The following is a 72,089-nucleotide window of genomic DNA, read 5'->3' on the forward strand; positions in this document are numbered from 1 at the left end:
TATAGAAAAATATAGAAGTTGTGCATAAAAATATTTAAAAATGTAAACCGTGTATTTAAAAACTGTTAACTCTGCGTATAAACAATGATCCAGATATATAAGAAAAATGAATAATCCATATGAAAAAAAATTAACATCAAAATATATGTGGTCTTGTGTTTGAAAAATGTTATGCATATAAAAAATGATTTAGATGTATACCAAAAATATATAACGTGTATGCAACAGAAAATAGCCATCAAAACATATATTCTAAAAATTGTGTTTGAAAACTTTTAATCATGGGTTCAACAATGTACCTTATGCATACAAAAAATTAGAGTTGTGTTGACAAAACGCCAAAGAAAACTGGCAAAGGAATAAAATAAAAACAGAATAAAGAAATAAAAACAAAAGGATAAAAATTAAACCAGAAGAGAACTAGTGAAAAAAGAAAAGGAAGCAAAGAAAAGCCCGAAGAAAACCAATGAAGAATTAAAAAATAGGGGGAAAAGCGAATATTGAAACAAAAAATAAAACAAATACAAGAGCAATAACACCAACGAACTAACACACGATCGAGAAACACGATACTTGGCCGGAAGGACCCCGTAACCCTCTGTGAAGAGCCCGTGAGTGTAGCATTTTTGCTTGGCCGGCCATACACGTGGTTACTGCGGGCGCACCAAGCCGGGGAGTTGCCATCTCCCAATAAGCAAGATAAAGCTCCCACGTCACTCGCCTCCCCCCCACACCCACCCACCCATTGCAGAATAATAAATACGGGCCTCGTGTATATCTCAGCGTATAGATTGAACGACACCAGCGTCGCCTGCAGCTCGGTGGTAGTGGGCAGGCCTGATATGTGTAATCAAAAATATGTTCACCCTCCTTTGGAAAGTGTTTCTTACTTTCAAAAATGTACAATAAATTCACAAATGTTCACGAGTTCCAAAAATATTTCCATGCCATTTAAAAATATGTTATTCAATGTAAAAAGTGTTAGTGTAATTCAAAAAAATTGTTTCATACCATTAAAAAAACGTGTGTGGCATTTAGAATAAAAAAATGTTCACATTTTTCAAACAAAATGTTTGTGATGTTTTCGAAAAACAATTATCCAATTTAAAAAAATTAGCATAGTTCAAAAAAGATTTGTATCATACAAAAAAAGGTTTGAACATGTATTTGAAAAAATGTTTAAAACATATTCGAATTACTGCTCAAAACAAATATTTGAAGAAAAATGTGGAATTATCTATTTAAAACAGTTAAAGGTGTATATTAAAATATTTTAGATGTATACGAAAAATGTACAATGTGCATGAAAAAAGTATAACGAAACATATGTTTTGCAAAATGTTAATTATGTTTTTATGAATGATAAATGAGTCAAGAAAAGGGTTCTGCTATATATGAAAAATCTACAATGCTTATGAAAAATGTAGAATGTGTTAAAAAAAGTCCGCAATTTTTTTAAAAAATATTGCTATTAAAAATGTAAATGTGTACTTGGAAAATGTTACCATGCATTCGAAAAAGTGTTCAAAATATGTATTTTCAAAAATATACATTATGTATTTGTAAATGTCCAATGTGTATTAAAAAAATGTTCCACATGTCCGCGCTAATTGTACATTATGTACTGAGAAAACATAGACATCCGCTAGAAAAACTAAAAATCTGAGAAAGAAACAAAAAAATCGGAGAAAAGAAAGGAAGAAACAACTAGTTAGCACCCGTCCAACTCAGTATATATAAGATATTTAATTTTTTATAGACTGCTTACATCACCTTATTGTACTTGCTTTAAGGACTTCTTCACTTCAAGTCATCAAATGTCTATGGACACTTGTGGACGTGTAACCGGCCATCCAGACAATGGCCACTCAACCATGTCCTTTAAATGTTCCCTAGTTCAAATGATTAAATGTGAAATATGAAAGAATTTTAAGCAAGTACGATATATCACATGTACACTAACAAAATTTAACCAGTTTGGAACAAATTAATGTAAACTAATTAAAACAAGATTAAACCAAGACTAGGTAGTGGACAGTGTCATCGTAGGCATGGTCAATGAGGCCACCGACATCCATTCCATCAGCATGTTGCCGTCGTCACCGCACCACTTGAGGAGGACGCTCCAGGCGTCGCGGCATCGCACTCATGGAATAGACGTCCCGCCTTCTCCATCGTGCATTGCCACTTCTACCCTTTAGGATAGGGTTTCGGGGTGCCTAGTGATGTCTACTACACAACCTTCTTCTTGTATATGTTGTTGAGCCTCCAAGTGCAGAGGTTTGTAGGACAGTAGCAAATTTCCCTCAAGTGGATGACCTAAGGTTTATCAATCCGTGGGAGGCGTAGGATGAAGATGGTCTCTCTCAAACAACCCTGCAACCAAATAACAAAGAGTCTCTTGTGTCCCCAACACACCCAATACAATGGTAAATTGTATAGGTGCACTAGTTCGGCGAAGAGATGGTGATACAAGTGTAATATGGATAGTAGATAATGGTTTTTGTAATCCGAAAATATGAAAACAGCAATGTAACTAATGATAGAAGTGAGCATAAACGGTATTGCAATGCTTTGAAACAAGGCCTAGGATTCATACTTTCACTAGTGCAAGTTCCCTCAACAATAATAACATAATTGGATCGTATAACTATCCCTCAACATGCAACAAAGAGTCACTCTAAAGTCACTAATAGCGGAGAACAAACGAAAAGATTATGGTAGGGTACAAATCCACCTCAAAGTTATCCTTTCTGATCGATCTATTTAAGAGTCCGTAGTAAAATAACATGAAGCTATTCTTTCCGTTCAATCTATCATAGGGTTCGTACTAGAATAACACCTTAAGACACAAATCAACCAAAACCCTAATGTCACCTACATACTCCAATGTCACCTCAAGTATCCGTGGGTATGATTATACGATATGCATCACACAATCTCAGATTCATCTATTCAACCAACACAAAGAACTTCAAAGAGTGCCCCAAAGTTTCTACCGGGGAGTCAAGACGAACACGTGTGCCAACCCCTATGCATAAGTTCACGAGGTCACGGAACTCGCAAGTTGATCACCAAAACATACATCAAGTGGATCACATGATATCCCATTGTCACCATAGATAAGCATGTGCAAGACATACATCAAGTGTTCTCAAATCCTTAAAGACTCAATCCAATAAGATAACTTCAAAGGGAAAACTCAATCCATTACAAGAGAGTAGAGGGGGAGAAACATCATAAGATCCAACTATAATAGCAAAGCTCGCGATACATCAAGATCGTACCACCTCAAGAACACGAGAGAGAGAGAGAGAACAAACACATAGCTATTGGTACATACCCTCAGCCCCGAGGGGGAAGTACTCCCTCCTCGTCATGGAGAGCGCCGGGATGATGAAGATGGCCATCGGAGAGGAATTCCCCCCTCCGGCAGGGTGCCGGAACGGGTCTAGATTGGTTTTCGGTGGCTACAGAGGCTTCTGGCGGTGGAACTCCCGATCTATTCTGCTCCCCGATGTTTTTAGGGTATATTGATATATTTAGACGAAAGAAGTCGGTCAGGGGAGCCACGAGGGGCCCACGAGGGTGGGGGCGCACCTAGGGGGCCAGGCGCGCCTCCCTGCCTCGTGGCCACCTCGAAGCTTCCCTGGCGTCTACTTCAAGTGTCCTGGATTGCTTCCGATCCAAAAATAACTCTCCTGAAGGTTTCATTCCGTTTGGACTCCATTTGATATTCCTTTTTTGCGAAACACTGAATTTGGCAAAAAAAACAGCAATTTAGGCTGGGCCTCCAGTTAATAGATTAGTCCCAAAAATAATATAAAAGTGTAAAATAAAGCCCGTTATCATCCAAAACATATAATATAATAGCATGGAACAATCAAAACTTATAGATACGTTGGAGACGTACCAAGCATCCCCAAGCTTAATTCCTGCTCGTCCTTGAGTAGGTAAATGATAAAAACATAATTTTTGATGTGGAATGCTTCCTAACAATTTTCTCAATGTAATTTTTCTTTATTGTGGCCTGAATGTTCAGATCCGAAAGATTCAAGATAAAAGTTTAATATTGACATAGAAATAATAATACTTCAAGCATACTAACTCAGCAATCATGTCTTCTCAAAATAGCATGGCCAAAGAAAGTTATCCCTACATATAGTCTGGCTATGCTCTATCTTCATCACACAAAATATTAAATCATGCACAACCCCGATGACAAGCCAAGCAATTGTTTCATACTTTTGATGTTCTCAAACTTTTTCAATCTTCACGCAATATATGAGCATGAGCCATGGATATAGCACTATGGTGGAATAGAATGGTGGTTGTGGAGAAGACAAAAAAGGAGAAGATAGTCTCACATCAACTAGGTGTATCAATGGGCTATGGAGATGCCCATCAATAGATATCAATGTAAGTGAAGTAGGGATTGCCATGCAACGGATGCACTAGAGCTATAAGTGAATGAAAGCTCAAAAAGAAACTAAGTGGGTGTGCATCCAACTCGCTTGCTCACAAAGACCTAGGGCATTTTGAGGAAGCCCATCATTGGAATATACAAGCCAAGTTCTATAATGAAAGATTTCCACTAGTGTATGAAAGTGACAACATAGGAGACTCTCTATCATGAAGATCATGGTGCTACTTTGAAGGACAAGTGTGGTAAAAGGATAGTAGCATTGCCCCTTCTCTCTTTTTCTCTCATTTTTTTATTTTTTTTATTTTTTTTATTTGGGCCTTTTCTCCCTTTTTTGGCCTCTTTTTTCGTCCGGAGTCTCATCCCGACTTGTGGGGGAATCATAGTCTCCATGATCATTTCCTCACTGGGACAATGCTCTAATAATGATGATCATCACACTTTTATTTACTTACAACTCAAGAATTACAACTCGATACTTAGAACAAAATATGACTCTATATGAATGCCTCCGGCGGTGTACCGGGATGTGCAATGAATCAAGAGTGACACGTATGAAAGAATTATGAAGGTGGCTTTGCCACAAATACAATGTCAACTACATGACCATGTAAAGCAATATAACAATGATGGAACGTGTCATAATAAACAGAACGGTGGAAAGTTGCATGGCAATATATTTCGGAATGGCTATGGAAATGCCATAATAAGTAGGTATGGTGGCTGTTTTGAGGAAGGTAAATGGTGGGTTTATGGTACCGGCGAAAGTTGCGCGGCACTAGATAGGCTAGCAATGGTGGAAGGATGATAGTGCATATTATCCATGGACTCAACATTAGTCATAAAGAACTCACATACTTATTGCAAAAATCTATTAGTTATCAAAACAAAGTACTACGTGCATGCTCCTAGGGGATAGATTGGTAGGAAAAGACCATCGCTCGTCCCCGACCGCCACTCATAAGGAAGACAATCAATAAATAAATCATGCTCCGACTTCATCACATAACGGTTCACCATACGTGCATGCTACAGGAATCACAAACTTTAACACAAGTATCTCTCAAATTCACAACTACTCAACTAGCATGACTCTAATATCACCATCTTCATATCTCAAAACAATCATCAAGTATCAAACTTCTCATAGTATTCAATGCACTCTATATGAAAGTTTTTATTATATCCCTCTTGGATGCCCATCATATTAGGACTAGTTTCATAACCAAAGCAAACTACCATGTTGTTCTAAAGACTCTCAAAATAATATAAGTGAAGCATGAGAGTTCATCTATTTCTATAAAATAAAACCACCACCGTGCTCTAAAAGGATATAAGTGAAGCACTAGAGCAACGACAAACTACTCCGAAAGATATAAGTGAAGATCAATGAGTAGTGGAATAATTATGCAACTGTGTGAAGACTCTCTAACATTTAAGAATTTCAGATCTTGGTCTTTTATTCAAACAGCAAGCAAAACAAAATAAAATAAAATGACGCTCCAAGCAAAACACATATCATGTGGTGAATAAAAATATAGCTCCAAGTAAAGTTACCGATGAACGAAGATGAAAGAGGGGATGCCATCCGGGGCATCCCCAAACTTAGGATCTTGGTTCTCCTTGAATATTACCTTGGGGTGCCTTGGGAATCCCCAAGCTTAGGCTCTTGCCACTCCTTATTCCATAGTCCATCGAATCTTTACCCAAAACTTGAAAACTTCACAACACAAAACTTAACAGAAAACTCGTAAGCTCCGTTAGTATAAGAAAATAAATCACCACTTAGGTACTGTTGTGAACTCATTCTAAATTCATATTGGTGTAATATATACTGTATTCCAACTCATCTATGGTTCATACCATCCGATACTACTCATAGATTCATCAAAATAAGCAAACAACACATAGAAAACAGAATCTGTCAAAAACAGAACAGTCTGTAGTAATCTGTAGGTTTCGACTACTTATGGAACCCCAAAAATTCTATAATAAATTGATGGACCTGAGGAATTTATCTATTAATCATCTGCAAAAATAATTAACTAAATAGAACTCTCTAATAAAAAATGGCAGCAAATCTCGTGAGCGCTAAAATTTCTGTTTTTTACAGCATGATCGCAAAGACTTTCCCAAGTCTTCCCAAAGGTTCTTCTTGGCACAAACACTAACTAAAATCATAAAACCACATCTAAACAGAGGCTAGATAAATTATTTATTACTAAACAGGAACAAAAAGAAAGGAACAAAAATAAAGTTGGGTTGCCTCCCAACAAGCGCTATCGTTTAACGCCCCTAGCTAGGCATGATGATTTCAATGATGCTCACATAAAAGATAAGAATTATAACATAAAAGAGCATCATGAAGAATATTACTAGCACATTTAAGTCTAACTCACTTCCTATTCATAGGGATTTGTGAGAAAACAACTTATGGGAACAAGAATCAACTTGCATAGGAAGGTAAAACAAGCATAACTTCCGGATTGTAAGAACATAGGGAGGAAACTTGATATTATTGCAATTCCTACAAGCATATGTTCCTTCCTCATAATAATTTTCAGTAGCATCATGAATGAATTCAACAATATAACCAGAACCTAAAGCATTCTTTTCATGATCTGCCAGCATAGAAATTTTATTACTCTCCACATAAGCAAAATTCTTCTCATTCAGAATAGTGGGAGTATCATAAGAGACTCGAATACTATAAATTGTTTCCACATTAAAAGAGTAATGTTCGGAAAAAGGGTAATCATAACCATGACAAGATTTAATATAATCATCACTACTTTTTATAGCATAAGTGTCATCACAATAATCATCATAAGTAGCAACTTTGTTCTCATCATAATCGATTGAAACCTCTTCTAAGATAGTGGAATCATTACTAAATAAAGTCATGACCTATCCAAATCCACTTTCATAATTATCACAATAAGATTCAACATCCTCCAAAATAGTGAGATCATTACTTCCTAAAGTTAACACTCTTCCAAACCCACTTTCATCAATATAATCATCATAAGTAGGAGGCATGCTATCATCATAATAAGTTTGCATATCAAAACTTGAGAGACTACAAATATCATCTTCATTAAACATAGCATCCCCAAGCTTGGGACAAGCATTAATTGCAGCAAATATATTCTCAAACATGTCATTCTCATAAAACATAGCATCCCCAAGCTTGGGCCTTTTCATATCATAAGCATAATCATTCTCATCATTAATAGTATGGATAGCACCAATAGTGTAACAATTATCATCATCACGATGAGTAATAGGAGCAACATCATTTGGGAGAGATACCTTTTACCTTTACTTCTCCATCTTTCCTTTTTCTTCTTCACATTATGTGTGGGTTCAATCCTCTTTTTGGAGCTCCTTATTGATGAGATTGGTTGAATAGAAGGCTCCTCCTCGTTACCTGATTCATCATAAGAAATAATAGGAGGATATTGGGAAGCCTCTTCCCTTTCATTAGTATTCTCTTCATCCTCTATTTGTTTTCTTTTCTTTATGTAATTAGCAATATAAGGATTTTCAATGCAATTCACCGCACAATACATAAAAATTTCTTCTAGATCAATATCGAGGAATTTCTCAAGGTTATATTCTGGAATATGCTTAGTTATACGTTTCATTTCTTCATAACCCAAAAGCAAACTAAGTTCATTATGATGTGCAAGGGAAATCAAATCATCACAATTTTTGGACACGATACGATCATGAAACAATTTGCATTTGAGATTTAAATGACCATGTTCATTGCAAAGTTCACAAGTATGGTGAAGAAATTTTAAATTTTCAGCACAAACATTTAGCCTCTCTTGCAACCATTTAGTTTCCAAATACTTATGCCTCTTGCAAAATTTATTTTCCCTAATTGGTGTGTACTTGCAAGCTCTATGTATTCCACAAAAGTTGACATGCTTATAAGAGACATTTTCATCATGACTGGTGCAATCATCATTAGTACTATGGATACTCAAGGAGTTCATACCAACAACATTGCAGTCATGCTCATCATTCAAAGATTTAGTGCCAAACATTTTATAGACTTCTTCTTCTAGTATTTGAGCACAATTTTCCTTTCCATCATTCTCATGAAAATTATTTAAAATATGAAGCGTATGAGGCAAAATCAATTCCATGTTTTTGTAGTTTTCTTGTATAAACTAAACTAGTGCTAAAACAAGAAACAAAAAGATTCGATTGCAAGATCTAAAGATATACCTTCAAGTGCTAACCTGCCTGACAACGGCGCCAGAAAAGAGCTTGATGTCTACTACACAACCTTCTTCTTGTAGACGTTGTTGGGCCTCCAAGTGCAGAGGTTTGTAGGACAGTAGCAAATTTCCCTCAAGTGGATGACCTAAGGTTCATCAATCCGTGGGAGGCGTAGGATGAAGATGGTCTCTCTCAAACAACCCTGCAACCAAATAACAAAGAGTCTCTTGTGTCCCCAACACACCCAATACAATGGTAAATTGTATAGGTGCACTAGTTAGGCGAAGAGATGGTGATACAAGTGCAATATGGATAGTAGATAATGGTTTTTGTAATCTGAAAATATAAAAACAGCAAGTTAACTAATGATAAAAGTGAGCATAAACGGTATTGCAATGCTTTGAAACAAGGCCTAGGATTCTGATACGTCTCCAACGTATCTATAAATTTTGATTGCTCCATGCTATATTATCTACTGTTTTGGGCAATATTGGGCTTTATTATCCACTTTTATATTACTTTTGGGACTAACCTATTAACCGGAGGCCCAGCCCAGATTTGTTGTTTTATGCCTATTTCAGTGTTTTGAAGAAAAGGAATATCAGACGGAGTCGAAACGGAACGAAATCTACTAGAGAAGTTATTTTTGTAAGGAAACACACCTGATGGACTTGGACCTCATGTCAGAAGATACAGGAGCTTCCCACGAGGGTGGGGGGCGCGCCCGCCCCCTAGGGCACGCCCCCTGCCTCGTGGGGCCCCCGTGGCTCCCCTGACGTGCTTCTTCTGCCTATATAACTCCATATACCCTAAAACTTCCAGGACGGAGAATAGATCGGGAGTTTCGCCGCCAGAAGCCTCTGTAGCCACCAAAAGTCAATCGAGACCCTGTTCCGGCACCCTGTCGGAGGGGGCAATCCCTCTCCGGTGGCCATCTTCATCATCCCGGTGCTCTCCATGACGAGGAGGGAGTAGTTCTCCCTCGGGGCTGAGGGCATGTACCCGTAGCTATGTGTTTGATCTCTCTCTCTCTCTCTCTTGTGTTCTTGAGATGATACGATCTTGATGTCTCGCTAGCTTTGCTATTATATTTGGATCCTATGATGTTTCTTCCCCCCTGTTCTCTCTTGTAATGAATCGAGTTTCCCCTTTGAAGTAATCTTATCGGATTGAGTCTTTAAAGACTTGAGAACACTTGATGTATGTCTTGCCGTGGATATCTGTGGTGACAATGGGATACCACGTGCCACTTGATGTATGTTAAGGTGACCAACTTGCGGGTTTCATGACATTGGGAACCTATGCATAGGGGTTGGCACACGTTTTCGTTGTGATTCTCCGGTAGAACTTTGGGGCACTCTTTGAGGTCCTTTGTGTTGGTTGAATAGATGAATCCGAGATTGTGTGATGCATATCGTATAATCATACCCACGGATACTTGAGGTGACAATGGAGTATCTAGGTGACATGAGGGTTTTGGTTGATTTGTGTCTTAAGGTGTTATTCTAGTACAAACTCTAGGGCTGTTTGTGACACTTATAGGAATAGCCCAACGGATTGATTGGAAAGAATAACTTTGAGGTGGTTTCGTACCCTACCATAATCTCTTCGTTCGTTCTCCGCTATTAGTGACTTTGGAGTGACTCTTTGTTGCATGTTGAGGGATAGTTATGTGATCCAATTATGTTAGTATTATTGAGGGAACTTACACTAGCGAAAGTATGAACCCTAGGCCTTGTTTCCTAGCATTGCAGTACCGTTTATGCTCACTTTTATCACTTGCTACCTTTCTGTTTTTATAATTTCAGATTACAAATACTATTATCTACTATCCATATACCACTTGTATCACCATCTCTTCGCCGAACTAGTGCACCTATACAATTTACCATTGTATTGGGTGTGTTGGGGACACAAGAGACTCTTTATTATTTGGTTGCAGGGTTGCTTGAGAGAGACCATCTTCATCCTACGCCCCACGGATTGATAAACCTTAGGTCATCCACTTGAGGGAAATTTGCTACTGTCCTACAAACCTCTGCACTTGGAGGCCCAACAACGTCTACAAGAAGAAGGTTGTGTAGTAGACATCAAGCTCTTTTCTGGTGCCGTTGTCGGGGAGGCAAGGAAAGCGGCACTAACACACCCCGTCAACTAAGCTCTTTTCCGGCGCCGTTGCCGGGGAGGTTAGCGCTTGAAGGTATATCTTTAGATCTTGCAATCGAGTCTTTTAGTTTCTTGTTTTATCACTAGTTTACTTTATAAAAGAAAACTATAAAAAATGGAATTGAGTTTGTCTCATGCGCTTCACCTTTTTAATATCTTTCGTGAGTATGATGGAAAGGATAATTGTGCTCAAGTGCTAGAAGAAGAAATCTATAAAATGTTTGGCACTAAATATTTGAATGATGAGCATGATTGCAATGTTGTTAGTATGAATTCCTTGAATATCCATGATGCTAATGATATGCAAAGCCACAAGCTTGGGGAAGCTATGTTTGATGAAGATGATATTTTTTGTTCCCCAAGTTTTGATGAGCAAATCTATTATGATGAAAGCATGCCTACTATATATGATGATTATTGTGATGATACGTATGCTATAAAGAATAATGATATCCATGAAACTTGTCATCATAATTTTAGTTTTCAATTGGATTATGCCTCACATGATAGTTATTTTGTTGAGTTTGCTCCCACTATTATTCATGAGAAGAAATTTGCTTATGTGGAGAGTAATAAAATTTCTATGCTTGTAGATCATGAAGAGAATGCTTTAGGTGCTGGTTATATTTTTGAATTCATTCATGATGCTACTGAAAATTATTATGAGGGAGTAACATATGCTTGTAGGAATTGCAATAATATCAAGTTTCCTCTCTATGTGCTTAAAATTTTGAAGTTATGCTTGTTTTACCTTCCTATGCAAGTTGATTCTTGTTCCCACAAGTTTTTTGCTCACAAAATCCCTATGCATAGGAAGCATGTTAGACCTAAATGTGCTAGTCATATTCTTCATGATGCTCTCTTTATGTTACAATTCTTATCTTTTATGTGAGCATCATTGAAATCATCATGCCTAGCTAGGGCGTTACACGATAGCGCTTGTTGGGAGGCAACCCAATTTTATTTTTATTCCTTGCTTTTTGTTACTGTTTAGTAATAAATAATTCATCTAGCATTTGTTTAGATGTGGTTTTATGCTTTTAATTAGTGTTTGTGCCAAGTAGAACCTTTGGGAAGACTTGGGGAAAGTCTTGTTGATCATGCTGTCAAAAACAGAAACTTTAGCGCTCACGAGAATTGTTGTCATTTTTATTTGGGAAGTGTTATTTAGTTAATTATTTTTGCACATGATTAATAGATAAATTCCTCAGGTCCAGAAATTTATTTTAGAATTTTATGAGTTCCAGAAGTATACGTTTGATCCAGATTAGTACAGACTGTTCTGTTTTTGACAGATTCTGTTTTTCGTGTGTTGTTTGCTTATTTTGATGAATCTATGGCTAGTAAAATAGGTTATAAACCATAGAGAAGTTGGAATACAGTAGGTTTAACACGAATATAAATAAATAATGAGTTCATTACAGTACCTTGAAGTGGTGATTTATTTTCTTATACTCCCTCCGTTCGGAATTACTTGTCGCAGAAATGGATGTATCTAGATGTATTTTAGTTCTAGATACATCCATATTCGAGACAAGTAATTCCGAACGGAGGGAGTACTAACGGAGCTTACGAGTTTTCTATTAAGTTTTGTGTTGTGAAGTTTTCAAGTTTTGGGTAAGGATTCGATGGACTATGGAATAAGGAGTGGCAAGAGCCTAAGCTTGGGGATGCCCAAGGCACCCTAAGGTAATATTCAAGGATAGCCAAGAGCCTAAGCTTGGGGATGCCCCGGAAGGCATCCCCTCTTTTGTCCACTTCCATCGGTAACTTTACTTGGAGCTATATTTTTATTCGCCATGTGATATGTGTTTTGCTTGGAGCGTCAATTTATTTTGTTAGGATTTGCTTTCTGTTATTTAGAATAATGTTTTGCATCTTTTATTTCAATAAAAGTGGCATTGATAGCCTTTACTATGCCTATGTTACAAGTATACATGTTGCTCTTTGAAAACAGAAAGTTTACCGCTGTTGCAATAATTCCCTAGAAAATTCAGAATGTGATAAAATGTTGAAACCTTTTGCATATTAAGCTCTGGTAAATTTACTACAGTGGGAATTTTATTTCATAAATTTTGGAGCTAGGGAAGTATGGATGTTTCTGCATTCTTTACAGACTATCCTGTTTAGGCAGATTGCTGTTATGTTTGCATTGTTTGCATATGTTTGCTTCTTTAATGATTCTATTTGAGTATAGGACTATTAAATATGAAGAGGCATTTAGTATGCAATATTGAATAATAATTTTAGTGATTTGCTACAGTAGAGTATGATAAGGTTTTGGCACTGGTTTATACTAACTTATCTCACGAGTCCTTGTTCAGTTTTGTGTGGATGAAGCTTTTGAGATTTAGGGAGACCGTGATATGAGAGGAATTAAGGAGACACAAAAGCTCAAGCTTGGGGATGCCCAAGGCACCCCAAGATAATATTTCAAGAAGTATCAAGCATCTAAGCTTGGGGATGCCCCAGTTGGCATCCCACCTTTCTTCTTCAACAACTATCGGTTAGTATCGGTTGATCCTAAGTTTTTGCTTCTTCACATGATGTTTGCTATTCTTAGATGCCATTTTATTTTGCTTTGCTTGCTGTTTGAATAAAATACTAAGATCTGAAATTATTAAATGTTAGAGAGTCTTCACATAGTTGAATAATTATTCGACTACTCATTGATCTTCACTTATATCTTTCGGAGTAGTTTGTCATTTGCTCTAGTGCTTCACTTATACCTTTTAGAGCATGGTGGTAGTTTTATTTTGAAGAAATAAATGAACTCTAATGCTTCACTTAGATTATTTTGAGAGTCTTAAATAGCATGGTAATTTTCTTAAAATCCTAATATGCTAGGTATTCAAGAATAATAAAATTCTCTTATGAGTGTGTTGAATACTATGAAAAGTTTGATACTTGATAATTGTTTTGAGATATGGAGATGGTGATATTAGAGTCATGCTAGTTGAGTAGTTGTGAATTGGAGAGATACTTGTGTTGAGGTTTGTGATTCCCGTAGCATGCACGTATGGTGAACCGTTATGTGATGAAGTCGGAGCATGATTTATTTATTGATTGTCTTCCTTATGAGTGGCGGTCGGGGACGAGCGATGGTTTTTTACTACCAATATATCCCCCTAGGAGCATGCGCGTAATACTTTTCTTTGAAATTTCAATAAGTATATGAGTTCTTTATGACTAATGTTGAGTCCATGGATTATACGCACTCTCACCCTTCCACCATTGCTAGCCTCTCTAATACCGCGCACCTTTCGCCGGTATCATACACCCACCATATACCTTCCTCAAAACAGCCACCATACCTACCTATTATGGCATTTCCATAGCCATTCCGAGATATATTGCCATGCAACTTCCACCGTTCCGTTTATTATGACACGCATCATCATTGTCATATTGCTTTGCATGATCATGTAGTTGACATCGTATTTGTGGCAAAGCCACCGTTCATAATTCTTTCATACATGTCACTCTTGAGTCATTGCACATCCCGGTACACCGCCGGAGGCATTCATATAGAGTCATATTTTGTTCTAAGAATCGAGTTGTAATTCATGAGTTGTAAGTAAATAAAAGTGTGATGATCATCATTATTAGAGCATTGTCCCAGTGAGGAAATGATGATGGAGACTATGATTCCCCCACAAGTCGGGATGAGACTCCGAACGAAAAATAAATAAATAAAAGAGGCCAAAGAAGCCCAAATAAAAAAAGAAAAAAAGAGGCCATAAAAAAAGAGAGAAAGGCCCAAAAAAAATTAATTAAAAAATGATGAGAGAAAAAGAGAGAAGAGGCAATGCTACTATCCTTTTACCACACTTGTGCTTCAAAGTAGCACCATAATCTTCATAGTAGAGAGTCTTTCGTGTTATCACTTTCATATACTAGTGGGAATCTTTCATTATAGAACTTGGCTTGTATATTCCAATGATGGGATTCCTCAAATTTCCCTAGGTCTTCATGAGAAAGCAAGTTGGATGCACACCCACTTAGTTTATTTTTGAGCTTTCATATACTTATAGCTCTAGTGCATCCGTTGCATGGCAATCCCTACTCACTCACATTGATATCTATTGATGGGAATCTCCATAGCCCGTTGATACGCCTAGTTGATGTGAGACTGTCTTCTCCCTTTTTGTCTTCTCCACAACCACCATTCTATTCCACCTATAGTGCTATGTCCATGGCTCACGCTCATGTATTGCGTGAAGATTGAAAAAGTTTGAGAACATCAAAAGTATGAAACAATTTCTTGGCTTTTCATCGGGGTTGTGCATGATTTAAATACTTTGTGTGGTGAAGATAGAGCATAGCCAGACCATATGATTTTGTAGGGATAGCTTTCTTTGGCCATGTTATTTTGAGAAGACATAATTGCTTAGTTAGTATGCTTGAAGTATTATTATTTTTATGTCAATATGAACTTTTGTCTTGAATCTTATGGATCTGAATATTCATGCCACAATTAAGAAGAATTACATTGAAATTATGCCAACTAGCATTCCACATCAAAAATTATCTTTTTATCATTTACCTACTCGAGGACGAGCAGGAATTAAGCTTGGGGATGCTTGATACGTCTCCAACGTATCTATAATTTTTGATTGCTCCATGCTATATTATCTACTGTTTTGGGCAATATTGGGCTTTATTATCCACTTTTATATTACTTTTGGGACTAACCTATTAACCGGAGGCCCAGCCCAGATTTGCTGTTTTATGCCTATTTCAGTGTTTTGAAGAAAAGGAATATCAGACGGAGTCGAAACGGAATGAAATCAACTGGAGAAGTTATTTTTGGAAGGAAACAGACCTGATGGACTTGGACCTCACGTCAGAAGATACGGGAGCTGCCCACGAGGGTGGGGGGCGCACCCACCCCTCTAGGGCGCGCCCCCTGCCTCGCGGGGCCCACGTGGCTCCCCTGACGTGCTTCTTCTGCCTATATAACTCCATATACCCTAAAACTTCCAGGACGGAGAATAGATCGGGAGTTCCACCGCCAGAAGCCTCTGTAGCCACCAAAATTCAATCGGGACCCTGTTCCGGCACCCTGCCGGAGGGGCAATCCCTCTCCGGTGGCCATCTTCATCATCCCGGTGCTCTCCATGACGAGGAGGGAGTAGTTCTCCCTCGGGGCTGAGGGTATGTACCCGTAGCTATGTGTTTGATCTCTCTCTCTCTCTCTCTCTCGTGTTCTTGAGATGATACGATCTTGATGTATCGCGAGCTTTGCTATTATATTTGGATCCTATGATGTTTCTTCCCCCCTCTTCTCTCTTGTAATGAATCGAGTTTCCCCTTTGAAGTAATCTTATCAAATTGAGTCTTTAAAGACTTGAGAACACTTGATGTATGTCTTGCCGTGGATATTTGTGGTGACAATGGGATACCACGTGCCACTTGATGTATGTTAAGGTGACCAACTTGCGGGTTTCGTGACATTGGGAACCTATACATAGGGGTTGGCACACGTTTTCGTCGTGATTCTCCGGTAGAACTTTGGGGCACTCTTTGAGGTCCTTTGTGTTGGTTGAATAGATAAATCTGAGATTGTGTGATGCATATCGTATAATCATACCCACGGATACTTGAGGTGACAATGGAGTATCTAGGTGACATTAGGGTTTTGGTTGATTTGTGTCTTAAGGTGTTATTCTAGTACGAACTCTAGGGTTGTTTGTGACACTTATAGGAATAGCCCAACGGATTGATTGGAAAGAATAACTTTGAGGTGGTTTCGTACCCTACCATAATCTCTTCGTTCATTCTCCGCTATTAGTGACTTTGGAGTGACTCTTTGTTGCATGTTCAGGGATAGTTATGTGATCCAATTATGTTAGTATTGTTGAGGGAACTTACACTAGCGAAAGTATGAACCCTAGGCCTTGTTTCCTAGCATTGCAATACCATTTACGCTCACTTTTATCACTTGCTACCTTTCTGTTTTTATAATTTCAGATTACAAATACTATTATCTACTATCCATATACCACTTGTATCACCATCTCTTCGCCGAACTAGTGCACCTATACAATTTACCATTGTATTGAGTGTGTTGGGGACACAAGACTCTTTGTTATTTGGTTGCCGGGTTGCTCGAGAGAGACCATCTTCATCCTATGCCTCCCACGGATTGATAAACCTTAGGTCATCCACTTGAGGGAAATTTGCTACTGTCCTACAAACCTCTGCACTTGGAGGCCCAACAATGTCTACAAGAAGAAGGTTGTGTAGTAGACATCAGATTCATACTTTCACTAGTGCAAGTTCCCTCAACAATAATAACATAATTGGATTATATAACTATCCCTCAACATGCAACAAAGAGTCACTCCAAAGTCACTAATAGCGGAGAACAAACGAAGAGATTGTAGTAGGGTACGAAACCACCTCAAAGTTATCCTTTCTGATCGATCTATTCAAGAGTCCGTAGTAAAATAACATGAAGCTATTATTTCCGTTCAATCTATCATAGAGTTCGTACTAGAATAACACCTTAAGACACAAATCAACCAAAACCCTAATGTCACATAGATATTCCAATGTCTCCTCAAGTATCCGTGGGTATGATTATACGATATGCATCACACAATCTCAGATTCATCTATTCAACCAACACAAAGAACTTCAAAGAGTGCCCCAAAGTTTCTACCGGAAAGTCAAGACGAAAACGTGTGCCAACCCCTATGCATAAGTTCACGAGGTCACGGAACTCACAAGTTGATCACCAAAACATACATCAAGTGGATCACATGATATCCCATTGTCACCACAGATAAGCACGTGCAAGACATACATCAAGTGTTCTCAAATCCTTAAAGACTCAATCCGATAAGATAACTTCAAAGGAAAACTCAATCCATTACAAGAGAGTGGAGGGGGAGAAACATCATAAGATCCAACTATAATAGCAAAGCTCGCGATACATCAAGATCGTACCATCTCAAGAACACGAGAGAGAGAGAGAGAGAGAGAGAGAGAGAGAGAGAGAGAGAGAGATCAAACACATAGCTACTGGTACATACCCTCAGCCCCGAGGGGGAACTACTCCCTCCTCGTCATGGAGAGCGCCGGGATGATGAAGATGGACACCGGAGAGGGATTCCACCCTCCGGCAGGGTGCCGGAACAGGTCTGCATTGGCTTTCGGTGGCTACAGAGGCTTCTGACGGCGAAACTCCTGATCTATTCTGCTCCCCGATGTTTTTAGGGTGTATTGATATATATATATATATATATATATATATATATATATATATATATATATATATAGGCAAAAGAAGTCGGTCAGGGGAGCCACGAGGGGCCCACGAGGGTGGGGGGCGCGCCTCCCTGCCTCGTGGCCACCTCGAAGCTTCCCTGACGTCTACTCCAAGTCTCCTGGATTGCTTCCGTTCCAAAAATAACTCTCCCCAAGGCTTCATTCCGTTTGGACTCCGTTTGATATTCCTTTTTTGCGAAACACTGAAATAGGCAAAAAAACAGCAATTTGGGTTGGGCCTTCGGTTAATAGGTTAGTCCCAAAAATAACATAAAAGTGTAAAATAAAGCCCATTATCATCCAAAACAGATAATATAATAGCATGAAACAATCAAAAATTATAGATACATTGGAGACATATCATCTAGCTGGTCGACACTAAGAGTTAGAGTAGGCTTCTTAGGCGGCACACCAATGTGAATGCGGTTAGGCGGTGAACCTATCAGCAACATCAATGCGAAGGGTTCTAAAGCCGAAGACAATTTGTGGATGGGACCGATTTGTCCAACGTCGACATGACGGATGTCTGATTTCCCCCAAAGCTCCTCCGGTTTAAGGCCGGGCCAAGGGATTTAGAACGTCCGAATTGGTTCGGCCGATATTTTACATCCGGGTTGGACAGCTAAAAGTGTTCATATTTTTTGGTCTGAACATTTGCGGACATTTCAATAATTCGCGTTGGAGATGCACGAAACACACCACGAGGTAATGCTGGATAGTTGACACCTTAAGGGCATGGCCAACGGTATGCTTCAAACCTACTGGCCCACTGTCTAACTTGGCTTGGATGCCAGGTGGAGCTCGCATAGTAGCCTTGGAGTGTTTCAGAGTAGTTTGCAGAGGAGGCCGCTGCTCTATGGGAGAAAGAAGAAAAGGAGAAGAGAAAGGGGGGAAATGAGGTGAAAGATGGCGCTGGGTGTTAGGGGGGTGGGGCGGGTAGAAGATGATCGACCATTGTAATGATAGCCTCAGTTTTGGGCGTTGGGTGAGAAAAACTCAAACCGATGCCCCATTCTTTTTCTACCTAGCTGGATGGGCCGGGGCATCACTTGGTGCTGCCTGCATGGTACATGTTGTAATCGTGACAGATAGCATCAGGCAGCATGAGTACTGAGACATCAACGATGGTGTCACTTTTTTGGGGAAAATAATCCATGGAGTCTCATCCCTTGCCATCGCTGAAAAATAAATTGCGGGCTTCATATATATAAGGCCGTATGCAAATCTCAGTATATAGAATCATGGGCCGAGGACGACACGAGGTCAGGTCTTAATCGTTTAAAAAAGTTTGTTAATAAAGCCTAAACAACCCATTATTTTTTTGGAAATGGAAACAACCCATTAATTAGAGTGTGTATTTGGTTGTAGTCCTGGGGCACATTGACCTGACCTGACCTGAGACATGCATGGACGTTGTTTGCTTGGCAACCAAGAATATCGAGCACGCCGCTGGCCTGGAGGTCACATGCATCTTTGCCTGGTATGCGTGTTGCATGTGAACTAGACACACCCAAATGTAAAAAAAAATTATGTGATTAGCGATCTCGAATATTAGAATCTCCACACAGTATATTGACGAATTTTGGCATATTGCCACCACGAGTAAATACTAGTAGTAGAATGGACAATGTGCTTGCGGCGTTGCTCAAATTGTAAATAGCGCACATATATCTTTTAGCAAGCACTAGAAGTACTAAATATTTTATGAACTTCGTAATAATATTCATCTGCCATGATTTAGAGCAATAATTCACCCTTCTTCTTTTTGACGATGGAATTCATTCTTCTCAGATAGAATGATGTTATCAAGAACACACCTCGTTCCTTGTTCTGTCCGGTATTATGTAGTGAGAGTGCCAAATCTTTGCGTGCAAACCAAAGAATGAGAAGTCCAAATACTTGGATTTACCATTTCATTGTGCTTCTGTGACAAACACACAATAAGGCAGAGAACACTGTCATAGATATATCAACATACAAATACTCCGTATATTCTCATACAGCCGCCCATAATACATGGAGGGAACAAAAGACCAGACATGCTGTTTCTAGACTTTTCTTCGTAGATAAAAATCATGGATACCTAGTTATGAGTTTCACAAAGAACTTGCGCAAGCTGATGACCACTAATGTTGCCAAAGTAGACAATCATCGATATGTGTAATACAACCCATCAACTGTCCAACTTGATTCGGACAAATTGCGCGATTACTGTAGTCATGGCTCATGAACGGTTTGGCCACCATATTTTTGCCCCGATCATTTACTTCAAATCTGCACTGCAATTAAGCAAAAATGGATGCTTTACGCATGAGTGATTGTCACATCAATGAGGCGGAACTAATTAAATCTAGCCCTAGTTCACTATAACTCCAGTTTGGTCACGTACATTTGGAGTTGGGAGCTTTAAACGAACAAAAATAATTACCAAATATTATCTCCTCAAGAACTATAGAGTTGGTAGTCTTTATTAGAGTGTGTGTTTAGCAGCTTAAGTAGCTAAATTGTGCTTATGCAATGGCTTAGTGGCATTGCTTTTAGATACCAGAAAAGTGTAAATTATAGCCTCTATACATTACATTGATGTGGGCTCATTGGAGGTACAAAATTGATAACTGTCACATAATGATTTACTTTGTTCTGATTTCTGAACCTTTGGGTCGCCAAACTAGCTTAGATGTAGGTGCACATTTTTTTCAGGAGTGAAGGAAGTATCATGCAGGTCAACAAACTTGTGGCTATATGCACCTGGAATTGATAATTGCATATTTGGATACCTCAAACTATATACATAGTTGGATACCGTGGCAGGCCGAAGGAAAAGGGTAATACCTTGGGAAGCTGAGATTTAGGGCAGATGACTTTCACACTGTACAGGCATAGTTCGCACTAATGGTGATCATATCATCAAGGGCAAGATCAATTTGATCCAGTACCTCACGTAGCTGCTTGGACAACTCCCAACCAGATCGAATGAAAATAATATTTCTTTTCTGACACTCCATGACGAGTGTGCGAGCAATGCAAAAGGTCGTATGGAGCTTCTCTATTGAAGCACTCATGGATGGGTCCTTCATTAGTTCTGTATTCCCGAACTGTGAAAGGAGGGCATTGACACCATTCACACGCTTATCAACTTCAATGCACTCTTCCTTGTTCCTCTGGACTCTGTCCACCGCTACCTTGATTTCCACCGCAATTTCAGAAATAGTAGGTGGCACGCTTCGTGTTTGTTTGACCTTCACAATAATGCCATATGTTATTATTAATAGGATTAAGTGGTAGAGATAAACTAATCGAATTTATAAAACACTAAGGGGTTCATTCAATACCATCTAAGCTTCATTTGGTAGGATATTTAGATTATTTAGATCAGTAGGCCCAAGGAAACTATTAAAAATATATGCACTTTAGGTGGATGTGGGTAGTCTATACAAGATAAAAATGATCTCATAACAGATTGACACAAGATACATAAATCATTCCAAAATATTTCAAGTGAAAATTTCAAACATGGTAAAATAAATATGACAGACTCATATGTTACAAGTTTGTGGATAGGATGATATAATTTAGCAACTATTCATAAAGCTTAATTTGTATGTGTGATGTTGAATGCATGGATCAAAATTATAGTTGAAACTTTTTGACTAAATGATAGTTTACCACATAAAATACTTGTCGTGATACTGCTTACCCATTTGGAAATTGTCACATTTTTTCCCTTTTACATTTGTGACATCAATTACGCCTTTTTAATAACAAAAGAGGTGTAATTTAGTGTCACAAATGTAAAGTTATGGGTAAATTTTTGCCAAAATATATGAAACAGAATAAGTTCTATCAAACGGGGTAAGCAATGTCAAAAATGTGAAGTTGATGGGGTAAAATTCGATGAAATATTTATGAAGTTGGCAAGCAATGTCACGAAAAGTATTTTAGGGGGTAAAACTGTCATTTACTCAAAATTTGTGAGTTGATGAATCTCATGCCAATATTGTCTTGATGTGTTCTTTCAAAAAGTTATAGGTTTTATAGTTATTGATACTAAGCAACCAGGGCCTGCAAGCTTAGAATCACATGACCAAAAAGTCTATATTTCTGAAGAGTAAAATTTTAAGAATGTACAAAAGATCCACCCAGTAATACCAATTGCAGCGAACGGCCATGTTCATCCGGTGCTTGGTAGAGTTTCTGTTAGACAATTAAAATCCATCAGTTATATATGCATTATTCATGATTACATCAAAAGAAACACCACTAAAAAGATTATGTACTATGCATGGAGAAATTAAACGTACAAGTGGCTTGGTGGTGTGCGGCGCAATGCAGAGCATGATGGTAAGCGACACCTCAGAGTTTATATTAGATATGGTCTGGTCTGCCTTGTTCAGCTTCTTGGACACCTCCCCAGCCTTTATGAGGAGACAACACAGATTAGTCTCTTCCTTGCAGCCTGTGACGAGCTCGAGGGCCTCGGTGAGGACCTCACGCAACGCCTCCAGTGCAGTGCGGCTCCCCGCGGAGTTCATCAGCTCCACATCCTGTTGGAACAGAGTGAGCGTGTGTTGGACCCTCTCCACACGCTTCTTGATCTGTTCACAATCCTTTTCGTTTTGTTTAACTGTATCCACAGCCTCTTTGATCTTGAACACAATATCGAGAGCCTTTGTCACGCTGCCCAGTGCATCAGCCATCCTGCCTAATTGATTGTAGAACAAATCAGCTGATTAAGTAAAATTAGAAGTGGTAGACAAGATGATGAGCAGGGCATTGACGTACCTTGTTATTGTCTCCTTTTACCACCTGACGGGAGGCAGGGAGCTCTTCCGCTCTTTCTTCCTCTAAGCTTGTAACTGGTGACTCCAGTCTTGTGTTTGCTCAGAAGCAAATCCCTGGCCCTATTAATAATCATGTCATTAAGATGCCTCCCGGTCCAAAATGTTCCTTCAATCATGCAAGCAGCTGTAAAAGTGTGATGCATTGATGCTCTCATGCCAAACTGCAGGAGAATAATAACATCGCTCGAATCAAGTACCTCCTATGATTGCGCATATATGCTATGATAAAGAGACAAGGAGATACGTTCACGATTTCCAGTACATTCTTTCACAAAAGTAACATCTTTTTTTTCAATATAAGCAGGATAAGTCATGCGTATACATCACATTTATGCTAATAAAATGCTCGCACAGATAGGCCTCACCCGTAGTGACAACGTCTGCTAAGTACTGGCCATGTTCCAAGGCATAGCTTGCTTATCCTCTTGAACCTTTGATTAGGTGGAAGGGTAAGGCCGCCAGTATTTCGAGACTCCGGTGGGGACGGTGTTTTGGTTCCTGGTCTCACATTCACATACACCTAGGATTAACAGTAAATATAAAGTCTATACTTTTTTGGGACAAATATGGTTGAGTGTTCTACTTATGTGCAATATTTTGTGATGAAATGAGATTCATATATAGTGCTCTGGAAAAAATCCACAAAATTTTACACGTAGGTAGAACACTCGCTGGATATGTTCCTCGCCATTCAGTCTTTTTCAAAATTATTGTGGTATTTTTTAAATTTTGATGTTCACCAGGGTGCAATTGAATATCCCTTTGTTCCCTTTGTTCTTCGACACTAAAAGCTAGACTAGAATTTTGAAGTATTTTATGGCCCCTGCTAGCGTTTGGCGAAAAAAGGGCGATGCCCAGCCGCCGCCGCCGTACACGTCCTCCGTCAGCGAGGACGGCACCAGCGCCGCTCGGGGACCCCACCCCCGGGGCGGTCATCTTGCGGCTCCGTCCGCCCGTGCGGCCTCGTCCGCCCTTGCGGCCTCGTCCGCCATGTCTGGGAGTCTGAGAAGACCTTCCCAGGAATCTGATGTGTGCAGGAGAACGGAACCCCAATCAGATGGAGGCGGCTATGCAAAAGGAACAACTTTGGCAGGGGATCGTAGGAGCAATCTTGATCCAGCAGGCACACAGTTCGATCCAGGCGGCTCTGCCAGAAATCCTAACACTACGACACCGCAACTAGTGCACAATACTGCAACATCAGAAGCATTGGCTTGTTTGGTGTGGAACTGTAGGGGGATTGGGGGATCCAGGACAGTCCGTGATCTTGTATCACTCAATCAAGTGCATCATCCTCAGTTCATATTCCTGTGTGAAACGAGACAAAGAAAAGAGAGAGTCGGACGTTTATGTAGCCGGCTAGGCCTGAGAGGCTATGCCGGAGTTAGCAGTGAAGGCTTCAGCGGAGGGCTAGCACTCTTCTGGGATGACAAGTTGCATGTCGAAATACAAGATCTCAATGAACGTTATATTGATGTGCATGTTGGCTTTGCTCCGGGTACTATTTCATGGAGATTGACGTGTGTATATGGTGAGCCAAAGGTGGAAAATAGACACCTCATGTGGGACACTCTCCGTCAACTGAAAGCTAAATCTGCTCTTCCGTGGACAGTTATGGGGGATTTTAATGAAGCCTTGTGGCAGTTCGAACACTTCTCGTTTTCCCGTCGCGCGGAATGGCAAATGGAGGCATTCAAAGATGCATTGGATAGCTGTGATTTGGTCGACCTAGGCTTCAGAGGCGTACCTTTTACTTATGACAATAAAAGGGGAGGGAGAAAGAATGTAAAGGTCAGACTTGATCGCGTTGTGGCAGACAATAACTGGAGGGATATTTTTGCAGAGGCATCAGTTGAGCACATAGTGTCCTCATGCTCGGACCACTGTGTGCTGCTTGTTCGTCTCCAAGCTAAGCAATTAGTCCAAAACAAAAGGAGATGCAGACAGTACGAGCTGTTCTGGGAAAGGGCGTCTGATCTGCCCGAAATTATTGAACATGCATGGGCAGCAACGGGTGACAAGAGCGATCTGGGCGCTATCCAGGGCTGCTTAGGTAGTGTGATGAAGTCATTGCAAGCTTGGAGCTGCCGCAAGTTTGGAAACATTCTTCGGAAACTCGAAGATGTCCGGTCTGAACTAAATAATCTGCTGTTGCATGGGGCGGACAGTAAGGAGGTACGACAAGTTTCAGACAAATTGAATGAGCTCCTATATAAAGAGGAAATGCTATGGTTGCAACGTTCTAGAGTTAGTTGGCTGAAAGAGGGGGATCGAAATACAAAGTTTTTCCATCGAAAAGCTGTGTGGCGTGCAAGAAAGAACAAAATTACCAAACTTCAAAAGGCCGATGGGAGTTGGGAATCCTCACAGACCGGGCTGGAATTGATGTCCACACAATTCTTTCAGAACCTCTTCACGCGAGATCCTAGCTTGAACCTAAGTGACATCGTCGATTTGTTTGAGAAAAAGGTCTCTGAGGATATGAATGAAACCCTGTGCAAAGAGTTTTCTGACATGGAAATATCGGATGCCCTGTTCCAAATTGGGCCGTTGAAGGCTCCGGGTACGGATGGGTTCCCGGCTAGATTCTATCAGAGGAACTGGGGAACAATAAAGGAGGAAGTCATTGCATGTGTCAAGTTATTTTTTGCTACGGGTAACATGCCAGCTAATATCAATCATACTGCAATTGTCCTCATTCCTAAAGTGGATCAACCATCAAATCTGCGAGAGTTCCGACCTATTAGCTTGTGCACAGTGCTCTACAAGGTGATTGCAAAATGTTTAGCAAATAGATTAAGGCCCTTCCTAAGTGATATAATCTCAGTAAACCAAAGCGCGTTTGTCCCTGGGAGACTTATCACTGATAATGCACTCGTGGCCTTCGAATGCTTTCATTTTATTGAGCATAATACAAATCCGGGGAAGAATTTCTGTGCGTACAAAATTGATCTGTCAAAGGCATATGACCGTGTGGACTGGGGTTTTCTTGAGAATGCGATGAAAGGCTTGGGTTTCTCTCACCGGTGGATCAGCTGGATCATGTCATGTGTGACCACGGTGAGCTATTCTGTAAAATTAAATGGAACCTTGCTGGATTCGTTTACTCTGTCCCGTGGTCTCCGTCAAGGCGACCCCTTGTCGCCATTCCTATTTTTGTTTGTTGCAGATGGCCTTTCAGCTTTGCTTCAAAAGGAGATCAACAACAAACAAATTGAGCCCCTGAGGATATGTCGTCGGGCCCCTGGTATTTCCCACATGTTATTTGCGGACGACACCATGCTATTTTTCAAAGCAGAGACTGAGCAAGCTCGAAGGGTGCAGCAGGTGATTAATACATACACACAAGGTACAGCCCAGCTGGTCAATGTTGATAAATGCTCTTTGATGTTTGGCAAGTCTTGCCCGGCTGAGGTACAAGAGGAAGTAAAAGCTATGCTACAGGTCACACAAGTAGAGTTTGAGCCCAAATATTTGGGTCTCCCTACCCCAGAGGGTCGTATGACCAAAGGAAAATTCCAAAGTATCCAAGAGAAGCTATTGAAGAGAATGGTTCAATGGGGAGAGTACTCTAGCGGCGGCAAAGAAATCCTTATTAAGGCAGTAGCACAATCCTTGCCAACTTTTCTGATGGGGGTTTTCAAACTTCCTGATGGGTTGTGTGAAGATCTTATGAAAATGATAAGAGAGTTTTGGTGGGGTGCTAGCAAGAATCAGCGACGCACACACTGGATCTCATGGGATTGTATGATCAGACCAAAAAACCGTGGGGGAATGGGATTCCGAGACTTGCAACTTTTCAATCAAGCTTTGCTTGCTAAGCAGGCATGGAGGTTAATTGAATACCCCAATAGCCTTTGTGCTCAAGTACTCAAGGCTAAATACTATCCTAATGGGTTGTTGGTAGACACGGTATTCACAGGCAACGCTTCGTCAACCTGGAAAGCCATTGAGTATGGTCTCGAACTGCTCAAGAAAGGGATTATTTGGCGCATTGGCAATGGAGCAAATGTCCGGATATGGAGAGACCCATGGATTCCCCGTGGTCCTTCCTGTCGACTCATCACTCCTAGAGGTCGGTGCCGCCTCAGACGGGTTGCCGAATTGCTACATACTGACGGAACATGGAAATTGGGACTACTACAACAATTTTTTCACCAAGCTGACATGGAGGAAATTGTGAAAATCAAACCGTCGCAGCGGCTCGTCTCAGACTGTGTAGCATGGTTCCCGGACAAACGTGGCTCCTTTTCTGTGAAGAGTGCGTACTCCCTTGCCTTACAGGAGAAAATAAGTGCAAGTGGCCTTGGTGCCTCCAGTGTCCGTCCGGATGGCCGACGACCTGCGTGGGATTTAATCTGGAGGAATCCAGCTCCACCTAAGGTACACATCTTTGCATGGAAATTGGCACATGAAGCCCTGGCTACTGAAGCGACCAAAAAATCTAAACACATGCAGAATGAGCAAGCATGCACCATCTGTGGACATGTTACAGAGGACGCCCATCACGCCCTTGTCCGCTGCCCCCATGCTGCTGGACTATGGAACTCCATGAGAGAAATCTGGGACATTCTAGGCGAGGAAGAAATGCATGATACGGAGTCGGACTGGATCTTTCGTCTCCTTGAGAAACTGAACGAGACACAGCGAATGATGGTTTTGATGATTCTCTGGCGAGCGTGGCATGTGAGAAATGAAGTTACACACGAGAAACCGGCGGTTCCAATCGAGGTCTCTCGACGGTTCCTCGCTAGCTATGCCATGTCCCTGTTGTCGCTACAACAGCACCCAGACGCAGACCCCATCAAAGGTAAACAGGTGGTCGACTACTTCGGCGAGCCTGTGCGGAAGCAGAACCCCATATGTCATGTGGAACATTGGACACCTCCGGTGGCTGGCTGTGTGAAACTCAATGTCGACGGTTCCTTCCAGCCAACTGACGGCACGGCTAGAGCGGGGATGATCCTACGTGACCACCTGGGGGCTGTAATGCTGGCAGCGATACGAGGGCTTGGGAATTGTGCGGACGCCCTGGAAGCCGAGTTGGCAGCAATCCATGAAGGAATTACTCTGTCTCTTAATTGGACTGAACTAGATATCCTTGTGGAGACTGACAGCGCTGATGCGGTGCAACTAATTTCGGCAGCCGGAAAAGACCGTTCAGCACACACTCACAAAGTAATGGAGATCAGATCAATACTGTCTCAAGAAAGAAGGATTCAAATTATGAAGATCAAGCGGAATGTTAATGTAGCTAGTCACACTCTCGCTCATATGGGACGTACACAACAGCGTACTGCTTGCTGGTTGCGTTCTCCCCCGGACGAGATTGCGAGCATTGTTGCCGCTGATTGTAATTACATTTCCTGATGAATGAAATCCTTTTTCCCGCAAAAAAAAAGAATTTTGAAGTATTTTGCATAGTTAATCTTCAAAAGAAAAAAGAACAACCAGTCACACTCACACATGAAAGTGGCGTTGCCTACTTCTATATGCTCCTACCTATGCTACCTTTTCACATGGTAACTATTCATTGGCTTGTCCTTCTCATTTGTTGTTCAAAAGCAATTCCTCGTGTCGTAATTGGTTGACAGGGATAGCTTGTGTTACAAATTATGTTGGCAGATGCTTCGCCATCTACAATATTTGGTACGTAATGCCAATGAGCAGGAAAGCACTGAAGCATCAATGCCATTCGGTAGAATTAGTCGAGTCCGTACCTGCTCAAAAGTTTCCATCCGATAGAGAAAAGAACGGATGGAATGTGGAGATCTTTCTTTGCTTCGAAAGCAAGACTACAACTTTGGTGAAGTGGTGGTACGTGCTGATCCTATTATTCTCCACTTCAATTTTGAGAATTAAAATATTTGGATGGAGAAACACCAAGTAGGCAATTACCAAGCTCATGGACAAGTAACAGAAATTCGGATGGTTTCGAGCATCTCCGCGTAGACGCACACACCTTGACATGACTTCACGGGATAAATGTCGACTTTCCAAAATGCACCCACGGACTTCCTCCTGCCTCTTTTGGTAGCATGGCAAAAGGCTTTTAGAATTGTCGCATGATTTGTTTTCTTGAGAAGGAAGTGATACAGCTTCTTTTTTTAAATCCTCCACTACGAAACATGTGCGAAGAGGGGAGTAGTAGCAAATGGCAGAGTAGCGCGCAACATATCATCGTGGAATCTTCGCACAATATTTGTATGGGCTCTCATCATAAACTTGTAGGGTTGGCTCTTATTTTTTGTGGGGTATCTGGAAGTACGGGAACCAATGCATGCTTTGAGAGCAAGCTCATTAAGTCACTAAGCGAACTAATATGTTACCTTTGCGCTCATTTTTGAATTATTGAGCAAGTCCACCGAAGCAGCATGACAAATAATATACTCCCTCGGTTTTACAATGTAGTGCATATGATTTTTTTTTAAGTCAAACCTCACAAACTTTAATTTGACCAAGTTTATAGAGAAAAACAACTACATCTAGAATTGCAAATATATATCGTTAGATTCATCATAAGATGTACTCCCTCCGTCTCAAAATAAGTGCCTCAAGCTTAGTACGGAGGGAGTAGTTTCATATTTTATATGTTTGGTATTGTAGATACAAATATTTTTCACTATAAATTTTGTCAAAGTTTACAAATGTTGACTTTTAAAAAAATCTATACGCACTACATTATGAAATAAGGGAGTATCCAGTTAGATGCGTCTATACTTCAACATGAGGCACTAAAACATTATCATGCCGGCGATCAGGTGTCGACAACTGGGGACCAACTGGTTGTGAGCACCGAACCTTTGCTTTGCGGAAGTGGATGAAGCAACGGACAAAGCGGTGGACATCAGGAGGCCGTGCAAGAAGCAAGCAAGAACAAAAATCAAAGAAAGGTGGTTCTTTTTTTTTCTGCGGCACTGTCTTTTGTGTGTAAGTTGAGCAGCCAAAACTGTTGAAGATAATTTCGTATTTTTTTGGTTTCTATGCTCACTTTCTTGCTATTACTGGTACTATCAGAGAACAGAGATAGGATCAACATAAGATGTTTATATTGGCAAATACTACATTTCTGCGTCTGGATGATGTTAGGCAGTGTAGTGCGTTTCTTTTCTAGTATTAATAATATAAAAAGTGAAATAATACTCCACGTGTTGCTGTGGGAATTGAATAACTTTATTTGAGCGAGATTTGGATGTATGAAACAAAAATTTCTGGATTGATAATATGAGAACTGAAACTAAACATACATATTTTTTTTATTTAGTTAACAATATTTACTGAATACAAGTAGGATAATATACTGATCTTTTTCTCATGCATGGTTGCATCTTGGATATTTGCCTATGCATGGTTACATGCTGTGGCGGAACCTTCTCCCATGCATGTATGTTCACATGCTGAAATGAAATGTTTGCATGTTCAAAGACTTATGTAAGTGGGGATCACATACTTAGTCATACAGGGTTGTAATACACACATAAGCGGACCACAAAGAAAGTTCAATATACAATCAAGTCCATCTTACACAAAGGCCCCCACCCCCCAAAAAGGAAATCAATCTGATCCATGAGTGAAATTCCAACTTCATCGGAGACGCTCTAGCCACGGTCTATGCCTACCACCTCGCTGATACCCACCAATGGATCAAAGGCCACAATGTGGAGGTTGAAGATGAAGGAAAAGGGAGACAAGAACCATCGGCCAATAGTAATTCTAAACCGCACACTGGAGATGATTTGTTTAAGGATCCAACCCTCCAGTTGTCGAGGTCAACAATGCCCAGACTGAACATGGAGAATAATCCAAGCCATCTCTATAACTCCTAGGAGCGCCAGATCTAAGGAGGGTGATGCGAGATCCACCCCCACCTTTCTTGTCGTCTCACAACGAGCAAGGAGGAGGAAACGATAGCCATGCCTGGCTGCCAGATCTAGCTCTTCGAGCAGCTTATTGACATAACCCTAGAAAACTCCATGTCCGCACCATAAGTAGCTTGATTCTACCATGGAAGGCTATATAGAGAGAGAAGATGGTAGGCCACCACAAGCTGCCTCAATGTTTTGCACCGAACACCACCATGTCATTAGGACATGTGCATTTAAGGCAACTAGTAACCTAGGCCTACTATGTACTATAGCGGCCCGAACTCCGCTTCGGTCCCCACTCCGACCAGCGACGATGTCACAGGATGAGTAGGTCGAAGGGGTAATGGAGACAAGACAACTCTCAAAAGGGTGAAATGGGGGGGGGGGGGGTAAAGGACGAAATAGAGGTGCGTCTGTCACAGGACGAGTAGGTGGAAGGGCCAATGGAGACAAGGCAACTCAAAAGGGTGAAATCGGGGGGGGGGGGGGGGTAGAGGTGCGTTTGTCACAAGACGAGTAGATGGAAGGTCCAATGGAGACAAGGCAACTCTCAAAAGGGTGAAATCGGAGGGGGGTGAAGGAGGCAATAGAGGTGTGTCTGTCACAGGACGAGTAGGTGGAAGGGGCAATGGAGACAACGTAACTCTGAAAAGGGTGAAATCGGGGGGGGGGGGGGGGGTAGAGGTGCATCTATGGGTTGTACACATCTGAATTTGTGTATCACCTTATGATCATGGAAATGCTTCAAACGAATAAACATGGAAATGTTGTATTTATGAAATTAGTAAACTAGTAGTACTAGTAAACACTAAAACATAATTAGCATACAGTACAACGACTCTCGAAGATGAATTTATTACATTTTTTTTACGGAATTACAAAACGCGAGTAACGAATACAAAGTAAAAAGTGCTTAGACTAACGAACACGTGTGTAATACCCAATGGCCACAGCCCAAAGCGTTTATCACCTCAACGGAAATGCAGATTAGGTAGGTTGCTATTGTGCCAAATTTGTTCGATCTTCAGTCAATTCTCTTTGCGTTGGAGCCTGAGCGCGAATGCCTGCAGCGAGAGGAGCACCTTCCTGAGCCGGTCCTTGGCTTGGGCGTCGATGAGGTTCCCCTTGTCGTCGAACTTGGGCGGGTCCTCGTACGCCCTGATGTGGAGCTCCGGCTTGTTGATGAAGTGCAGGTCCAGGTATATCCCGATCTCGCGCAAGTGGAGCGACGCCCTGCCCCCGCCGAAGTCGCCCCCCGCGCAGATGATCGCCGCTGCCTTGTCAGCCCAGCATTTGTGTGTGCCCCTCGATGCCCAGTCCAGCGCGTTCTTGAGCGAGCCGGTGACGGAGTAGTTGTACTCGGGCGAGGCGAAGAGGAAGCAGTCCGCGGCGCTGACCCTGTCGCGGAACGCCTCCACGGCCGGCGGGAAACCGTCGCCACCGTCGGTCTCGAGGTCCGGGTTGGCCATGGGCAGGCCGGAGATGTCGACGTGGTCGATGCGCAGCCCTGGAATGCACTCCTCGCACAGCTCCTCGGCTGCACCACACATGCAAGGCACAGTCAGCACTGCACATAATCCCCACACATCAGGTACGAGCACATGGCTACTATGAACATTTTGTATGGCAAGTTTAGTTATGCAAGGATGGTAATTTTACTTCGCAAACATGGCATTTTCATATTTCAGTTTGTTTTTTGACAGAAACTTGCCGTGTGTTACTACAATTCATCGAAAAATGTAATGGCCGGAGTGCCACGTACATGATGTGTGACACTTACCGTCTAGAAAATTAAATAGGGAAAAGTCTAAAATAAACCTTGAATTCATGCTCTTAGTTTGAATTGAACCCTAACCTTCAAATCCCTGGAACCGACACTCTGTACTCTCTAATCCCGGTCTATCCTGGCGGATTTCTGCTAAATGTTCCTTTGGTGCACTGGAAAAAGGGCAATCCTGATCTAGTAAAACATACTAGTCTCAACAAATATAGGGGCACACTGGAAAATGCATTGTGCCGCTACTTGTAGCACGTACCCAAAAAAAAAAGTTCCCCATGTATCACCCTTTTTTATACCAAATTCATTTTTTTATATATTATGGTGGAAGTATCAGCTTGACATGGCTAAACTGAGCATTTGTTTGCAAGGACTGAACTAGCCTAACCTTTCTATTTACTACAAAAAGTAACTTCAGTTGTATCATATATATGAGGTTCACTTACCTGAATACAAGAAATACAAGGAAACAGCTAATAATGACAGAAACAACCGAACCAATCAGGATCTGATATATGCTCTGTGCTAGCACGTTAGCTTCATATTTGAGTGAGATAGAAAGAAGGAAAATGGAGAAGATGAATCTGACATGTGTTTCCGCAAAAAAAAAAAAAAAAAAGAATCTGACATGTGGACTAGTGTAGTCCGTGAGATTGTGTAATCCCTACCGGAGACATCCTTTCTCCCGGTGCACCAAACAAGTATTTTGTAGAAATCAACCGGGATAGACCGGGATCAACGAGTATAGGGTGACAATTTCAGGATTTCAAGGCTAGGGTTCAATTCAGACTTAAGAGTACGAACTCAAGATTTATTTCAGACTTTTCTCAATTGAATATGTTCAAACATACCGGCGCGGATGAGGCCGTGATGCCACGAGTTGTTGCGGAGGGAGCCGCTGAGAGCGGCCACGCGGAGTGTGGGCTTCGCCGAGGCCGCAACGGCTTCCATTTTCCCCTTGTTTCGAGCTTGATTTCTGTGATGACCTGAGAGTGAGTGGCTGCTTGGGTCACTGGTGTGGAGCTCGATCAGGTGAGTGCGGTCCATTGGCGGAGGAGACGGCTGCCTTAAATAGATGACCAAAAATCAATCTCAGCCAGGTCATCGTGAACGTCGGATTCGTTGACGTGAAGCTCGATCAGGTCTGAATTCGTGACATGTACCGGTCAGTAGTGGAAAAGCATAGATCGTCATCGATGGCATCATATTTCTTATAGTTGCCTAATCTAGGAACAATATTATTGAATACTACTCATGGATGCACGTGGGCATATGGCCAACGACCACTCCACTTTGAGGGAGACAGCCAGCAGCCGGCACCTTTGTATTCAGACCTCATCGATGGCGTCACTCGCCTCGCCGTTTCGCGGGTACGGGCAACTCCAACGCATGACCTCATTCGATTTATGTTTGTCTGTTTGGGCTTAAATGGACAGGTGGCATGACTCAACGTGCGATCGCATTCGTATTCTTTGATCGTCTTGTGTTTGGCCCGTCCAATTTTCACTCGGTTTGTGTTCACACGGACGTCGAATGGATAGACACGTGTTTCCTCCTTGTCTATCTCAGGGACCCGTGATGGTCGTTCACCTACCTTCGCCGCCCAAAATAACCTAGCACGTGCGGCGGGGCTCAGCTGTCAGCCACACAGCTGTTAGGCCGTCGTCCTTAATGTGGAAGCCGTGGACCGACCAGTGTACAACTTTCACTTTCGAGCCACGCGGCCTCCTTCACCCCCGACACGAGGGAACAAACCCTAGCGGCCGCCGACGCATCTCTCTCATCCACCTCCTTGCCAGCGTCATGGGCTGGCATTGGATCAACAAGGGGAAGCACAACAATGAGGCCGGCTCCTCCTCCGGTCGCAGCCGCTCCACCAGGTCCGCGCCGCCCACAATACCTGCTTCACCCTCGTTTGCCATCGCGCTGCCGGCGGCCCCGTGGCGCAATAGGTCGCATGTCTCCACCAACATCTGTCGGTGCTACTGGGAGATGGTGCCACCACTCCTGTGGGGGGATGCCCACCTCCCCAACAATTGGCATCTCTATGCGGATCGCGTGCCTGTCCCACCAATACCGGTGAGCGGTCGCGCCCGCCGCGAGGATGTCGACCGACTTTGTGCCCGCCTACCACCAGATCTGCTCTACGACCACAGGTATGTCATTGATTCGCCAATGTGGGATACGTGGCTCCGCGACGAGCACGACCTGTGGCGGCAATCCTTTTTTGTTGCTTGTCCTTCGAGCCCTCGCGCCCGCGTCCTGCTTGTGCTGAGAGCCGGCCCCAAACATGCGGGCGTAGGCGTGTGCACGGCCTCACGCCGACGCCATCTCCGTTCATGTCCCCGCCGCCGCCACCTCCCATGATCGAGGAGGAGGCCGAGCTCGTGAGGCGGGTCATGGAAGACTCCATGAACACCCGCGACGAGCGCCAATGGGAGGGCTTTAAAACCCAATTGGCCCTCTCTGCAGCCAGCGACGTCACCATCCCGGAGCTGGCATGGCCGTCAAGGAGGAGGTGGTGGAGGAGCCGCCATTGCCGCACGAAACCCGCGCCTGGTGGGCCAGCGGTGGAGCTGGTCGTCCACAGCGCCGGAGATGGCCGACGTGGTGGGTGTCGGGCCATGGTCATCCACGCCGTCGCGGTGAACAGAGCAGGAGCCGGAGCCACGGGAGGAAGTGGTGCAGGCGCCTTTGGTCTGGCAGGGGCCGCCATCCCACCTTTGGCAGCCACCTCCATACGTTGACCACACCAGCGACGACGACGAGTAGGACAACGACAACTGAAGATGACGACGGCCTCACCGGCGACGGGCCTTATCTAGTTTAATTTATGTCTCTTAAGTTTTAGTTTAATTAAGAACTGTGTTGAACTTGGCTACTATGGACGTGTGGACTTTTTAATGTTTATATTAATATTTTTATATTATTTGCAACATCTATTTGGGTTTTTTGAGGCAAAATTCAAGCCCAAATATACAGACAGTTTGGGATGCGGCGGGTCGGTTGGGCACACCGACCGCCGCATGATCACAAAAGCGGACCTATCTGTTTTTCTACCCTGAAATTCAGATAAAACGGACATGTGTTTGGGGACATGTGTTTGGGGTCCTACTTCCAAATGGGATAAGAGAATTTTTATTAGTCTCTTTCTTTCTCTCGATTGCGTTGGAGTTGCCCTAAGACCGGTCTTGTGCAGATCAAGGTCTTCTCGTTTGTGTGTGTGAAATAGACCCAGTCATTCTTCTTTGGACGAGACTAAGAAAAACAGTGCCTGACGCCGACAACGAGGCGAAAGGGGCCGGCTCGGTGGCTGCGTTCCCACTGTTTTCCTTCGATGTGATCCTACAGGGTTTCTCTTTTCAGTTTTGGTTTACTTCGCTTTTCTGTTTTATAGTGTCTCTTTTTTATATTTAAATTTTTTAATCGAATTTTTATTCTGGGTTTAGTTAGTTTTTTTATTTTTCTGATTTCTGTATGGTTTGGTATATCTCCTGGTTTCTGTTCCTATTTTCTCCTTTTGCACTATTTAATTTTTTATTTTCTTTATACAATATTTTTTTAAACAGATGGTAAACAGTTTTTAATATATTTTAAAAAGTATATGATGAATGTCTTTAATACACGGCGAAAATACCCACTGAAAAAATTAAACACAAACAAAACATTTTTCTAAACACGAGGTGGCCATTTTAAATATTTTTAATTATTATAATCATATTTTTAAATATTTAACTACGTAAAAAACACTGGAAACCCGGCTAAAAAAATAAAGATAGAAAACCTTTCATTGGACAATACATTGCCAGAGACGGCCGCCTACTACGCTCCAACTTGTGTGAAGTCTCGGCTATCGTCAAATACAAGGAATTATGAAAAGAAATCCATAAACCATTTTTTTACAGTCCGGTGTCGATCATGGGATTTTTTAGTGACTATACATGACTAAGGCGCAACTTGTTCCAAAACTGATGTAGGTCCAGAACGGCAAAGTACAAACGGCTGCTCTACCTAGCTGGATCCCCCACCCATTGGACCATCGCCCAACTTGCCACTGACAAGGCCAAGAAGGGGAGGGGAGGAGGCCGGAGAGGCTGCGGGAAAAGGAAATTCCTATTTGCTGCTCCTTGCGGCAAGTTAAAATATTGTTCTTCTTTTTTCAAAATGTTAATAAATTTCAAAAAAATCTGGTGTTTCTCCTAAATTTTAAATACTTTACACAAATGTTCTTGTTTTAAAATTTTGTTCCCAAATTTAAATAATGTTCGTGAATTACAAAAATTGTTCAAACATTCAAAATATGTAAAAATGTTCGTGACTTCCAAAAATTGCTCACATATTTGAAAAACTATACAACTTTTCCAACTTTTTCTTGGTGTTTAAAAAATTGTTCAGATGTTCAAAACATGTTTATGTTTTTCCAATTTTATTCATAATTTTCACAGAAAATCGCAAGATTGAAAAAATGTTCGCTTTTTGCAATTTTTGTTCAGGTTTCAAAAAAATGTTGAAAAGGTGAAATTTCCCCCCTTTTTTTCCAAATTTTTTTCACAAATTCAAAATATGTTCATGATTTTCCAAAAACAATGTGCAAATTTGAAAAAAAAATCCCTTTTTAAAAAATTTGTTCAGGTTTCAGAAAATGTTGAGAAGGTTAAATTTTCTCCCTTTTTTTGAAATTCTGTTCACTAATTCAAAAACTGTTCGTGGTTTTCCAAAAACAAATGTTTAACTTTGAAAAAATATTCGGGGTTTCAAAAAAATGCTCCTACTTTTCAATTTTTTTGCACAAATTCAAGAAATCTTCGTGATGTTATAAAATGGTAGAAATTTTCAAATTATTTTCCTTTTCCAAATTTTGGTCAGAGTTTCCAAAATTTGTTTACATATGCAGAAAATGTTCATTTTCAATTATCATTCAGATTTCCAAAAAATGTTCATGTTTTCGAAAAACTACCAAGTGTTCAAATTTGTTCAAGAACTCCCCGTTTTGCTAAAACTTTTAAGATTTTTTTTTATTTTCCATAGAATTTTTCGAATAAATTTCAAAATTTTAAATGTTTTGGATTGAATAAATATTCACTTTCCTAAAAAAATTGTGTTTGAAATTCCCCAAAATGTTTAGATTTGTCGTCTCTTTTGTAGTTCTTTTAAACCACGTTGCATTTTCAAACAACAATTTTCTTGTATTCCACTGGTTCTGTACCTATTCTTACTGCCAGGATGTGCGAAGTACAATTCCTGTCGCGCCAAACATTTTTAGGAATTTTATGCCACTAAAGGTTCTCAATAGCTTGCGCCACATATTAATCAAGAAACATCAGCAGCTCATGTGGCTTGGGACACAAAGTCTGGAGTCACATGTCCGGAGTTCGTGTCCTCCATGTATTGCGCGATATTTTTCCTTATTTGTTTTGCGCGTTGCCGTGTTCGCTACCTGGGCCGGCCCGTTAGTTTGGCACTCTGCGCCAAACTCCGACATTCTACTGCAGAACGCTACAGATAGAAAGGTCCCGCGGGAAAAGGAACTCTCTAGGAGGAGGTGCGGAGAGCAGATGTTTATTTCAGCCAAATCATTCAAAGCACAGTGTGAAAGACTTAACCGTTCATTTATTTATTTTTTAAGAGAAAACTTCCGATCTATTCCCATCTATTTATAATATCATCATTTATTTGACATGCAACTATTCTAAAATAACCACTTGCCTCTTAGCACACAAAGTACTTCATGAACTTCTACTGTATTGTCTCCTAGCGCGTTCATAAGACTGCTCACAGTGGGGAATAACATATAGTAGTAACTTGCCGATGTTACTAGTCTATGTTACTACCTTCATAGTGGGTAGTAACATATGAGTGGTATCATGAAAGAGTTTATTTATTAGGCTATAGACTCATGATGCCTTGAAATGTGTGATGTTACAGTAACTATCTAAGTTACCATAAACCCCTCTCTCTTCATTAATTAGCTGTCACATAAGCAATCTTGTATTAAAATGTGTGATGTTACTAGTTAAGTTACTCCCATTGTGGCTAGTCTAAACTTCATCAGGGGCGGAATTGGGCCTGGGGCAACTGGGGCTATAGCCACAGGCGTGGCCCAACTAGTAGTTATACATTCAGTTAATTTTTTTTCCATTTTTGTACGCATAAACGGCCCAGCCCCAGCCATGTAAACGCAGCCAAGGCATCAGCCCATATAATAGCGCAATATACGAGCTTTCCAGCCATCGCTACCAGTTCGCAATTAGCCCACGATGCCATGATCGCTAGCCCAACCACACCGTTTCTTCTTCTCGCTCGTCTGATCAGGAAATAGATCTCGCTCAAGCGATCACGCTGCGCCGCCAATTCCCCTAGTGGCGATCGCTCGACTAGACAGACGAACGTCCAGACCTACGCCCAGTCGGCTGGCGCTCGGAGCCTTGGATCGGATCATCTCTCGCATCATCGGAGCTACCCCCTCTAGCGCTATGTTCTGCTCCATCTACACAATGGACTGGATATCTGACCGATTAGGTTTGTGATCTCTTGTACCCTCTACTCTTTTTCCCCTAGTTCGTTTTTGATCAACCGAAATCAAGGAATTGGTAATGCTAAATTTTATTCCTTTGTTATTTGTTAACAGGAAAAAAATACCAATCAAAGATGAAGAAGACCCGGACAATTAAATCTGTTTTTCAAGCAACATTCAAACAGCCTGCATCAAACACATCAATGAATGACCAACCGAACGAGTAGGACTCGGAAAAAAATGCGAGGAAATGCAATGGTTTACTACCTTGTGCACTTTACGATAATATTTTTTTGTAATTCATATGAACAATTGACCTAGTACATGTCCATTATCTTGATTTTAATTACTCTATTTTATGCTTACAGTTTCCGGTCCTTCTAATATTGCTGGTGAAGAATGATGTCCTCAAATAAAGCAAGTCCTCACTAATATGGTACAAGGGTTTCTTCTCACAGTAAAAATGAGCTTATATTTCTTTTTTTTGTTAACTATTTCTTTTGTCGGATTTCTTCTCAGAGTAAAAGTGAACTTATATTTCATTTGTAATGGTGATGTACTTCTAACATGCATTTGTACGCGGTATTTAACGTTATTTGTAGTCCCCCACATTTTTTTTATTTGTAGTCACTTTAGTTTTAGCCCTAGGCTTTGAGAAATCCTGGTTCCGCCTCTAAACTTCATGAACACAAAGTATTAACCTTCACGAACTTCTATTACACTGTCTCTTAGCGGTTCTCTTCGCACACAATATATTTTTAAAGGTAGTTGATCCATTGTATTTATCTCTTAGGTGTTGTATCTAAGGCGCTTTATGTGATGTGTTTGGACCTCATAATTGCATTTCCACGGTGTGGTCTTGTTGTACCATGAAGTAACATAATTAACCGCTTACACACACAATTAATTGTGTTGTCTAAGGCATTTTATGGTGATTGGTTTGGAGATCATAATTGCATTTCTACAATGTGGTCTCATTGTACCCATTGCATTTTTAAAGGCAGTTGACCCATTGTATTTATCTCTTTGGTGGTGTATTAGGTGGTGTATCTAAGGGGCTTTATGTGTTTGGTTTGGAGATCATAATTTCATTTCTACACTATGGTCTCATTGTACCACGAAGAAACACAATTAACAGTTTACACACACACACACACACACACACACACACACACACACACACACACACACACACACACACACACACACACACACACACACACACACACACACACACACAAGGATGAATATATGAATGTAGATTTAATGGTGTTCATACCAAAACTACTAATTAATATATTGTTGTAACAATGAAATGTTATTTTTGGCTATATGAATCAAATAGTGTGTTGTGTGGTTAAAACTTATTTTCCCACCCGAGGCTAAGATCCTGAAATTTGACGCAAGAATTTTTTCTTTTGTCAAACAAAGCAGGTTGAATAGGGTACAGTTGGTTTCCAAAAATATCTGTTTTAGATAAAAACAAATAAAAAATTATTTTGAAGCCTGAATACCGAGATTTTGTCCTTGTGCTTGACAATGGTTAAGAATTATTCTTTTCTGCCGCAAAAGACCTCTTTTGTAGGGGGATTCAATCCCGTGATCTCATTACTCTCACTCGAAAGGCCCACCACAACGACATCGTGACATTTTTGTAGATCCTAAATCTATGGTCTTTGTATATAGTTCAATGTTTAAAATTAAATTTATATGATTGCTTTAACAATTCAATGTTTCTGCAGTGACAATGGAATTTCTAGTACTGAGCAAAACAATCATCTTGTAAAACAACATTTTGGCAACCGGATTTGGATGAAACCCTAAAATCGCTTAAAGTTGGTTACAACTTTCTGCCAGACGTTCATGCCCCCCCAAAACATGATAAAGTTTACCACGCCGGTCTCCCATGCTGACATTGACTCGAACCAAGCAAGCATGATCCTGGCCACTCCTTCTTTCTACCTGGATGGCACCTCAACTCCTAACGGCAAGGATGATCCAAGCTTAGCTTACCTTAATTAATTCTTAGTAGTTGCTGATGCTTGCTAGGATTCCAATCATATTTACACATTGACAATGAAACTGGCTTTTGATGCATGTTAGCATAGGTCTCCCCCACATATAAATCTGTAATGCACGGTTATAGATCTAGTATCATAGCCAATTCCCTAGGTTCAATTTCGCAACACCTACCACCGCTGCTCCACATCTGCTATCTTTTATTTATCGCGAGTTTACATTACAACATCTAACTTTTATTTTGTAGTACTTTGTTATCTTACAAACTATCCCTTTGATTCCCACAAAGTACTTTCAGTTTTGTAGTCTAGGTAAAGTAAACGCTCAGTGCACATAGGGTTGTGTCGTTGGCAGATAGAATGAGAGAATATGAATCCTACCTTTAGCTCCTTTTCGGTTTGACACTCCATACTTATCATCTCCACTTTGGAAAGACGACAATGCTCATTGCATTTGGGGATTACCAGGTCTTGCGGGGATCAATGTTCCCCAATGAGACATGTTTACTTCAATGCCCAAATGCAGTGAGTAGGAACATAACCTCTTTCGTCTACATTCCCTACTACATTTGGGGATTATCAGGTCTTGTGGAGATCAATGCCCAAATGGACATGTTTACTTCAAATACAGAACAAAACCAATATAAAAAATGCACAACATAGACTCAATCAAATATCAAATCATCCTACCTCAAACCTCGCGCGCGTGAGAGAGAGAAATGTGTGAGGAGGGAAGACAGGAGCACAAAAAGAGAGGAGAGGGGAGGGAAATGAAAAGCCGGTTATGGGAGTGGTGGGAGAAGAGGGGGGGTGTGGAAAACTGAAGCACTGGTTGCACAGACTCCTCTGCTTCCCAATGTGATTGGTTTCTCCCCTTACCCTTTGCCTACTATGGACCCCTCCACTTACCAATTCCCTTCCCCCAAATTTGACCCCTCTGCTGACCATTGCCCCTCATCGTCTCAAAAATTGGGGGGGGGGGGGGGATGCGTTTGAGATGCCTAACCTCTGCCCTTCTATGTGAGGTGGACACGAGACACATCGACACACCATGACGATGCTGCACAACGAGACGCGGCGATGCACCATGGCGACGACACGGGATCGCAAGCTAGATCATGACGACATGCCTGTTACGGAGAGGCTTGGCGGTGCCAGATCTGACATCCTATGGTGTGATCTTATGGGTTGAGGAAAGGGGAAGAGATGAGTACATTGGTGTTGGAAGCCTGTGGGCGGTTCTAACTATGAAACCTCATCGAATACTTCCCAACTATAGGTGGCTTCAAACCTTTAACTGCCTCCAAGAATTACTGCATGCAGTTCCAAATTTCCATCCGACTCGACACCAAAATAACCGCCGCTGCTGGATTATTATATACGGCTTTTTCTACTAGTGTGGGGAGGCATGGTCCGACTGATAGTGAGCCCGACAGACTGTCCCGAATCCCCTATTCCTCCCCTCGATTTGGGGACAGGGTCGGTAATTTTAGACGTTTAGTCCCGTCCATGGACAAAAGAGGAATAATGTTGGAGGCATAAAAGTGTCTAGACCTGACATGTACTCCCTGACATGCCCTGAAGTCAGATCTTGGCCTTGTTTTGTATGTGGTGTGCTAATGATTGTATAATTTTCTGTGTAAGGATAACCAAACAAACAAAACGTTTGTTAAAAATAAGAATTAGACTGAATGATGTTAAACAAACAAGATTTGTAATCTACATTGATGCCTAATTTTGTTACCTTTTTTGAGCCAAAGAGGGACCTACCTTCCAATTTGATATAAAGAAATCATATGCCTAATCAAGTTACTAATTGGGACTTAATGGCTTGTGCGTTGTAAGTTGTAACTTGTATATTTATTCTCGTTTCATTTCTGTTTTTGTTCTTTTCCCTCATAATGACTCATGTTTTCCATCCTTAATGAAACCAAGAAAAATTCCTTTTGTAAAGAGCAACCAAACTATCTTAATAAAACAAATCACCAAGATTTTTGAATTTGTTTGCACCAAATGAGCTTATTCATCATGGTATGGCTACCATGATACACATAAGGGGGCTTTTTCGGAAAGGAGGTGGGCCTTTGATTCAAGGAATTTGATTAGATTTGTACACGAGATGTATTTCAATGTTTTTTCTATATAGGTAGTCTGATTTGTCGGACTTTGATATTTAATATTTTTGCTTCAAACTCTTTTAAACTATATTATCAGGAAATTTTCATGAATTCAAATATCCCGTTACAATTTATTTGTGATTTTCGATGATATCAAACACTCTGTGATATAAAGAAGTGTAGTTTTAAATCTTGAAGAATTGAAAATAACATGTCACTCAGATCATGTATCTATTTTTGCTCATGTATTTTTACTCCGGCTCATTTGAAGCGAGTGCTCCTAAATCCGAAGACCCGCCCATAGTATAGAGAGAGGGAGTAGAATCTTGCGAATAAAAGAACCCCTAAATCCAAAGACCGCCCATAGTATACGGAGAGCGAGTATAATCTTGCGAATGAAAGGACCCCTAAATCCGAAGAGGGGTATGTTTGGATTCTATATGAAGTGTACCTTGCAATTTTTTGGTTCTGACCCAAAAATTAGTCTTTGTTGGAGTGGTTACTAAGTTTTTAATATGTCAAAGTACTTAAGCCAACTCTAGTTTATTTTCTTAGCAATGTTAACCAACTCATGAGCAATCAAAGCTTAACCAAAATTTAGACTAGCCAAACCAAGCAAGTTTGACCATAAACCAAATGCACTCATAGTACTCCCTCCATTTTTATTTACTCTGCATATTAGATTTGACTGAAGTCAAACTTCGTAAATTTTGATCAAGTTTATAGAAAACAATATAAAAATTTACCATAACAAATCTATATGATGTGAAAGTACATTCAACAACGAATCTAAAGAAATTGATTTGTTATTGTATATGTAAATATTTTGTTTATAAATTTTATCAAAATTTACAAAGCTTGACTTTGACCAAAACTAAGGCCAACTCCACCGCGCGATCCCAAACGGACGTCCGGATTGGCCGGATTTTATCCCTTTGGGGCGCCGATGGGTTCGCCTGTGTCCGGCTTTGTCAGATGGGTCGTGCGTGCACCCACCGCGCGGCCGCACCCCAAAATCTGTCCGGGGTGGACGTGAATAAAAAAAATATAAAAACTAGAATGAAATAGCTAAAAAAGTAAATAAACGCGTTTAAAAAAACATAAAACATATATAGGGTCGGCCACAAAACAACCTAGTTTCCACGGCCACTTAAAAGGGCTAGTTTCATAATTAACATATAAAAACAAAATTAAAAAAAGCCTCCCGCGCGCTCCTGCCGCGCCGGTCGGTGTCGTGGCCGTCGCCATCTTCACTGGCCGCCCGTGTCGTCGTCGTCGCTGACGAGGTCGACGTAGGCCGGCGACGTCCACAGGTGGGCCGGCGGTGCGTGGTAGACGGGGGCGGGCTGGACGGCCGGAGGTGCCTGCACCACCTCCTTCCGTGGCGACGCGTCCCGCTCCGGTGACTGCGGCGGAGTGGGGCACCAGTTCACGCCCACGCCGGCGGCTATCTCCGGAGCAGTGGAGGACCAGCCCCACCCCTGGCCCAGCAGCTGCTGGAACGCGGTCGGCGGGTCCTCCTCCATCGCCTCCTCCGTGACGGCCACCATCTGCAGCTCCGGGAAGGCGACGTCCCCGGCGGCAGAGAGGGCCATGGTCTCCTCCAGGCCGTCCCACTGCCACTCGTCGTGCGTGTTCATGGAGTCGTCCATGACACGCTGCAGAAGACGGGCCTCCTCCTCCGCTGTCATGCGAGGAGGGGGGTGGCGACGAAGACGGGGAAGGCGACGGCGTGGGCGTGACGCCGCGCACCCGCCTACACCCGCGCTCCTGGGGAGCAGGCGCTGCGCGCTCCTGTCGTGGCCGCCGCGGCCCTGTCGAGGTGCTGGCGAAGAACGACACGCGCCTGGTGTCATGCTCGTCACGAAACCAGGTGTCCCAGAGTCCGGAGTCGGGGGCGTACCTGGGGTCGTAGAAGAGGTCGTCGGGGAGGCGGCGGCGGCGGCGCTCGATCTCCGTGTCGCGCGCACGGCCGCTCGTCGGGACTGGCGGGATCGGGACCCGGTCGGCGGAGAGATGCCAGTTATTGGGGAGATGGACGTCGCTCCAGGGGAGCGGCGTCCTCGTCTCCCAATAATGGCGGCACACCGACGCGCGAATGTAATGTCGGTCGCGCTCGCCGGCGGACGTGGGCGCGATGGAGAAGGCTGGCGGCGCGGGGGCCCGGCATGGTGGCGATGGCGACGCGGGCTCGCAGCGGCGTCCCGACGAGGAACCAACCTCGCGGTCGTGCTTGCCTTTGCGGCCCATGGCTGCGGGCGGCCGGCCGGCGAGGTGTTGGTTAGGGTTTGGGACTGGGGCTGTCGTGTTTTGAGGAGGCCGCGGGATGGCGTGGGGCAGTGTGGACGACGACCCGTCCACGCTTCCCACTTAAAGAAGGACGACGACCGTTTCGATGTCGGATGACAGGTGGGGCCGCCCGCTCGTGTGCATTGATGTGGGCGGGTGGGAGGTAGGTGACCGTCTGCCACGCAGCTCCGACGCGGACGAGGGGCGCGTTCGTTTGGTGTCCGTCGCGACCCAAACCCGACGCAAGTTTGCGCTTGAAATGGGTCGGCCCGGACACAAAATGAACAAGATGGGTGCGGGTCGTCGTGCGCTGGGCCGCCTCCTTTGTCCGTTTTACCCCAAATAAACGGGGCGGACAAAATAGGGTCGCGCGCGGTGAAGTTGGCCTAATACATGGACTAAATAAAAACGGAGAAAGTAGCAGCACACACTGAAAAGAAGTAGGCCGAGGTATATCACTGTGGTCCGGTGGCCGCCCTCCACGAGCTGGAGTAGCAGTACCTGCTGCAGTGGCCTCTGCGGAACCGGAGCACGCGAGAGGGATCGCCTGGAAATGGAGCAAACTAGCTCGAGCCACGAGGAAGGAAGACTGCCGCATGCATCAGCTGCCTTTTCAGGTCTGCACACTCTTCTCCAAGCTGCCTTTTGACCCCGGAGCTGGCAACGCAACGGGCGGAGATGACTGCTGGGTGCGAAGTGGACTGCGGCACGGCACGCAGGGAACAGGAGGCGGCCCCCATGGCCTCGGGTGGAAGCTGCCTGCCCTCGCCGCCTGCCTGGTTCCCGAGAAATCACCAGTCTGCTCCATTCACCAGGCCATGAGATTCGCCGCGATTTTCATGGGACGCCGCGAGCGGCCGGCAAGCATATGCTAATTTACAAAATGGTCGAGCCCCCAAGTTTCACGACGGCAACAAAGGCCTGTTTAGATCCCTAAATTAGAGTTAGTTTTAGTTAGTTGAGGTTTAAATAACCCAAAAGTAACCAAATATGATGGGTTAGTTTGGATTAGTTGGATCTAATCCATCCCAAAAAACTAACCCACACTAGAGGAGCTTATTTGGATTAGTTCTTCTAGGTCCACTAAAAAAATAGTAAAAAAACTTATCTCTTCCATCCAAACATAGTCCAAAGTAGTCAAATGATTGAGAAAGAATATTTATTGCCAATCTAACTCTATCATCCAAACAACTCTTTGGTTAGAGTTAGTTTAGGATTAGTTTAGGGTTAGAATCTAACTCTAACCTCTAACTGAGTTAGAGTAACCAAACAGGGCCAAAGTCAGCGGCCGGCACACTAGCCAGCTTTCAAAATAAATAATTTTTTATGCATCGGTAACAAAGTCAGCGACCGACACACTAGTCAGCCTTAAAAAAGAAAATGCATTGTCCACGGCCGAGGCCTCCATAGCTTAGACCGTCTTGGTTAAACATCTCCTTTTGTCAGTTCAGAGCAACTCCAACAGGCCGACCCAAACAGACGGCGTTTTTGTCCGCTTTTTGTCCGTTTGGGTCGGCCGGCCGTCCTCTTTTAGTTTTGAGCGGCAGTGCGCCCAACGGGCCGACCCATTTTCATGACCGCGCGTGTTTAACATCGTGACGTCGCCCTGGTTTTGGCGCTCCAGCGCGCGGGGGAAAGCGGCCTAGCGCACGCTGGTTTTGGCGCTCCAGTGCGCGGGAAATGTTCGCGTGCGCGCCGCGGTCGGCGCTCGCTATAAAGAAGGCGCTCCATCCACACTCTGTCGGCCGCCCACTCTCCCTGCCTCTGCGCCACCATGTCGATCCGCCGCCTGGGCGCTTTGGATTTTCGCAGAGTCCGCGAGCGCCGCTCCGGTGCCTTCTCCGCCGATATCTGGTTTTGCGAGAAATGTCTCATCCTCGGCACCTTCGACACCGCAGAGGAGGCGGCCCGCGTGCACGACGCAGCGGCGTGGCGCCTCCTGAGGCCTCATCGGGATATGAATTTTCCCAACGTGTCGAGCCAGCGGGCGCAGGATCTGACGCCTCTCCCGGGGCTTTTCACCGACGAGGATCGTCGTGTCCACCGGAGGCGGCAGCGTCGCCTCACCATCGCAGAGAAGGACGTGGAAGCCTTGGTGGTGTGGCGCGGAGGTTACCCGCAGGACATCGTCGACGAGCGCCAGTTCTAGAAGCAATTGAGATCGGAGAGGGACGCGAGGAGGAGGGAGCGAGCCGCCTATCGGGAGGACAAGCGTTCGCGGAAGCAGGCAGCTCAATTGAAGCTGAAGCTAAGAGAAACCTCGGGTTGGGACTTTGAAGACGAGCAGCTTGCTGACGCCTACCTTCAAACGTCGGAGGAGGACATTACCGAGTCGGAGTCAGAAAGCGACGAGTAGTGGTCTTTTTCTTTTATCTGTGTACGCTAGAACTATCTATGTATCCATTTTAATCTAAAAAAATGGTCGGCGCCGTCGGCGACGTAGCAGGCGGGCGAGTGTGTGAATTCAATGTGCCACCGACCAACGGGCCCGGTGAGGAAAGAGGGCGAGCACGCGTACGTCCGTCTTGTGTCCGCGCCGACGCAAATCAGGCTCAAAAATGGGCCACGAATGGGTCGGCAGGCGGACGAAAGCGGACGCGCGTCCGTTTGGGTCAGCGCGTTGGGCCGGCTTTTTTGTCCGCGCCGACCCAAACGGACGGCCGCGGACGAAATGGGTCTCCCCATTGGAGTTGCTCTCACGAACCAAGTATTTATCTTCCAGGTCATGTTGGTCAGCTCGACACTCATGATTGCTAACGCCACATCTTTTGCCTTGGTGTCAGCATTGATGGCCTCAACCATGAGCTTCTTTGATTAGGCGACCTCCTCAATGTCGAGCTTCCTCCTCTTGGCGTCCTCTTTCATGTCAAGCTTTTTCATTTGGAGCTCCAAGTATATCTTTCTTTGCTTCTCCTCTCCTCTATCACTTCCTTTTGAGTCATTATGCCGCACAAGGTTGCTTGCAAGGCAATGGATGATGGATCACGCTTCTCGTCGAGCTTTGAGTTGGTCTTTCCCCTCGGTCTCTTGAGCAAATCTCCATTCTCGGCCACGACTGCCTTCACCAGTCATTATACCAAGTCACCAATGCCTAGGCCACTCACGTGACAGGCTTCGACGCTCTCAAGCGTGTCGCAATACTTGTTGCATTCTTATCGAATGAACCTCCATCTCTTTTGAATTGAGTTGCCTCGGGTGCTCGCAAACTTATAAGGCGCAAACTTCCTCTGCTCAAAAAGGGTTTTATGAACTCTCATCCTAAAGACAGATCCCTTTTGCTCGGCACCTTTCATGAGATCTTGGCCTATCTCCATCCAACTCTTGCAAATCAAAGTGTCCTCCTCTTTGTTGTATGATCCCGCGCGAATGCTTTGTTTCCTCTTTGTGTGTGTCGGCCCTTTGGGTGAGCTCATCGATAAAAAACGGCTCCTCCGCAATGTTGACCTCTTCTTCCACATCTTCACGATGCATGTCACCATATCCATGTGATGAGTTGACATGGTCGTCGACCTCCTCTTCTTCATGGGCACCGAAGGTGTCGACACCATATTGGTCGCGGCCGTCTTGGCTTTGGGTCATGTCGGGATCGAAAGCTTAGCCTTGGCATCGACGTGGAAGACCCGGCCACGGCCCTCGTAGATGACGTTCTCCATGAACTGGGTGTAGTTAGGGTTGTCGGTCGTTGGCGACGGGAGTAGCATTTCGTCGAACAGCTTGCGGGCGCCGGCATGGTTGGTCGTAGGAATCGACAGGGCTGCTTCCTTTGCATCCCATCAGACAAGTGGGTTACACCAATAAACCCAGGCGTGATATTGAAGTCGATGATGGCTGGGATGGTGGGGGTGTTCGGCGCGATCACGCAGCCGTCTGGCGACGTGGAGAACCGGGTCTGGCCTTGTAGCCGTGGTGGATGAAACCCATGCATCTCCGGTGTGACGGAGGAGCTCGGGGACGGGTATTGTGGAGGGCGAACGGCCGACGTGCCTGTGCTCGCCACGGCCATGGCAGAGGTGGAGAGAATGGCCAAGCCGGACCGACACAAACACACACGGATTCTAACTCTTTTTTATCCATTTACTACCTTGTTTTACTAGTCCCCTTCGTATTTTGTGTCAAATTTTGATCATATACTTAACTAAGAAAATATTAATGCATGTTATTAAAAAAATCATTGGATTCGTATTTGAACCTAATTTCAAATGAACCTAATTTCAAATGATTCGTATTTGAACATAATTTCAAATGAGTATTTTTTATGACATGCATTAACATTTTGTTAGTTTTTTTTTTTGAGAAAATTTCCGATCTATTCATCTTCAATCATGGCAGTACAACAAATACCAGAAATAATAAAAATTACATCCAGATTCATAGACCACCTAGCGAATATAAGGTCAAAATTTGACACAACATACAAAGGGGATCAATAAACCAAGACGAAGCTAGTAGGTCGCTTGAGACCAGCATCAGGCCTCATCCGTTCAAATCAGGCGGTGCGCCCAGCCGGCCGACCCATTTGGTCCTCCTCACTGAATTGTATTCAATAAACGTATTTTACGCAAATAAATCTATAATTCATGCCAGCGTTATAGTTCATGCTGACATACATGCCAGCGGCCAACATACATACTAGCACGCAACAAATTCGTCTTCTCGTCCATAGTTCATGCCGGCATATATGCCAGAACTCAATAAAAACGTCTCTTTTGGCCGTAGTTCATGCATCTTGGTCGTAGTGCATACCGGCACACATGCCTGCATATGAAATTATCGCATCTCGGCCATGATTCATCCATCTCGAGCATCTCCTTCGCTTCTTCTCGAACCAAGTCCTTTTCCTTGGGACACCTTGCTCAAGTCTATCGTCATGATCTTCATTTCCTTGGAGATCCGCGCGAGCTTCACCTTGGTTGCTTTTGTCCAGGCATAGCTCTCCTTGATCTCAAGCTTCTTTTTCAATGAAGATCTTCATTTGCTCCTCTTTCTCTTAGTGCTCCCTCTCCTTCCTCACTTCCTTTTGGGTCATGAACCCCTTCAGAGTTTCTTGCAACGCAAGTGTCAAAACATCACGCTTGTCATTCAACTTGGAGTTCATCTTCCCCCTCCGTCACTTCTCACTTTCACTTGGCTCAACGACAGCCGATGGCCCCCGCCTTTCTTTTGCGCGGCATATATTGCTCCTTATATTTTGGGTACTCGCAACTCATCATCCAACAATGGGTCAAGGTGAATGGCTTGTCTCCATGTTGCCTTGAAGCAGTACAAAGATTGAAATGTCTACAAATGAAGATGGAAACAACAATATACATTGATATGCAATGGAGATGAAAGCATCAAACAACAAGGAACACACATATGAAGAAGGGGAAGGAATTGTGTGCCATCTCTTTGATGCCTCCGGTGATGTTCTAAAGGGTGGCACAAAACTTGTTGCACTCTAGTTGGATGAAGGCCCACCTCTTTTGGATCAACACATCACTACGGTTACTCTCAAACTTGTAGGGCTCGAACTTCCTACGTTCATGGAAGTATGTATGGACCCTCGTCCAAAACGTTGTGCCTTTTTCCTCGACACTAGTCTTGGGATCTTGTACAATTTTCATCCAAGCTTCACAAATCAACTTATCCTCATCCTTGGTGTATCCTTCCGTCCGGATGCTTTGTCGCCTCCTTTGTGCACTTGCTTGCTGAGATAGCTCCTCGTGGAACAATGGCTCATCGTCTATGTCCACACCATCTTCTTGCCCTTGGTTATCTTCTTGCACGTGGATGTCCATGTCTTCTAGCCCTTCACTTTACTAGTTACGGCTATCTTGAATTTGGATCTCGTCGCCATCGTACACTTGACCACCCTTGTAGATCATGTTCTCCTTGAATTCATTGTAGTAGGTCTGGCCAACATGAATCGGCGTCGGGGTTGGCGGTTCGTTGAACAGGTTGCATGTACAGGGAAAGTGCCCGTAGGGATCTCCCGTATACGCTTCTTTTGCATCCGGCAGATTGGCCTACCACAGGTGTGACAGTGAGGTTGAGGGCCGCCACAACGGGAATACTGGCGCGAGTTCACTCACTTCTGGTGACCCGTCCCAAGGTGACCCGGTGAAGCGGGACGTGCCCAGTTCATGTTGAGGAAGGATCTCGTATGTCAGTGGCTTTGTCGAGGTGCACGACGACTCCAAACATGACGGACGGACAACCTACAATCCCATGCTAGCTGTGGCAGTAGCCGTGGCGGCAACAAGAAGGACCGGCTCGCCACAAAACCCTAGCATGAGGTGGGCCTATTGCCTGGCCTTGGCGACGATCACATCATTCTCCGCAATGACGGTCTGGCGTTGCGCAACTATAGCTAGGGTGGCGGCGGCGTTGTTTTTGTCCTTTGAGACCTTCCTTTGGCAATCTCTCTTCGCCATCTCCTTTGGCATCCGCACCTTCTTCGGCAGCTTCTTTGGGCGACGATCTGGGTGGCCGTGCAGTTGACTGTGGCGGCTGGGAAGGAGGTGATGATAGGGTTGGACGCGTCAACCATAGCGCGAGGGCGGGAAGGGTTTTGGAGAGAGGAGAGAAAAGGGGTGGATGTGCCACCAATGGGTGGGCCAAAGGGAGGACAAGGGAGGGTGTCACGGGCGTCCACGCCATGTCCGCGCCAATCAAATCCGGTCTAAATTTGGGCTAGAAATCACTAGTGCAGAACCGGGCTATAACACCGGTTCGTTAGGCCCTTTAGTACCGGTTCTTCTGTAACCAGCATTAAAGGGTGGGGACTAAAGGTCCCTCCTTTAGTACCAGTTCAACACAACTACTAAAGGGCCACCACGTGGAACGAGCCAGCGGCTAAAGGTTTTTTTGGAAAAAATGATTATGAATTTTTTTTCCGATTTTCAATTTTCTTAGTTATATGATGATTTAGTCTCTAATCACCCCTCATAACTGATCAAGTGTGGATCACTCATTCCAAATCGTCTGACTTCCCGGCCGGTCACCCATCCTCTCACTATTCGAGAGTAAGCACGCTTAACTTCCGAGTTCTATTCCTCTTAGTTTCCCGGTCTGCACTTGTTGTTTTGCTGAAAATAGTAAGCTATCAATCCTATTAACCCTCGGGAGTTTAGCTTGAGCATGAAGCCACACGTTTCACCGTTTGAGTTTTGAAACTATTATTTAAAAAACAATAATTATTTAGTAACACTAACATTTCTTGAATAAGTAGTTTGACCACAGTTTGACCAAATTTGACCAAAATTCAAAAAAAACTAAAATGATTATTTAGTAACACTAATATTCTTGAATAATTATTTAGTAACACTAATATTTCTTGAATAAGTAGTTTGACCACAGTTTGACCAGATTTAACCAAAATTCAAAAAAATTGAAATTTAAGCATATCTTTTTTTTCCTTTTAGAATTTGAGGATTCTAAAAATTTGTAAAACGGCCTACAGCGGTCAAAATCGGATGCGGATTTTCGTGTTGAACATTTTGATATATTATACATTTTTTCGACATCGTATGCAAAAGATATAGTCGTTTTAGTTTTTCATCACACTTTTTTGCAAAACATGTCGAAACCTATGTTTTTAAATTTACCTAACTAGTAGATGTGTAGTAACATAACTATATCTCGAAGAATTTTAATTTTTGAGGTTTTTCTCATTTTCTTTTGGTTTTCTTTCAAAACTGAAAAGGCGGTTAGGGGGGGGGGGGGGAAGGGGGTAGAGTTTGAAAATTGCCCTATAGTCCCGGTTTGTGTCTCCAACCGGGACTATAGGTTAAGACCCCTTTAATGCCGGTTTGTGACACAAACCGAGACTAAAGGTCTAACATTTAGTGCCGGTTTGTGACACAAATTGGGACTAAAGGTTCTCGTGGGGCCCCGGCCTGATGCCAGCCTGCCATCACCCCTTTAGTACCGGTTCGTGGTACGAAACGGTACTAAAAGTTCAACACGAACCGGTACTAATGCATAGTTGTTCGAACCGGGACTAATGATACCATTAGTACATGGCCAAAATCAAACCGAGACTAATGTGTCTCACGTAAGGTCGTTTTTCTACTAGTGAATGGATGGCGGTTGATAAAAAAAGACATATGTCCATTTACGTCGCCGCATGGGCCGTGTTTTTCATTCACACGGACCCAAACGAACGCGGGCGGACGAAATGGGTCGTCGTGTTGGAATTGGCTTTAGAGCATCTACAAACGTGGTCATCTAATATGCCCCCTATGCCCGCCATCACATCCGGACGCGTTCGCTGGAGGTAACCGAGCATACTGTAATTCTCATACTCCATAGCCACATCTCGGATATGTCCTACCCCAAATTCATACAAAATCATGGAAACGACATATTGTGCGTAGATCATCATATGAACATAGCAATCCGACATAGATGACCTATAAACATAATCCAATGCGACATAGATATAATAACACATAAAAACTTAACACAATCGGATCCAAAAGGGCCAGCCCCTAGAGTTCATCATTTAACTAAATTAGATACTAATTGAAACTAAGAGATAGGGCGGCCGGATTTCACCACTTCCTCGTCGGATGCTTCCCCTTGAGGTCTCGGCGGTTGTCCTCGGCATGGACTTCAACAACTCGAATACATCATCGTCATCGTCATTGTTGTCCGACACAGAGGAGCACGATGCAGTTCTGCTCCATCAGGAGTTGTGCGGCTCTCTCCGCTGCCGCTGCCATCTGCATCGCCAAGCGCTGGGACTCCTCGAGCCCCGTACGGAGAGATGCCACATTTTCATGGCGACCACAACAGGCATCTCCACTCCACGGGTGTGTAGGAGTGGCGGATGGCGTGGTGGAGGGCCTTATCGTCATCGCCGGCGGGGCAAAGGCTCCGACGCGAATCTGCAAGATTTGCACTTGACACCCAACTCAGCAAAAACCATCGATTCGGGTCGTTCCTCCTCAACTGATCCCGGGCTGTTTTGAGGTTCGTACGAATATGAGGAATTTTGAGAACTTCATTGAAATTTTGGAAACTTCATTGAAATTTGTTAACCTGATTGTGGACCGTGTCGTTGTGAACGACGAAGCCTGTTATTAACCGGAGCCCAGCTGATAACTAACCTCGGCCGAAAGAAAGTCTCTGTCGCTTCGTGCCGTTTCATCCTGAGTTGATTTGACGTGAGACAGACCGGAGCCGAAAAGCGGCATTGGCACCTTGGCAGCGGGCGATGGCCAAGCCCAACGACTCCGATTGGACGTCTCGGTCTCGGGGCCTCGATCCCTGCGTGCGCCGAGACTCGTGCGACAAGCCAACGGATCCGTGGCCCGTCTTCCTCCCGCTAGCAAGATGCGTCGTCTTCCCCGCTATAAATAAATTTGTTCCCACCTTCTTGTTCCCGTATTTTAAGCTCAGCTAGGAGCTCTTTCACTATTCATCCCACTGTAGTGGTACTCTCAAGTCAAGTGCGAGCACGTACTAGCTCGTATATAAACCTCCACCACCTGCTAGCTTCGACTCCGATGGCGGGCAACGAGGGGCTGATCGAGCCCGCGCCGGCGCCCGAGCTCGCGCTGCTGCCGCAGCCGCAGGCGCCGGCGCAGGGGGCGACTCCCGCGAGCGCGCGGACGAAGCCGCGGGGCCGGCCGCCCGGGTCGAGGAACAAGCCGAAGCCGCCGGTGGTGGTGGTGAGGGAGAGCGCGGGGGCGATGTGGCCGGTGGTGCTGGAGCTGGCCGCGGGTTGCGACGTGGCTGGCGCGGTGGCGGCCTTCGCGCGGCGCCGCGGGGTGGGCGTGTCCGTGCTATGCGGCCGCGGCGCGCTCGCCGCAGTCACGCTGCGGCTGTCGACCTCGGCAGGTACCTCACGCGCGGTCCGGCTGGATGGGCGGTTCGACGTGCTGTCGCTCTCCGGGACGGTGCTGCCGGCGGCCGGCGAGGGCGCGGGCGCGGCCCCGACGCCGTTCTCGGTGTCGCTCGCGGGGGGCGACGGGCAGGTGGTCGGCGGCACGCTCGCCGGGGAGATGACGGCCGCGGACGGCGGCGTCGTGCTGGTGGCCGCCACGTTCGTCACCGCCGAGGTGCACCGGCTGCCCGCGGTGGAGGCCGAGGCGGCGGTCGAAGGCGATGATGGCCGGGGCGGTCGTCAGGAGGAGGAGAAGCGCCCACCAACATCACCCCCGCCGCCTCCGCAGCAGCAGCAACACCAGCAGCAGGCGATGGTGGCCGCGAGCGCCGCCGACGTGGGCCACGTCGCTGCCTACGGCGGAGTTCCGGGCTGGGGCCCCGGCGGCCATCCAGGCCAGGTGGGGCACTACGCGCAGCATGCCGAGCAGATGCTCTCGCCGTGGGGCGTGTTCCCAGACTCACGCGCCGCCCCGAACCATCCTGCGAGCTCGAGTCATCACCATTACTTGTAGTATCATCACCGTTCACGTTCGTCCTCCTATGTTCTGTTACATACGGGGACGTAGATCGTTGTTGCCAACATCTTTTTGGGTCTGTTTTAATTAGTACTCCTACTCTAGTCCGTATCACATTGTGCGAGTTGTGCGATCGAGCCGTATATGCAATGGTTTCTGGTAGTGCATGCAAAAGATGGCAGGTGGTTGCGAAGAAAATGAGCATGAGAATGAACGAATCCTTTGATGAATCATTGTTGAGCTGAATATAGAGGTCGAACCTTTGATCACAATGGCACGTACGCACACCCAACTGTGAAATAAAGCCACTGGATTATCTGCTGGTCACATGTTGTGGGTGGAGCTGGCCGGCCTGACACGGCCTTGTGCACAATGGCTAGATGCCATGTCTGGGAAGGAGCTAGGCATGCCTGCGGTGGAGCTGCGGAGCACGATGATAAAGAGAAGATACTGCTGCATGTGTGTGCCTGCCTGCGGCTGCACGTATTTTCCTCGGGAAGGCGCGACGTTGTGGGGTTTCCGATGTAGTCCATGCATGCAGCTGCAACGCATAAATAAAAGCTGAAGCCACCATGTGGTACAGTACGGCGCTCCTGCTGCCACACTAGCTTCAGCCTCCAGAGACTGGAGGTAGAGGGAGCAAACTAGTACTACTAGCACTTCGAATCGCATTCTCGCTGCGAACATTTTCACCGAACCAAATAACTCAAGGTTAAATGAAACAATTGTGACGTTCGTGGGAACTCGTTTGATAATATAAATCCCAATTTCGTTGTTGAGAACAAACGTCAAGATGGCCGAGTTGGTCTAAGGCGCCAGTTTCAGGTACTGGTCCGAAAGGGCGTGGGTTCAAATCCCACTCTTGACAATTCAATTTTTATTATTCATCAAAGTGATCAGCACATTATGGAATCATGACTATGCAATGCCGTTTTACTCTGCTCCGTATCGTTGTAAATCTGTATACAGTGTGTAGTGCGTAGAGACTCGCAAAATCATATCCATGTGCTATTATGCACATAGCAAAAGTGCCCATGCGTTGCAACAATTAGTACCCTCCATCATTGTTTAAATGAGTAGTAAATCTTCGCCGGTCGATTTTTTTTTAATTTTTTGTAAAATTCGTTTGGGTGTTGTTTTTAAAATAATCACTTGAATAATTAGTATCACTTAATTTGTAATTATTTTATAATTAGTAACACTCAAATAATTAGTATCACTTAATTAGTATCACATTATGGAATCATGACTATGCAATGCCGTTTTACTCTGCTCCGTATCGTTGTAAATCTGTATACAGTGTGTAGTGCGTAGAGACTCGCAAAATCATATCCATGTGCTATTATGCATATAGCAAAAGTGTCCATGCGTTGCAACAATTAGTACCCTCCATCATTGTTTAAATGAGTAGTAAATCTTCGCCGGTCGATTTTTTTTAATTTTTTGTAAAATTCGTTTGGGTGTTGTTTTTAAAATAATCACTTGAATAATTAGTATCACTTAATCTATAATTATTTTATAATTAGTATCACTTAATCTGTACTTATTTTAGAATTAGTAAAAAGTTTGGGTGTTGTTTTAAAATAATCAATCGAATAATTAGTATCACTAAATCGGTAATTATTTTAAAACTAGTAAAAAAATATCGGTATATGTAGGGCGTATGCATGCTGCATGCATGCTATAGCCAATCCATGCAGACCTTCCCATTATGTGGTCTTTGCATATACTTTTTATGAAGAAATCTTTGACTTCAGTTAATTGGTCTTGCCACACCTTCCTATTATATGGCCTTACTTCCTAAGAAATCCATCCGACTATCCCCTCTATACCCGAACATCCCATCAAATGCAAATAAAGGGCAGCTAGCCCAGCTGGTTCCGTCTCCTCGTCGGTTAAGCGAGTCGTGAGTCATTGGTTGGCATTAGAATCTTTTTTTTTTTGCGGTGGACTGGTATTAGAAAAAAAATTGCGGGGACTGGCATTAGAATCATGAACACTTTATTTAGATACATTATAACTGAGCATTTTTTCTGCCCTCTTAGGCTATTAGCATTATCAGCCGTTGAATCCGTAGTTTAGCGCATTTGTGGCCGTCAAATTTGCTCTCGATCGCCCTAATCAGCCCCAGTTCGCTGTTAACGAGTGCCAACAGTTATGGGACGTTGCTCTGGTGGCATTTTTCTTGTTCTGTGGTAAATTTCAGCCTAATGGGCCTTTGCACACTTCCGGGCCTTTACCGGTGTAAGTGCTCTTTTCCCAAAACAAAAACATTGTGTCGATCGGCGGAGTCGCGTGCCTCCCATCCCTTCTCGTGAGCCGACCGACTTGAGTGACGGCCGATGCCGGCCAGAGCAATGGATCCATGGAGATCGTGCTGGTTCAGGCAGCGCCTCACCCGGGTTCGGCTTGATTTACTTGATCCGTTCGGTTGCACGGCGCGACAGGATGGTCAACATGCATCCACCCTTTGAAGTTCTATCGCCAATCCGATGATGGTTGATCGATTGAGAGTTTAATCAACCGTTACTACAAATCGATGCGCGGGCTGCTGGTTACTTACATTCTAAAACTACATAACCATCACAACGCAAACATCAACCGAGTTGTAGACAATATGTGTGGCTGACGACCAAATCTTTGCCCGCTGTCGTATTTGATGACGAGGTCCTTTGCGCCAGCGAGGGCTGTGAAGCTAGAAGAATCAATGCCAGGAAGCCTTGGCGATGAGTGCGGGCGATGAAGCATGATAAACACAATTACTCAAGTGAGTCTTTGAGGATCTATCGCCTTTTTTTCTGGAGAAACATAGCGTTGGAAGACTCCAGTCACATTGCACTTGTGAAGTTTGCTGTTGATGATAGCGTACGTCTTAGTTTGGCGCACAATTTGACGTGCTTCGGTTTCATCAGCTGGGAGCTTCTTCTGGATGAGATCATCCAGGCATGGATGTGCCAAAGCAGGGATTACGGCTATGCAACTTCAGGAGCTGGTTGGGGATTTTTCGCTTCTTCAGAATCGGCCTTCATCTTCTTCATCTGGATGGATCATGGAGTTGCTCCAAGAAGACATCGCGCGGGATTGATTCGCTGGTTGAGTCAATTTTTTCAAGGGCATCCAGTTATGATCACGGCGAACATGGTGAAGTTCCAAGCATTTGAAGTGATTCTCAAGCTTGCGCACCGCCTCACGATATGTGATCATGGTGGGGTCCTTCGCGTCGCAGTCCTTTATGAATTGTTGCACCACCAGATCTGAGTCTCCATGACACAACAACCGGCGAATACCGAGTGATGCGACGATTCACAAGTTGTGCAAAAATGTTTTGTACTCGACAACATTTGTTGAACACCGTGAAGTGGATTTGAAGTTGAGCTTGTCATATTCGATAGAGATGAGAATGACCTAACCCCCGAGCTTGCGAGCATCTTGTAGGCGTTGAAGTACATAATCCAATGCTCTGACTCCACCTTGGTCGGCAGGGACTGGGTTTCAGTCTACTCCATGATGAAATCAGCTAGCTAGAGCTTCAGACTTGATGGCTTAGGCGGCTCATAGATGATGCCGTGAGTTGCCAGATCGATGACCCATTTTCCCACTCGGTCAGTGGCGTCCCTGTTGTCGATGATATCTGACAAAGGGGCACTGATGACCATAATGACCGAGTGATCTTGGAAGTAGTGAGTCAGTTTTTCTGGATGCCATGCATATGCCATAGACTAGCTTCTGGTAGTGAGGATATCGTTGCTTAAACTCGGTGATGACCTTACTTACATAGTTAACAAGTCGTTGAACCTTCTAAACTCGGCCTTACTCCGCGCTAGGGGCGGAGACAGTAGGCGACCGAGCGGGGGCCAGACCCCCTATGGCTCTATGGTTCAGCCCCCCTCAAACAATATACTGAGCCCCCCCCTCAACAATTAGGAGCGGGGACATGTACTGCTTTTATGTTAGTACATTTGTTAGCAGAGTCCAGTCCATTATCAAAGAGTAAGTCTTACTATGCACACGACTGAAAGGTCCAAGCCCAAGACGGTAGCCCAGCCAATAACCACACGTATGCAGCCCGAGTTCTCCGAAATAACTAATCGATGGATCCTTTTGCCGTTGATTGTTTCTTCCCAGATCTTGTTGCCGCCAGGACTAGGGCAGGGCTTGATAGCATCCATCCTTCAACGCTTTGTCGCGGCCTATCTGCCGATTAGTCATTCCTAGTGACCTTGGTCTGTCATGAGGTAAATTGGACACCATGATACACATATACATATTGATGCATACGGATGATACCCTTCATGTTCTGTCATGTTTGTCATTGACTCCATTCGATCTATTTCCGCATACAGTCACGCCCAAGTCAGGATTTCATCAAGCATTGATGTCAGGCTCCGTATACTTGCGGTTTTCGAAGATGTACCCTTTGGCCCAAGACGCTTCATAGAGTGTTGGTGACCAATGATGTCCGTTGCATGTGGTGGAGGAACGAGAGGCTGGATCTAATCTTCTAGGTATGTGCTCTAATAACATTGATAGCTTTTTCTATAAAACACTAATTTACATTATGGTTTGGTGTACGTATTGGCAGCCAGTAGCGGCGGCAGGATATGATCAGGAACCAGGAAGCCATCGAGCCACTGTAGCTATAGTCAACGAACGATACAAGGCTCACGCCCCAGGCAGAGGCCCAAGCTGCCTGGGGCCTGGGGCTATCACTATTGGTAGCTATCATATCTATTTTTGCGCATGTTTGGGCTAAGTGAAACATGGATGGTACTTGGTATAAAACAATTGTAATTTCTGATGAACCAATTATGTTCTGGCTTCACCCTATCTTGCCCCCTCTATGCCTAAGTCCTGGCTCTGCGCGTTCTACCACCAAAACAATGCTAAGAACTCAGTTAGTGGCAATGATGTATATCAACAAGGGACTCCCCTAAGCTGGAGCAGCAAGGACTGGCGGTGTACGTAATTGGCCCTTGAGGTTGTTGAAGGACGACTTGGCCTCATCAGTTCACTCAAAGGGGTCATACTTCTTGAGGAGTCGATAGAGTGGCAGGCCATTCTCACCAAGCCTAGAGATGAACTGACTAGTGCAGAGACGCATCCTGTCAGTCGCTACACATCTGTCAGATTATTGGCGTGGCCATCCTTAGTACGTCGCCAATATTCTCCATGATTGACTCAATCTAAAGAGGCACAAAATGTTTTGGGGATTTTGTCAATAAGGCTAGTATAGCTTATATAGACACCATGCCAAAAATTAGTCTTCTCTCCATTACCTAGATTCATTATACAACACTTTTTTCTTTATTTATTTGCTTCCCCCTTCCCAAAATTATAAATCTCTAGGTTTAGTTTCACTTGACCCGGGGTTCAAGTATATCTCAAAAAGATCCTCATGGCCTAGTTTCTCTAGAAAAACTTCTTGGGCCATTTAGCTAAAGGAATGTACAGCGATGGGAATTTACATGTTGGTGATATCTGAATCTGAAATTTCAAAGCATTAATAGACTTTTGGTAGACAACTAAGCGGCACAGAACCAAACAATATTTTCGTTTTGAATTTATCATCTTACAAGAATGTAGATGTACACATTGTTGGGGAACGTAGTAATTTCAAAATTTTCCTACGCACACGCAAGATCATGGTGATGCATAGCAACGAGAGGGAAGAGTGTTGTCTACGTACCCTCGTACACCGGAAGCGGAAGCGTTAGCACACCGCGGTTGATGTAGTCGTACGTCTTCACGGCCCGACCGATTAAGCACCGAAACTACGGCACCTCCGAGTTCTAGCACACGTTCAGCTCGATGACGATCCCCGGACTCCGATCCAGCAAAGTGTCGGGGATGAGTTCTGTCAGCACGACGACGTGGTGACGATCTTGATGTTCTACCGTCGCAGGGCTTCGCCTAAGCACCGCTACAATATTATCGAGGATTATGGTGGAGGAGGGCACCGCACACGGCTAAGAGATCAATGATCAATTGTTGTGTCTATGGGGTGCCCCCCTGCCCCCGTATATAAAGGAGTGGAGGAGGGGGCCGACCAAGGAGGGTGGCGCGCCCTAAGGGGGAGTCCAACTCCCACAGGGAGTAGGACTCCCCTTTTTCCTTGTAGCTAATAAACATTTATCATGATATAAAGAAGTAAATAATAACTTTATTATTGCCTCTAGGGCATATTTCCTTCAGTCTCCCACTTGCACTAGAGTCAATAATCTAGATTACACAGTAATGATTCTAACACCCATGGAGCCTTGGTGCTGATCATGTTTTGCTCGTGGAAGAGGCTTAGTCAATGGGTCTCCTACATTCAGATCTGTATGTATCTCGCAAATCTCTATGTCTCCCACCTGGACCAGATCCCGGATGGAATTGAAGCGTCTCTTGATGTGCTTGGTTCTCTTGTGAAATCTGGATTCCTTTGCCAAGGCAATTGCACCAGTATTGTCACAAAAGATTTTCATTGGACCCGATGCACTAGGTATGACACCTAGATCGGATATGAACTCCTTCATCCAGACTCCTTCGTTTGCTGCTTCCGAAGCAGCTATGTACTCCGCTTCACATGTAGATCCCGCCACGACGCTTTGTTTAGAACTGCACCAACTGACAGCTCCACCGTTTAATGTAAATACGTATCCGGTTTGCGATTTAGAATCGTCCGGATCAGTGTCAAAGCTTGCATCAACGTAACCATTTACGATGAGCTCTTTGTCACCTCCATATACGAGAAACATATCCTTAGGCCTTTTCAGGTATTTCAGGATGTTCTTGACCGCTGTCCAGTGATCCACTCCTGGATTACTTTGGTACCTCCCTGCTAGATTTATAGCAAGGCACACATCAGGGCTGGTACACAGCATTGCATACATGATAGAGCCTATGGCTGAAGCATAGGGAACATCTTTCATTTTCTCTCTATCTTCTGCAGTGGTCGGGCATTGAGTCTTACTCAACTTTACACCTTGTAACACAGGCAAGAATCCTTTCTTTGCTTGATCCATTTTGAACTTCTTCAAAACTTTGTCAAGGTATGTGCTTTGTGCAAGTCCAATTAAGCGTCTTGATCTATCTCTATAGATCTTAATGCCCAATATGTAAGCAACTTCACCGAGGTCTTTCATTGAAAAACTCTTATTCAAGTATCCCTTTATGCTATCCAGAAATTCTATATCATTTCCGATTAGTAATATGTCATCCGCATATAATATCAGAAATGCTACAGAGCTCCCACTCACTTTCTTGTAAATACATGCTTCACCAAAAGTCTGTATAAAACCAAATGCTTTGATCACACACTATCAAAGCGTTTATTCCAACTCCGAGATGCTTGCACCAGTCCATAAATGGATCGCTGGAGCTTGCACACTTTGTTAGCTCCCTTTGGATCGACAAAACCTTCCGGCTGCATCATATACAACTCTTCTTCCAGAAATCCATTTAGGAATGCAGTTTTGACATCCATCTGCCAAATTTCATAATCATAAATTGCGACAATTGGTAACATGATTCAGACAGACTTAAGCATCGCTACGGGTGAGAAGGTCTCATCGTAGTCAATCCCTTGAACTTGTCAAAAACCTTTTGCGACAAGTCGAGCTTTGTAGACAGTAACATTACCGTCAGCGTCAGTCTTATTCTTGAAGATCCATTTATTCTCAATTGCTTGCCGATCATTGGGCAAGTCAACCAAAGTCCACACTTTGTTCTCATACATGGATCCCATCTCAGATTTCATGGCTTCAAGCCATTTTGCGGAATCTGGGCTCACCATCGCTTCTTCATAGTTCGTAGGTTCATCATGATCTAGTAGCATGACTTCCAGAACAGGATTACCGTACCACTCTGGTGCGGATCTTTCTCTAGTTGATCTACGAGGTTCAGTAGTAACTTGTTCTGAAGTTTCATGATCATCATCATTAGCTTCCTCACTAATTGGTGTAGGTGTCACAGAAACTGGTTTCTGTGATGTACTACTTTCCAATAAGGGAGCAGGTACAGTTACCTCATCAAGTTCTACTTTCCTCCCACTCACTTCTCTAGAAAGGATCCATTCTTAGCAACAAATGTCTTGCCTTCGGATCTGTGATAGAAGGTGTACCCAACAGTCTCCTTCAGGTATCCTATGAAGACACATTTCTCCGATTTGGGTTCGAGCTTATCAGGTTGAAGTTTTTTCACATAAGCATCGTAGCCCCAAACTTTCAGAAACGACAACTTTGGTTTCTTGCCAAACCATAGTTCATAAGGTGTTGTCTCAACGGATTTTGATGGTGCCCTATTTAACGTGAATGTGGCCGTCTCTAAAGCATAACCCCAAAACGATAGCGGTAAATCTGTAAGAGACATCATAGATCGCACCATATCAAGTAAAGTACGATTACGACGTTCGGATACACCATTACGTTGTGGTGTTCCGGGTGGCATGAGTTGCGAAACTATTCCGCATTGTTGCAAATGTAAACCAAACTCGTAACTCAAATATTCTCCTCCACGATCAGATCATAGAAACTTTATTTTCTTGTTACGATGATTTTCAACTTCACTCTGAAATTCTTTGAACTTTTCAAATGTTTCAGACTTATGTTTCATTAAGTAGATATACCCATATCTGCTTAAATCATCTGTGAAGGTGAGAAAATAACGATATCCGCCACGAGCTTCAACATTCATTGGACCACATACATATGTATGTATGATTTCCAACAAATCTGTTGCTCTCTCCATAGTACCGGAGAATAGCATTTTAGTCATCTTGCCCATGAGGCACGGTTCGCAAGTACCAAGTGATTCATAATCAAGTGGTTCCAAAAGTCCATCAGTATGGAGTTTCTTCATGCGCTTTACACCGATATGACCTAAACGACAGTGCCACAAATAAGTTGCACTATCATTATCAATTCTGCATCTTTTGGCTTCAACATTATGAATATGTGTATCACTACTATCGAGATTCATCAAAAATAGACCACTCTTCAAGGGTGCATGACCATAAAAGATATTACTCATATAACTAGAACAACCATTATTCTCTGATTTAAATGAATAACAGTCTCGCATCAAAAAAGATCCAGATATAATGTTCATGCTCAACGCTGGCACCAAATAACAATTATTTAGGTCTAATACTAATCCGGATGGTAGATGTAGAGGTAGCGTGCCGACCGCGATCACATCGACTTTGGAACCATTTCCCACGCGCATCGTCACCTCGTCCTTCGCCAGTGTTCACTTAATCCGTAGTCCCTGTTTCGAGTTGCAAATATTAGCAACAGAACCAGTATCAAATACCCAGGTGCTACTGCGAGCTCTAGTAAGGTACACATCAATAACATGTATATCACATATACCTTTGTTCACCTTGCCATCCTTCTTATCCGCCAAATACTTGGGGCAGTTCCGCTTCCAGTGACCAGTCTGCTTGTAGTAGAAGCACTCAGTTTCAGGCTTAGGTCCAGACTTGGGTTTCTTCTCCTGAGCAGCGACTTGCTTGCTGTTCTTCTTGAAGTTCCCCTTCTTCTTCCCCTTGCCCTTTTTCTTGAAACTAGTGGTCTTGTTGACCATCAACACTTGATGCTCCTTCTTGATTTCTACCTCCGCAGCTTTTAGCATTGCGAAGAGCTCAGGAATTGTCTTATTCATCCCTTGCATATTATAGTTCATCACGAAGCTCTTGGAGAATTCCTTCAATGACGCAATCATCTGGAAGATTAACTCCCAGTTGAATTAAGTGATTATTATACCCAGACATTTTGAGTATATGCTCACTGACAGAACTGTTCTCTTCCATCTTGCAGCTATAGAACTTATTGGAGACTTCATATCTCTCAATCCGGGCATTTGCTTGAAATATTAACTTCAACTCCTGGAACATCTCATATGCTCCATGACGTTCAAAACGTCGTTGAAGTCCCGATTCTAAGCCGTAAAGCATGGCACACTGAACTATCAAGTAGTCATCAGCTTTGCTCTGCCAGACGTTCATAACATTTGGTGTTGCTCCAGCAGCAGGCCTGGCACCCAGCAGTGCTTCCAGGACGTAATTCTTCTGTGCAGCAATGAGGATAATCCTGAAGTTACGGACCCAGTCCGTATAATTGCTACCATCATCTTTCAACTTTGCTTTCTCAAGGAACACATTAAAATTCAACGGAACAACAGCACAGGCCATCTATCTACAATCAAACATAAACAAGCAAGATACTATTAGGTACTAAGTTCATGATAAATTTAAGTTCAATTAATCATATTACTTAAGAACTCCCACTTAGAAAGACATCCCTCTAATCTTCTAAGTGATCACGTGATCCAAATCAACTAAACCATAACTGATCATCACGTGAAATGGAGTAGTTTTCAATGGTGAACATCACTATGTTGATCATATCTACTATATGATTCACTCTCGACCTTTCGGTCTCAGTGTTCCGAGGCCATATCTGCATATGCTAGGCTCGTCAAGTTTAACCTAAGTATTCTGCGTGTTTAAAACTGGCTTGCACCCGTTGTAGATGGACGTAGAGCTTATCACACCCGATCATCACGTGGTGTCTGGGCACGACGAACTTTGGCAACGGTGCATACTCAGGGAGAACACTTTTATCTTGAAATTTAGTGAGAGATCCTCTTATAATGCTACCGTCAATCAAAGCAAGATAAGATGCATAAAAGATAAACATCACATGCAATCAATATAAGTGATATGATATGGCCATCATCATCTTGTGCTTGTGATCTCCATCTCCGAAGCATCGTCATGATCACCATCGTCACCGGCGCGACACCTTGATCTCCATCGTAGCATCGTTGTCGTCTCACCAATCTTATGCTTCCACGACTATCGCTACCTCTTAGTGATAAAGTAAAGCATTACAGCGCGATTGCATTGCATACAATAAAGCGACAACCATATGGCTCCTGCCAGTTGCCGATAACTCGGTTACAAAACATGATCATCTCATACAATAAAATTTAGCATCATGTCTTGACCATATCACATCACAACATGCCCTGCAAAAACAAGTTAGACGTCCTCTACTTTGTTGTTGCAAGTTTTACGTGGCTAGTACAGGCTTAGCAAGAACCGTTCTTACCTACGCATCAAAACCACAATGATAGTTTGTCAAGTTGGTGCTGTTTTAACCTTCGCAAGGACCGGGCGTAGGCACACTCGGTTGAACTAAAGTTGGAGAAACTGACACCCGCCAGCCACCTGTGTGCAAAGCACGTCGGTAGAACCAGTCTCGCGTAAGTGTACGCGTAATGTCGGTCCGGGCCGCTTCATCCAACAATACCGCCGAACCAAAGTATGACATGCTGGTAAGGAGTATGACTTATATCGTCCACAACTCACTTGGGTTCTACTCGTGCATAACATCAATGCATAAAACCTAGGCTCGGATGCCACTGTTGGGGAACGTAGTAATTTCAAAATTTTCCTACGCACACGCAAGATCATGGTGATGCATAGCAACGAGAGGGAAGAGTGTTGTCTACGTACCCTCGTAGACCGGAAGCGGAAGCATTAGCACACCGCGGTTGATGTAGTCGTACGTCTTCACGGCCCGATCGATCAAGCACCGAAACTACGGCACCTCCGAGTTCTAGCACACGTTCAGCTCGATGACGATCCCCGGACTCCGATCCAACAAAGTGTCGGGGATGAGTTCCGTCAGCACGACGGCGTGGTGACAATCTTGATGTTCTACCGTCGCAGGGCTTCGCCTAAGCACCGCTACAATATTATTGAGGATTATGGTGGAGGGGGGCATCGCACACGGCTAAGAGATCAATGATCAATTGTTGTGTCGATGGGGTGCCCCCTGCCCCCGTATATAAAGGAGTGGAGGAGGGGGCCGACCAAGGAGGGTGGCGCGCCCTAAGGGGGAGTCCAACTCCCACAGGGAGTAGGACTCCCCTTTTTCCTATTAGGAGTAGGAGAGGGAAGGAAGAGGAAGGAGGGAGGAAGGAAAGGGGGGGCCGGCCCCCATCCCAATTCGGATTGGGCTTGGGGGGGGGGCGCCCCCCTCCCTTGCTCCTTTACCATCCTTTCCACTAAGGCCCAATAAGGCCCATATACCTCCCGGTGGGTTCTGATAACCTCCCGGTGATCCGGTATTGTCCCAATCTCACCCGGAACCTTTCCGGTGTCCAAATATAGTCGTCCAATATATTGATCTTTATGTCTCGACCATTTCGAGACTCCTCGTCAAGTCCATGATCACATCCGGGACTCCGAACAACCTTTGGTACATCAAAATATATAAACTCATAATGAAACTGTCATCGTAACGTTAAGCGTGCGGACCCTACGGGTTCGAGAATAATGTAGACATGAACGAGACACGTCTCCGGTCAATAACCAATAGTGGAACCTGGATGCTCATATTGGCTCCTACATATTCTACGAAGATCTTTATCGGTCAGACCGCATAACAACATACGTTTGTTCCCTTTGTTATCGGTATGTTACTTGCCCGAGATTCGATCATCGGTATCTCAATACCTAGTTCAATCTCGTTACTAGCAAGTCTCTTTACTCGTTCTATAATACATCATCTTGCAACTAACTTATTAGTTGCATTGCTTGCAAGGCTTAAGTGATGTGCATTACCGAGAGGGCCCAGAGATACCTCTCCGACAATCGGAGTGACAAATCCTAATCTCGAAATACGCCAACCCAACATGTACCTTTGGAGACACCTATAGAGCACCTTTATAATCAACCAGTTACGTTGTGACGTTTGGTAGCACACAAAGTGTTCCTCCGATAAACGAGAGTTGCATAATCTCATAGTCATAGGAACATGTATAAGTCATGAAGAAAGCAATAGCAACATACTAAACGATCGGGTGCTAAGCTAATGGAATGGGTCATGTCAATCACATCATTCTCCTAATGATGTGATCTCGTTAATCAAATGACAACTCATGTCTATGGTTAGGAAACATAACCATCTTCGATTAACGAGCTAGTCAAGTAGAGGCATACTAGTGACACTTTATTTGTTTATGTATTCACACAAGTATTATGTTTCCGGTTAATACAATTCTAGCATGAATAATAAACATTTATCATGATATAAGGAAATAAATAATAACTTTATTATTGCCTCTAGGGCATATTTCCTTCACACATGTCCAACTTTTGTTTTTGAATCCCTCGAGGATATACAACATGGTATCATAGCACTATTATTCGACGATTTGCATCATTACTGCGGGCAATTAGTAAACCGTACGCATGCATGCTCTTGTTTCTTGCCCCCCCCCCCCCAATTTCCCTTTCCGCGATGAATGAACCATACACGGTGTAATTGGTGTCTTGCAGTTCCCCTAATAGGATGAGTGCATGGAAAAATTATAATGTTTGGTTGCTAAACCAAGGCCTTGGCGCATACGCGCACAAACCACCCAGAGCTTGGCTCACTAGGAACACTCAAATCGGCCGTTTTTGCGGATCCAGTCTGAGGTGAGCGCAAGGGGGGAATTGAAGGAAATATGCCCTAGAGGCAATAATAAAGTTATTATTTATTTCCTTATATCATGATAAATTTTTATTATTCATGCTAGAATTGTATTAACTGGAAACATGATACATGTGTGAATACATAGACAAACAGAGTGTCACTAGTATGCCTCTACTTGACTAGCTCGTTGATCAAGGATGGTTATGTTTCCTAGCCATAGACATGAGTTGTCATTTGATTAACGAGATCACATCATTAGGAGAATGATGTGATTGACTTGACCCATCCCGTTAGCTTAGCACTTGATCGGTTAGTATGTTGCTATTGCTTTCTTCATGACTTATACATGTTCCTATGACTATGAGATTATGCAACTCCCGTTTATCGGAGGAACACTTTGTGTGCTACCAAATGCCACAACGTAACTGGGTGATTATAAAGGTGCTCTACAGGTGTCTCCGAAAGTGCTTGTTGAGTTGGCGTATTTCGAGATTAGGATTTGTCACTCCGATTGTCGGAGAGGTATCTCTGGGCCCACTCGGTAATGCACATCACTATAAGCCTTGCAAGCATTGTAACTAATGAGTTAGTTGCGGTATGATGTATTACGGAACGAGTAAAGAGACTTGTCGTTAACGAGATTGAACTAGGTATTGAGATACCGACGATTGAATCTCGGGCAAGTAACATACCGATGACAAAGGGAACAACGTATGCTATTATGCTGTTTGACCGATAAAGATCTTCGTAGAATATGTAGGATCCAATATGAGCATCCAGGTTCCGCTATTGGTGATTGACCGGAGACATGTCTTGGTCATGTCTACATAGTTCTCGAACTCGTAGGGTCCGGACGCTTAAAGTTCGGTGACGATCGGTATTATGAGTTTTTGTGTTTTGATGTTCTGAAGGTAGTTCGGAGTCCCGGATATGATCACAGACATGACGAGGAGTCTCTAAATGGTCGAGACATAAAGATCGATATATTGGACGACTATGTTCGGACACAGGAAAGGTTCCGAAAGGTTTCAGACATATACCGGAGTACAGGGGGGTTATCGGAACCCCCCGGGGCTTAATGGGCCTACATGGGCCTTAGTGGAAATAGATGGCAGCAAGGTAAGTGTGGGGCGCGCCCCCCAAGGCCCAAACCGAATTGGTTTAGGGCAAAGGGGACCGGCCCCCTCTTTCCTTCTCCTCCTCTCCCTCCCCCCTCTCTTACACCTACTAGGAAAAGGGAGGAGTCCTACTCCTAGTGGGAGTAGGACTCCCCCTCTTGGCGCGCCTCTCCTTGCCCTTCCACCTCCTCCCCTTGCTCCTTTATATACGGGGGCAGGGGGGCACCCCATAGACGCAACAATTGATCATTGATCTCTTAGCCGTGTGGGGTGCCCCCCTCCACCATAATCCACCTCGATCATATCATAGCGGTGCTTAGGCGAAGCCCTGCGTCGTTAGCATCATCATCACCATCACCACGCCGTCGTGCTGATGAAACTCTCCTATGAAGCTTTGCTGGATCGGAGCTCGCGGGACGTCATCAAGTTGAATGTGTGCAGAACTTGGAGGTGCCATGCATTCGGTACTTGGATCGGTCGGATCGTGAAGACATACGACTACATCCCGCGTTGTGCCAACGCTTCCGCATTCGGTCTACGAGGGTACATGGACACACTCTCCCCTCTTGTTGCTATGCATCACCATGATCCTGTGTGTGCGTAGGATTTTTTTTGAAATTACTACGTTCCACAACAGTGGCATCCGAGCCAGGTTATTGCGTAGATGTTATATGCACGAGTAGAACACAAGTGAGTTGTGGGCGATACAAGTCATACTTCTTACCAGCATGTCATACTTTGGTTCGGCGGTATTGTTGGATGAAGCGGCCCGGACCGACATTACGCGTATGCTTACGCGAGACTGGTTCTACCGACGTGCTTTGCACACAGGTGGCTGGCGGGTGTCAGTTTCTCCAACTTTAGTTGAACCAAGTGTGGCTACGCCCGGTCCTTGCGAAGGATAAAACAACACTAACTTGACGAACTATCGTTGTGGTTTTGATGCGTAGGTAAGAACGGTTCTTGCTCAGCCCGTATCAGCCACGTAAAACTTGCAACAACAAAGTAGAGGATGTCTAACTTGTTTTGGCAAGGCATGTTGTGATGTGATATGGTCAAGACATGATGCTATATTTATTGTATGAGATGATCATGTTTTGTAACAGAGTTATCAGCAACTGGCAGGAGCCATATGGTTGTCTCTTTTTTGTATGCAATGCAATCGCCCTGTAATTGCTTTACTTTATCACTAAGCGGTGGCAATAGTTGGCGAGACGACAACAATGCTACGATAGAGATCAAGGTGTCACGCCGGTGACGATGGTGATCATGACGGTGCTTTGGAGATGGAGATCAAAGGCACAAAATGATGATGGCCATATCATATCACTTATATTTATTGCATGTGATGTTTATCCTTTATGCATCTTATTCTGCTTTGTTTGACGGTAGCATTATAAGATGATCTCTCACTAAATTTCAAGGTAAAAGTGTTCTCCCTGAGTATGCATCGTTGCCAAAGTTCGTCATGCCGAGACACCACGTGGTGATCGGGTGTGATAAGCTCAACGTTCATCTACAACGGGTGTACGACAGTTTTACACATGTAGAATACTCGGGGTTAAACTTGATGACCCTAGCATATCCAGATAT

At 43.7% G+C, this 72,089-nt stretch overlaps 2 protein-coding genes, 1 long non-coding RNA gene and 1 other non-coding gene across 6 annotated transcripts; 2 read left to right on the top strand and 2 right to left on the bottom strand.

The window, feature by feature from the left end:
* Nucleotides 1-20,038: 20,038 nt before the first annotated feature.
* On the bottom strand, nucleotides 20,039-22,971 carry LOC123059406 (uncharacterized). 3 transcript variants are annotated; one of them, XM_044481986.1, is made up of 5 exons: nucleotides 22,880-22,971; nucleotides 22,399-22,795; nucleotides 22,247-22,291; nucleotides 20,930-21,336; nucleotides 20,039-20,376 (listed from the first exon to the last, which is right to left on the bottom strand). In XM_044481986.1, exons 2-4 carry the CDS (start codon nucleotides 22,792-22,794, stop codon nucleotides 20,962-20,964), a joined length of 816 nt encoding a protein of 271 aa, XP_044337921.1. In that variant the 5' UTR covers nucleotide 22,795; nucleotides 22,880-22,971; the 3' UTR covers nucleotides 20,039-20,376; nucleotides 20,930-20,961. The 3 variants fall into 3 exon arrangements, with proteins under 3 accessions (XP_044337921.1, XP_044337922.1, XP_044337920.1); XM_044481987.1 differs by having other exon boundaries at nucleotides 20,039-20,371; nucleotides 22,399-22,799; nucleotides 22,880-22,967; XM_044481985.1 differs by having other exon boundaries at nucleotides 22,399-22,799; nucleotides 22,880-22,967.
* Nucleotides 22,972-31,640: 8,669 nt separating this feature from the next.
* On the bottom strand, nucleotides 31,641-33,597 carry LOC123059408 (probable NADPH:quinone oxidoreductase 1). The gene is made up of 2 exons (XM_044481988.1): nucleotides 33,432-33,597; nucleotides 31,641-32,340 (listed from the first exon to the last, which is right to left on the bottom strand). The coding sequence occupies exons 1-2, from the start codon at nucleotides 33,529-33,531 to the stop codon at nucleotides 31,832-31,834; spliced, it is 609 nt and encodes a 202-aa protein (XP_044337923.1). The 5' UTR covers nucleotides 33,532-33,597; the 3' UTR covers nucleotides 31,641-31,831.
* A 5,228-nt stretch (nucleotides 33,598-38,825) lies between these two features.
* On the top strand, nucleotides 38,826-40,014 carry LOC123059409 (uncharacterized). Its single transcript, XR_006427436.1, has 3 exons — nucleotides 38,826-39,099; nucleotides 39,209-39,352; nucleotides 39,463-40,014. It is a non-coding gene; the product is annotated as an uncharacterized lncRNA (long non-coding RNA).
* A 16,679-nt stretch (nucleotides 40,015-56,693) lies between these two features.
* On the top strand, nucleotides 56,694-56,774 carry TRNAL-CAG (transfer RNA leucine (anticodon CAG)). Its single transcript has one exon. It is a non-coding gene; the product is annotated as a tRNA-Leu (tRNA).
* Nucleotides 56,775-72,089: the final 15,315 nt, after the last annotated feature.

The sequence above is a fragment of the Triticum aestivum genome, chromosome 3A (assembly GCF_018294505.1).
Source record: "Triticum aestivum cultivar Chinese Spring chromosome 3A, IWGSC CS RefSeq v2.1, whole genome shotgun sequence".
Classification (NCBI taxonomy): Eukaryota; Viridiplantae; Streptophyta; class Magnoliopsida; order Poales; family Poaceae; genus Triticum; species Triticum aestivum.

Bases quoted from the DNA above. Each gene is read 5' to 3' on its own strand.
- LOC123059406 (XM_044481986.1), bottom strand. From the start codon at position 22,794: ATGGCTGATGCACTGGGCAGCGTGACAAAGGCTCTCGATATTGTGTTC. The intron at 22,292-22,398 runs GTACGTTTAATT...ATTGTCTAACAG, and splicing joins CGCACACCACCAAGCCACTT to AAACTCTACCAAGCACCGGA. The intron at 21,337-22,246 runs GTATTACTGGGT...ATTATTGTGAAG, and splicing joins ATGGCCGTTCGCTGCAATTG to GTCAAACAAACACGAAGCGT.
- LOC123059408 (XM_044481988.1), bottom strand. From the start codon at position 33,531: ATGGAAGCCGTTGCGGCCTCGGCGAAGCCCACACTCCGCGTGGCCGCT. The intron at 32,341-33,431 runs GTATGTTTGAAC...TGTGTGGTGCAG, and splicing joins TCACGGCCTCATCCGCGCCG to CCGAGGAGCTGTGCGAGGAG.